Genomic DNA, 60,948 nt, shown 5'->3' with positions numbered 1-60,948 from the left:
AACAAATCGTTTTCGTACATTCTTTCAGAAGTGGAAGGCAACGTTTTGATTCGATTCACTATGGTTTAACAATAACGTATTTGAAAAAATGTAAGTGTTTCGATGTTCCTTGTTTTTGCCACTAGTTTTTATTAAAATTTGCATTTTCACATCATTGGCAGCATATTTTATAAGCTTTTTACACTTTTTACTGTATCTATGCCACCGACTTCTATACATAAATAGGCTACTGGCCTGGCATTTTGTGCTTATTTGATTTTCGCCATTTTGGTGCTGGCAATGGTACTTTTCGTAATGTACAGTAATTATGAATTAAAATGTAGTGTTATTTTATCAGATCTATCTATTCCGAGATACAAAGTCTGCGAAAATTATTTTCAGATTTCGATGAAACTTAGAGCGATGTTTTAGTGCTAAACTTAGTATAAATATTTCATGATCCCGCCCAATTAATATGGAGAAAAAGAGAATACAACAAATCAATATTCGTATATTTACAAGTTTAAGGGCTCTCCTATTTTATGATGACATATTTTAAGTATGGTACTCGTAAAATTGCATTATTAATGACGACAGGATATGTTTACGCCCAAATATATCAATAATAAAAGTAAATTTTGTTTGCACTATAACATTGGCAGTCTTTATTGAATAACCTGTCATATTTAGACTTTTTACTTTGTGATACAATTAGCCTAACGTTACAACGGCGCAATTTGTTATTATTCGAACTGTATTATTTAGAAATTCTAAAAGAGCTTCATATAAAATGCTAATCTCAACTGCAAAATACCCTTAAATTCAAAACTGATGTGGTAGTAATCCTATATTAATCTAATTTATTTCTACTTACGAATTTCTTTTCGGCACTGGACTGGGTCAACACTTGCTAATCTGTTAGGTCAATAAAAAAACTGTTTATTGAAGAAACATTTATTGACTTCGAATCAGACTTACAAATCTTTTACATATAGAAGAACAAAGTTAAAAATTAAAAAACATTCGCTTGAATCATCTTTTCAACAAATCTTTTGTTTAGTCATTGGGTCCCCTGATGCATTTTTATGACTAAGTACCGTTTAGAAAAAAAAAAAATTATGAGATCCATAGAAAATATTTAGCATAAATTTTTTGGAAATATTAATAAGAACAAAACATTTCAAAACAAATTAATTTTCCATTTCTAACATAACATTTTCAACATTACAACATACAAAATTCAGTTAAGCTTTGGATAAAATCACAAAAATATTTAACAATAATTATTAATAACTAACAAAACATTAAACTATAATAGTATATTATCAAAAATGTATCAGGAGGCCGTTACAAGGCATAATACAATTAATAACATAAGATATATCAAAATTTAAAATAATCACAGAAGTTATTTATCGTAGAATTCCATTGCCGTGGCAGTTGTATTTAATACATAATATGAATTTAGTCAACGCAAGAGATGAGCAATATTTAACACAAAACATTGACAAGGCAATGAAATTATACAACAAAAATAATTATAAAATCTTCACAAGCCTTTTAATGACTTATACCCGTATATTAAAATAAATTAAAAATAATAGGAAACAATTTTTGTGTTTAAACAATCTAGAGTTATTTTACGTATAATTATGTTATTCAAGTAATCATATATGTTAAGAATTTTTAATAATTCTTTAATTTACGATACATAAGTATAATAGTATAGACTTACCTTACCTTACAAATAGAATAATAAGTAATGGCAAAGAGATGTTACCAACTCAAATATTTGAAATCAAAACATCTTTAGTTGTCTTAAAATTGGTCTAAATCCATTAAAATAATATATAAGGAATATTATCCTTTATGTAATAATTGAGGTAAAAAATTATTCTGCATTTGTGACCAACTAATTATTTGAATTTTTTTTTTTTAAATTATTATTTCATATTTAGCCTGTTGTATGAAAATTTTAAATGTAAACTTATTGAACAGCATTTTGTTCTTTTTAACAATCTTTCTGTTGTACTATTTAATGAGAAACAAAAATTAAAGAAGTTAATACATCTATATAATAACACATATTCCATATGTACTTATTTAAACATTAATTTTTAATTCTTAAATCTATTTTACAGCCAGTCATATTTATCACAACATCAATTAATCCTATTACGAGAAAATTAAAAATAAAAAGTTATACTACTACATTGAGAATTCGTTTTATAACTTTATCGAATAAAACCTTTAATAATTATACTTTACCTTGAAGGTAAACTCTAAACTGCTTACAGTTGAATTTTATTCTTAAAACCAAATTACAATATAAATTGATGGCTAAAATTAAAGAAATCCTTTGTGCGTATAATCAAAGATATCTGGCATGAAAGAAGCGATGATATGACGGTTAGTTCTGACGGAAACTATACTTAACCTACAGGTTTATAGACATTGGCATAAAAGAAAACCGTATGTAACCGTAAAAGAGAACAGTATGAAAAAGACCTTATGACTTTTTTACATTGAAAGGAGGGCGCTATTAAGCTTTTTATTCATCATTCAATTTTGATATTTGTGACGATACAAAGGAGATTGTCAGAAATATTCCTGCTAGGCTAGGCAGATATCCTTGTCGGTCTATCTAGTTGTGGGCTTGTCTGCAATGATACTTATATTGAAACTTGACACACATTCTCTTTGACAAAATAGACAGACAGAACATTGACAAGATAAGAGATGACTGTGCCCAGTTGGCAAGTTAAAAGCCACTGCTTGAAAAAAAAAAAGGGATAATATTAAGTATCAACACAAGTGTCACAGGTAACATTTGAAAATTTAAATCTTTAATGTTGTATTTCATAGATCGGAATCGAATTTATTAGAGTGATAGTGGCATGTGTATCAATGGCGTCCTCCAAGTTCCAGTGGTTATTGGATAATAAAGATAATGCCAGATTCTGTTGAACTCCCAAACTAACAAATGTTGCAAGTTTCTGTTGGTACTCATATACTGTGAATTGACCTTTGGCATAAATATATGTCCAAAATTGGGCAGTCGCACGGAATTCTTCCGGTTGCTCTTTGCATTGCAGGCCGACTGGTAATGAAAGAGGATCATCCGGTTCAGGTGCAGATAGGAGCACTTGGATGGAGAGAAGCATGGTCCTCAAAGACAATTCCGGAGTCCATCTCTCGGCTAGGATATCTAAACAGATATAGCCCTTACATGGATGGATATTCGGATGCCACACATGTGTAAGAAACCTGACCTGTAATATTACAGAACACATTTAATTGCTGACAAATACTTTGAACTCTTCCTCACCAAAACTAACATAGCTATAAGAAAGTCCAAGTAATTACCCAATGGAAATTATAAAGTTGCCGTTGTTTGTGATATTAAAAGCTATAACTGTTTGAACTTTAATGTTTTAAAAATAGCTATTTTGCACCATACAATATCAAAACCTATCCTAATTGTAAGAAGATGTAAACAAATTGCAACTTTGTAGTAATACGAGCTAGGAAAATAATTCGAGCTACTGGGTAAAGCGCTAACTTTATTGATAGGAAAACATATTTTAACTGTACCTCAGGCGGAGATGCAGGATAATCTGCATCTAGTACAATCCTCAGAAGAAATTTGCCGCTTTGATACGGTGTTTGACGTGGGCCCTTAATTCTGGCTACAAAACGATTGTATAGTGGTGTTAAGTTTCTTATAAATATCGATTTATCCTTTAAAACCTGTGGGAATTCAGTATATATTAGAGTTCGAATAGTGTTCTAATATGAAAGTAACAATTTGTAGTTACCAATAGAATTGGGATAAACTTTAAATTTAAAGAATACATTAAAGGGAGAATGAGTGCAAAACATTTTCCCTTGGTTACCAATCCCAATCACAGAAAATATAGTTGCCGAAAACACTGGAAAAATTTCCAGTAAAAAACGAGTACCCTTAGATAAACGTATTAATGCCGAACTAATATTTGTTATTTGGTCAATAGAGATGGCTCTTATTGAGGATTTAACACTCCAAATATAGAACAGAACAATGCATGCAAAGAGGCTCGGGCCCAAAGATGCTGAGGCACTAGTAAAAAAAACTCGTTGGACATTAAAATGCATAAATATAAAAAGCCAATTTATGGTATTTAAATTGTCTTTTTGTTGCAAAGGTAACTTAGTATGATCGCCGCCATTTTGTGAGATTCTAGTAAGAACATTCAAAAAGCGAACAGACAAAACCTTTAAATAACGAAAGTCTTTTTAGAAAATCGCGAATTGACGAAAAGCCTGTATTTTAAAAGAAACATTATATACTTCATTTAGAGTACACAATTTAAATTACCTGATAATTGCGCTGTATTTCCTTGAAGTCTCGCTTTGCCCGTCTGTTGATTTGCGACATTTTTATTAAATTGTTTTATTTTACCGCCAATTAGCACACTAGAACTTTGGAGAAATTGTGACTAAAGAGATACTATATGCCGTATCTTAATTATTTTTTTTTAATTAAACTTGATATCAACAATGATGCTCGCGGGACGGCTCGAAGCAGAAAGAAAGAAAATAAATAACAAATTGGGGTGGGTGGCTGGGGCTCGCTGTGCCTGGATAACGATTGATTTATACGTGGGAGGGGGGAGGGGTGTGTTATGGCGTCGTATTTACTCAACAGGTATTGATTGAATTCATCTGAGATTGAACATGATGTTTTATATTTTCATCAGTGTTGCCATAGAAAATATTTACCTGGACATGTACCCTAGAAACAAAATACAAATATTGTATTTTCATGGCAAAAGATTAACGGTGGGCCTATTTATTGTTAAAAAACAGTTTTTAATTCTACGGCTTGGTAAAGAGCATGTAATGTTACATTACGCTTGATTTCGAAATGTACCCCTGGTTGGAAAACTCTATTTCCGAAATAAATGGAAATTTAACTAAAAAAAAATATTTATTCAGGGCCTCGCGAAATATAACTTATGCACATCAATTTCAGCTTTTCCTCCGCCACTGCGCCAATGTTTTTGGACACTGTAGGACACGGTTATTTTTATTCCTGTAGCTTGGCAACCTTATCACTCTCAACCAGTAAAAATTGAATAACAGGCTAACAAGTAAAAACTGACGACAAGTGGTGTGATGAAACCAAATTTATAACTTTATTTTCATACAGGTTTTCGCTTTTTAGATTTTTTTTCTGAAATGGCAAGAAGTCTCAAAAATAAAACCAGCAACAGCAATAGACATTTAGTTTTAACTGCACTGTATAACTGTTAATAGTTCGACTGTTCAGTTAAAAATTGAAACGTACATTATGTGTAGGCAATACTGATCACTTCACAGTTTCTCCGGCAATGAAATCGAAATTTCAAAAATTTTATGTTGAATTTATCAAAACGTCATTGCTATGGTTTGTTTTTACTGTTTAAACACCAGTAAAACAACAAAAATATTATACAGATGTTTTAAAATATAATGGTCTACAATTTCTACAGCAATAACAGCCAAAAAGAGATTACAATGGAAAATCTTAACTCGTGTAGGCAGTAGTCACAAAGGATGTCAGCTTTAACTGGTCATACCATCTGTTCAATTTTGTCCTGTTTAAATCTACGGTCTGTGGCTGGCTTTAAACCATAGTGAAACAAATTGTTCGGTTTTATTCACGTTTTATTAAAAGAATGAGAGAGACGACAATATGTTTTGTTGAATGTGTGTTTTGACAGAGGATACCTACAGCAGCACAAACTTTTGAAGACCAAATGAAACGATCGATTGCAGTTCAGTTCAGTCTGCATTTTGCATTGCATTGAAGTTTGCATTTCTTGCTTGATCCGTTCTTTCTGGATTAATTACATCGTTTTTGTTGGTTTCAAATCTAAACGTTAAGCTTGAAGGTACTTTAATTATTTATTACATTAATATAATTAGTACGTAAACATTTGAGTTGCTACAGGTTGTTGTTTAATCTTAAAATCGAACCGATTGAATTTAAATCAATTGCGATGTAGCATATTACTTAAGATTTATGTTTTCGGTGTCCATAGTTTAATACAACTAGATAATTTTACAATTTCCATTTCAGATCTGCACCACAAATAGCGGAAGACTTTCTATACCAAAGAAAAAAGTGGTTCCTACAATTATTGTTAAAGAGATAAAAGTCCATTCCGTTTGCTCATAAAACTATTGCTGTTAATTATAAAGCAACTGGCTGATTTTATAAAAGTAACTGGTTGAAAATAAAAAAAGGAAACATGTCTTACTATGCAAAGCCCACTCCCCTGGCAGGACTCTCTTTCGTTGCACCTCGGCTGCCGCGGAGGCAAAATATTTTGTATAAATTGCTGTTTTACTTTTTTGTCTCTATTAAGATAATTAACAATCGGTTGGCTATTCGTGAGAGATAAATACTTAAAACATGGCTATCCAGATCTTACACAATCCAAAAGAATTTCCTACCCCAAGACTTGGTAACAAGCAGTAGTTTGTGTAAACATGTCCTAATATTCAATTTGATGTTCCCGCTCTTACTAGAAAATGTATCAAATTATTGTATCTCTCAGTTGTTAATTATTTTAATAACTTTTGTGACATAAAGCAGCAGAATGTTGAGATTGTGATTCTATTATAAGTAACGTTTAAATGATAATATGTGGAAGAGTTAAATAATGGCTTGGTAATTAATCGAACCTGGATATTAGCTTCGGAGACAATGGTGCCAAGATATGTTAAGTTTAAAGTTTGATGACAGCGGCACATTCAATCATTGTCTCACATGAACATCCTGCTTCCTTAGTTGAGTGATGTTTTATTGTGTGACATGTATGATTACTGTACAAGCCAAAGAAATTCAACATGTGGATCAGTCGGCGGGACAACAAAAATTAAATCGTAAAAAAAGTTTGATAACATAAGGTTATGATGTACATTTCAAGTAGGATAATTATGTTTCATACGATTGTAATGAAAGTATTTTCAAGGAATTAAAATTTTCTATTAAAGTGTTATTTTGAAACTCTTATAAGGTCAAAATGAAAAAGTGAAATGTAGAGCCAAAATTATTTGACCCATTGTGCATATGTGAAAATAAAATATCTTGTTAGCAACCCTGTAAATGTGACAACATTCTTGTACTGTAGTTGCTTTAGCAGCTTTTTTTCTGGCAAAACTGTTAACAGAGCCTCTTTCACGGGCCCTGACAAGTTTGTTGTAATGTATATTGTAAACATTTTGCTTTACTTATTTTTTACATTTAATTACCATAATCAATAATGTTATGTTAATGACTGGCTGACTCATATATATTTCATAAACAAGTCATACAGATTTGTATGTGATGAACAACTGGCTGTAAATTATGTTTTACTTCTCTATTGTTGTGTTTTGTTATTTAATGTATTTGATAGAAATAAATTGACATAGTCGTTGTAGCAGTGGGTTTCCACTGTTGATACACTTGTATTTTATCATATTGTCATCCCTTTTCAGTTCTTTCACAAAATAGAAACAACAATATGTATTCACATATGTTAATATGAATTGTGTTATTGTTCTACGTTTTTCTAATTTGATGGGTTTATATAGTTAAATAAGTATATAAAAATATAATTTAGTTTATTTTTTACATTTTGTATTTACTAATAATATATGGCAATCTATAACAAGATAAATTGTAGAAAAAAAACAATACTTTAATTATTATTCTTTTATTTGTCATTGGTTTTTTGTTTAAATTATTCTTTGTTTAATTTTGAAAAATAAATGAAGGATAGACAAACAATTTTATTTTAAGTTATAGATTGTAAGTCCTTGGTTACAAACCATCGAAAATCGAAAAGATTTTTCATTAATAATATGAAATGTTGTTTATTAATGTATTTAACAGGCGTTTTACGAAATAAATGAATTGTTATACTAATCTTTATACAACTATAGACAAGTAATTTAGATTATCGGAAACATGTTTGTTTCTTCAGAGATCAATGTTTTGATTACATATTTGAAAAATTATAAAGTATTAATAACAAAATAAAATAATTATTATTTCCACCCCAAAGTTTGTTTAAATTCTTATATCTTTAATATCTATATACTCGTATATAAAAGAAAGTCGTGTTAGTTACACTATTTATAACTCAAGAACGGCTGAATTGATTTGACTGAAAATTGGTGGGCAGGTAGCTTAGAACTAGGAAAAGGACATAGGATAATTTTTACCCCGTTTTCTATTTTTATTCCGCGCGGACGGAGTCGCGGGTAAAAGCTAGTATTTAATATTATAAATGCGAATGTTAAGATGAATGGATGGATGTTTGCTGGAAGGTATCCATGACAGCTGCATAGATGTCGATGAAGTTAGGTATGTAGAATACAGTCTGGAAGAACAAACATACCAAATATCCCAGTAATGGGGTTCCCGTGGGATACGTTTGATTCACATACTGTCTGGATAACTGCAACAATTCAACAGAGCTTAATGAAATTTTGTACATGAGCAGTAACACATGATATATTTTTTACCCTTTTATAATTCTGCGCAGACGAAGTCTCGGGAAAAAGCTAGTCTATAATATCATCTACTAAATTTCTTGTTGCTGTAATCAACAGATGGCTACAACAAAGAGGATTAACAAAATAATATAAAACGTTATCTTCAGTCAAACTAAACGCCAGTTAATTATCACAATCTCGGATGTAATGTTTTCAAACATAACGCTATATAAAGGAATATGTGGGCTTAGCACGAATTATTGTGAAAAATTTCGAAAATATGTGCTAGGCTCACTATTAATGGAAATTTTAAAGTTATGTGATCTTTTCCAAAACCTATGTTTACAACATTGATATAATATAATTAAACTACCTTTTAAACTTCATAGATGGTAAAACAAAGTTGTATTAGATACCTTATGTTATTGTTTGTTTATTAACTGATACATTAGTAATTAAATTCATAATTAATAAAATCTGTGTTGTCTGTGTTAGCCAACATTAGGCGGCTCTATGTTACTCAAAGGGAAAGGGCAATGTTCGGAGTCTCTTGCAAACCTTAAACGGCGATGGCTCGGCCACATTGCCTGCAGAACGCTCAGTCGATGGGGCTGAATAGTCCTAGAATGGCGGCCACGGACATCTCGCCGCAGCGTGAATATGTCTCTTGCAAGATGGACCGAGTCATTATTTTGATAGGATTAAGATATTACATATATAAAATGCAAAAACATTCTGAAGCCAAAATAATTGAAAATACGTTCCTTAAATGTACAAAAAGGTGTCAAAGTGTCTACAGCAGCGGTGTTGAGACATAGAACATTTTCAGTTCTATCCTCGGTCTCGACGAAATTACGCTTTCGCCGTCAGAATGGGGCCGTTTAATCCCCTAATGAAGAGCGACAGAGGGGTGAAGATGTGTCGCCCACGCGTTGGCGCCGCCCGCACCCGAGCTGCCCTCAACTAGCTCTCTGTGTAGACACGGACCCCCACTGATAGTACTGGTGCGTGCGTCTTATATACTTAGCGTTGAGAAAAAGTTGATAGCGTGAGTCAGGCAAATCTCTCTCTCTCGAGAGAACACACGGAACGATATTTGCCCGGTAATAAAATGGATTTAATATTTTATTTCGCAAAATGTATTAAATGATATCTGCAACACACACTGATAATTTGTGCATGATGTCAGTTAGTAGTTAATTTTTCAGGAACGTGCATTAAAGTCTGAATTTAGTAAGCCGAAGCCCGTCTGAACTCTTTGCATTTGATGAAAAAAGATGTTCGTAGCCCGCTACGTAAGCGCTACGACATTTTGCTACGAGCACAGCTTACCGATTTGAGTAACTTGTCATTGCGGAGTTGACGTAGAAAATAGGGTATATAGAGTGTATTTCTTTATCGTACTAGGAATTAAAATAATAACATTTGAATTGTTAGTAACTATTGTATAATCTAGTTATCTAGTTGAGCTAGCCTTACGTACTACCTTTTACTTTACATAGTTTTAATGATGTCTATGAATTGTGTAGTAATATTGACTAGAATTTGTTGTTATTTTATAAATTTCAATAAAATTATTTTCTGTGACATTACTCGTCTGTATGTTTTTTGCCCCCACTCTTCGTTTGCTCTATGGCCACGCCCCCAACGTTGTGCTTAAAGCGGTTACACACTAGGAGTTTTTAAGCTCGCTCTTTAGTAATGTGCTTTCCAATGATATATGCTATTAGCCTTAGAAATAACATTAGCAGCGACTCCTGATACATCCTGTCACCACCTATAAACATCCAGAGTGCGGATTATCAAGTGTTGCACGAGGTTGGATAGGAGAACATAGTATAGTTATTAACGGCCGTTCAATGCGCACGCTTTAAAACGGCCAATGTGTACCGGCTGTAATACACACGAATAAAAAGCTTCTGTACGAGAGATAGATGAAACGTCCCCTTTCGCACACAAACAAACTTTAGGGAGAACGAACGGGAGCTTTTGAAGCACCCGTTCGCACACTCGGACAAAATGTTACTCCACATAACATATCCATACAACTCTAAACTTTTGAATGAACATTAAATATAGTAAGGACATAAGCAATTGAGGCAAATGAAAGTCAATTTTTAAAACTTCTTTATTTAGTAAAAACCTTAAGTATTTTTTTAATGAATAACACGAGAAAATCTATTGAAACTTAATAAAAAGACAACGGTTTAAACATAAAAAATTAAACTTAAAACATTTTAGTCGTGAATGTAACGAGGGTACAACATGTGTTATGTTGTGTTTAAAGAAATACAACGTTATAGAAAAATCTTGTAATCAAACAGTATTAAAATATTTTGTTTTCACTCCTAAGTGGGTTTTAAAAAATTGGTATATTTTTCTTGTCTACGATTTTGTTATCCTGACCAATTGACAAGAAGTATTCGAAAATATTAAAACGTATGACAGGCAATTCACCCTCTTTGTCCTGTGGTAACTCGACTATATCATCGGTTTTGACATGTTTTTTTATCGAGTCTAAAACTTCCTCAATCCGAATGTTATATTCTGGACTACCTACAGCTGCGGGCAATGGAAACCAATAAAGATCTCGTCTCCTTATAATTGGATACCTTTCCACTTGTTTCTTTTGTGTCCGTTTAGCTGGTTTCCTTTCAACTTTTTTATTTTTAACATGTTTCTTTACAACTTTTTTATTTTCAACTCGTTTCCTTTCAAGTTTTTTCTTTGCCATTTGATTCTTTTCAACTCTTTTCTTTTCAACTCGTTTCTTTTCAACTCTTTTCTCTTCTACTTTTTTCTTTTCAAGTTGTTTCTTTTCAACTAGTTTCCTTAATTTTTCAGCATGTTTTTCTTCCATTTCTTTCTGTGAACTAATGAACAAATCATCTAATTCGGTCAGCAAGAAATGTGTCAGCCATTTTTCGTCATTTTCTTTTAAAGCGACCAGCGCATGATCTTCGTGGAAGTCTTGTTCTGAAAAAAGGTTGAAAATAGACTATCAAGCTACTTTCATCTTATATCTATATATATAAAAGAAAGTCGTGTTAGTTACACTATTTATAACTCAAGAACGGCTGAATCGATTTGACTGAAAATTGGTGGGCAGGTAGCTTAGAACCAGGAAACGGACATAGGATAATTTTTACCCCGTTTTCTATTTTATATTCCGCGCGGACGGAGTCGCGGGTAAAAGCTTGTTACATATAAAAGCTGATGCCCGCGATTTCAGCGCAGAATCAAAAAACTAAATCAGTGCCGTCATAGTTAAATTGAGAGCCCGGCTGCGTCTGGCATACTAAAGTAATACATCTAATACATCTACAGTCTGGCATTAATGTTTGCGATAATCGCCATCGTATTATAATCGAAAAAATTATACTAAAATTTGTGCAGCGTGACTCCCTATCGGGCCTTAAGTAAAACTAAAATTCTTTTACTATTTTTTTCATAATTGACATTGACGACACGAAGGCGATTGTCACAAATACTTGTTCACCCACCCACTGTATCGAATTTGTTTCTTTTTATTTATAACTATACCATTTTGAGAATCTAAAGAAAAAAAAACTTTTCTCATACCTTTAGTATTTTTGTTTTGCAAATCAAAACCTTTGGAAATGCGATGAAAATCTTTGGAAGTTGTGTCCATTCTGTTGCCTTTCCCATTAATCTGTGAATTGGATTCTTTTAAATTTTGTGAAACTCTGCGTTTCCTTTTCAAAATATTAGCCGGCATCTGTAAAAATCGTTCATATATTTTATTAGGATATCTTCAAAAAAATCGCGCGAGTCGCTAAAGGGTGAGAGATTTTTTGGAAAAATCACAAAAACATCACTAGGAGATGGCTAAATAGGATATCACATGAATTTCTTTTCTGACTGATACGTAAATTTATTGCTTAAGATAAATTAAAAAAATAACGGCCAATTTACGAATTTAAAAAAAAAAAGAAAAATATTCCTTAAACAACGTACTTTGAGTATAATATTTATCTAATCGACTATTTTTTTTTCAATTAAAGAATACAAGTTTAACTACAAAAAATGATTAAATAAATTATAAAACTGCTTACCTCTTTGTTTCTTACTAAAAAAATTCAAACACAGCAATGTTACAATTTTAATTAGCAAGAAAGTAATCTTACCAATAAATATATCGTTAAATTGTAAAATGTGTGTTCACAAAATAACGCGTACTAATAAAGGAAAAATTCAGTAAAAATAGATACAAAACTTTAAACTAAAAAGTTTTACTTTTCAGGAGTGTTAATTAACTAATGAGTCAATTTCAGCAAGTGTCAAGTTAAAGTTTAAATATAACAGCTATAGTGTAGTGTTGCTTACTTAACATGTTAATAAGAGATATTGGTGGTGAAATGTATAAGAATTGATTTTTGATATAATTATACCATACATTCGTGTATTTTTTTTTTACATTTAAGTATCATAAAAAGGTTTAAAAAATTCGGCTTAACAAATTTTATATATGTACCTACGTATTCAATGAAAAATTATCTCTTAATTTTTATGTAGGTACTCGTATATTTTAAAGTATTTAATGACAATTCATTACGATATTATATGTATCGATAAAATTATTTCAACACTACTTACTTTTTACTCTCTTATAATTTAAAGAGACTAAAGGATAAATTATTTCAGTTGTTAGTCGAAAGCAATTTAATACACACAAAACACAATTAACTCAACTAACGAAAATGTTCGGAAAATGGCGCCAACCGTAAAAGAATATGAACAGAGTTTTTTTTTGTTTTCTTCACCCATTCTGGGTAGGCAAAGGGAACTATGCCCAAACAGCCAAGTCTTCAGTAGATTATTTTTATTGATATGAAATGGAACCGAAATTTAATGAGAGGAAATAAAATGAAAACTAACCTATTCATTGAATCAAATCAATAAATCTGATATCGTAACAAATTAGGAGCTTCTTTTTAGAAATATTTGCATGAATCATAAAAACTTCAATGATTTTATTTTTGTAAAAACTTCGTGGTTGGTTTTTTCTTTTTATTAGATACATTATTTTGACCGTTGGGAAAGAGAACGCACGAGTTTGGAAAAGGTAAAGAAAATCGAGCACGAGTAAAAAAGTGTTTTTAACAGTTTACAGTTGCTCAAAAAGTGGCGTATTCGTGTTGAATGTGGGCTATTATCTACTCGTGATTTTATGTACTCGTTAGTGAACGGATCTCTGTTTCTGTTTCCGCAAGTGCGGAAGTTCCGCGCGCTTTTCAACATCCGTTTCTGCTTCTGTTTCAGCTACTTTTATAACAGAGATACAAACGGAACTTTACGACGGCTGAGAGTTCCAAATGCGCGGCGCGAGACACGCATTACGTGCGCGGCCTTTCGGCACTTGTCGCATTTGTTTGTTTACGTACTTTTTCGTGAATTTTGTTGATTGGTAATCTCAGAATATACATACTCTTTTGATAATTCTGACCTACTTGGTTTTTTGTAGTATGTTTAAATAAATTTAAATTAGGAATGTCACTATTATTTTCTTAAGATTGAAGTATGTTATAATAAATTAATTCCGTTAAAATACTCAAAGAAGAAACATGTTTAGTTTTCTGAAATAACTGTTTAACCTTTATATACATATTAGTTGTGCCCGCGACTTCGTCCGCGTGAAATACTGTTTTCGGGTAGCATTTTTTAAATTAATTATTATTTAACTTAACCGATGTGCTATGCGTTAATGTATGGATGTAGACATAGAGAGAGGTGTGCCAGGACCGCGTCAAACGTAGGTTCTTGGTCTCTGCCTACCCCTCTGGATTGCGGGCGTGAATTTAGTTGTTGTTGATGTATTTTACTTAAACTTATAAAAAATTACAACAAAACATATTATTAAACTTACAAAATATTCACATAAACATCATATACTCCTATACAAATTTTCATCCCCTATTCCCTTTTGTTATATTGTAACATTAATGGTATAACTAAAAATTTCATCCTTTCCCACCCTTTTCTTATCAAGAAAGGGAAGGGATTTGAAGGAGGAGGTGACGCCTAGGGAGGGGAAATATCCTATTTCTAAGCCCCTCCGACGTTGATTAAAGGTAGGCAACGCAAGATTTGCGGATATCTATGGGCAGCGGTCGCTTCGCTATTTCGGCGAATTCAGGTGACCGCTTGCTCGTTTGATATCTTATAATATACCGGTGTAGGGATTATTAACATAAGGAATAGTACTCGTGTTATGTTCTTATTGGAAACTTTCTTGTAAAACATTCTCGAACGTAATTGGCTTGAATAATTTATAAAGGGATTTTATTCGATTCTTAGCCTCATAGGGAAAACTGTTGGGCTTATTGGTTTTCAGTTTTAATATTTTTGTCCGCTATCATTTTAGTAGGTAATTAATCACAATCGGGCATTTAAAAAACGAATTTTGATTGGGCTATATAGTTAGACTAAATTATTGCATAGAAGCCCAGTTTCCACTGTCTTTACAAAAACACATTCTTCTTTCAGAATTTTTAAAGATAACGCAAAGAATACACTTTTAAAATTTAATACAAGTAAGAGAAAAATAAAACACCAACATCATTTTATTGATAGTCAATTTATGGGGTACTATTACATGGGGGATAATAAGCATACATAAGTACATCAACGGACATCAACAAAATATAGTACAACAAAGTTATTTGGCAAGTGCAGTAAGTGTTTTGTGTTTGGTCATTTTATATGATTGATGTATTTTCTGAAAGAGCTAACAGATATAACAGTGTCACTCATACTTGGCCAGATAAATTAGTAGGACTATTCACACTTGCAGATATTAGTATAGAATATAGATTAAGAATAAAAAAGTTGTTTTATAAAAACATTTTACATTTGTTTAAGATGAATGTAGTTTAAATGTTTACTTTTTATTTAAAAAAAGATGGCCACTTACAATCTTTCACTAAAAATTAAACTGTAAAATAAGTTATAATTTAAAAAGTTTACAGATAATCATGCTGAATTTTCATTTTGACTTTCCTAGAGAGTAGTGGTAAAGGATTGTTTGTATTGAGTTATGGGCCGCCGAGCACTTTGTCGGAGTGTTAGTAAATTGTTCCACAATTCTTCTTGCTGTCATTAACTTTTCAAATTAACATGTGTGAACTTTTCTACTTTATTTGTTCTTTGGCACCATTCTCTGTTACATCCAGGTTTAATTATTTTCAAACTTCACATTATTACATTTACACTTTATTTTTAATAATAGAATTAAATAAACTTGCTGCTATAAATTACAAAAACTGATAGGAGCAATGTTTTAATACATTTTCTAGTAAGAGTGTGAACATCAAATTGAATATAAGGACATGTTTACACAAACTACTGCTTGTTACCAAGCCTTGGGGTAGGAAATTCTTCTGGATTGTACATATATTAGATTGGGCTAGCCATATTCATAATGTTTATCTCCGATGATCAGCCAACAGATTATTCAGTATTTTAATTGATATAAAAAAGTAAAACAGTAATTTATACAAGATATTTTGCCTTGGTGGTAGCCGAGGAGTAACAAAAGAGAGTCCTGCCAGGGGAGTAGGCTTTGCATAGTAAGACATGTTTTCTTTCTTTTCTTTTCAACCAGTTACTTTTATAAAACCAGCCACTTGTTAATTAACTTCAGATCTGAAAAAAAAAAATGGGATTTTATTATCAATACTAAACTATGTATTAACTATTGTTCTTTCACGAAAGTGTTTCAAATAATAATAACTAAACTTACTAATGTTATGAATGAAAAACCTTATATTGATAGATTTATTTATACTAAATGAGTCAAAATGAATGAGTCAAAGGATTTCAATGAAATTTGGCATGGATATAGAACATAGTCTGGAAAAATACATAAGCTTAAGTTAGTTAAGTAGTTTTTTTATTCCGCGCGGACAAAGTCGCGGGCCATAGTTAGTGAACATTATAATTTCGATAATTTTTTTTTTCGATATATTTTAAATAAAATAAAATAGTTTAATACTTTTAAAATTTAAATAAGTGTCTATAGCCATATATTTTTTTTTCATTTTTTTTTAAATATTCCTCGACAACACTCACCTGTAGCAACTTAAATCCGCTAATGCATTGATTAAAAACCTAAGGCATTTCTAAAACAACTTATAGTATTTTTTTATAATTAGAACGGAACACAGTTCAAACTTCAGGTACGTACTAAAAAAACAAGGGAGGAACGCCGATGTGTTATTGATCGTTTCCTTTGACATGACAGTTCATTTTAAATGGCGGCCAATGGGCGGGCGGCCATTAGTGACTGGCTGTACTACTGTACTATCATGTATGGTTCATTTTATGTCTATACTGATAACTTGAATGCACTAGTAACATTTTATTCTTCTTGTGAGATAAATATTTTTTTTCATTTACTCGGAAATAGCTTCAATAATTTATTATTAATTTTAATTCCTGTTGTATTTTAATATAAGTTGTATATATATAAGGTTTTTTTAGCGCCATCTCATAGCAACAGATTTAAATTGAAAAGACAACATCAGTGCAAAACCTTAGCTCGTATCTCTAGATGGCATGACGTGTTCCAAATTTAAATATCAGTTGAAAATGAAAAAGATTAGCTAAACAGATAAAACCTGTTTTTATTTAGTTGTTATTTATTTAAGAATAATAATGTTTCCTATGGTACTGACGTGTTCATAAGAACCAAAGTCCCTATAAAAAAAAAAGAAAAAAAAAAGAACAATAAAGATTTATGAATTATCGTATTATAGTAATTGAAAATGATTGAATCTTTAGAGGAAATCACATTGGTTGTACATAACTAACTTTATCTAATAATACAGATCTAAATAAAGTATGAAATAAATGCCTTAATAATTCTATAAAGGAAATACCTACACAACGTTCTCTTAAGAACTTTGAGTTTGAAAAATTAAAACATTTATACATTTGTTTTCTTTTATAAAAAAATGTGGAAATAATTTATTGTAAACACGATGGCTGTCTTCCGTTGAGAGTTTCGGCCGCCTTAAAAGGTTCTCCCACTCATAGAACTTCTATTGTGATCGATGGATCGGTCGTCCAACGAAAAACGTCCCTTTGTAGTATTGTGACAAAAAATATCATCCTCTTTTATTTTATTACGTAAGAACTATCAAAGGTAAAAAATAAAACGACAACGCAAGAAAATCTTATGAGAAAAGACAAATACGATCTATCATATCATAAAATATCACATACTGAGAGCTGTTTAATAATTAATTAAGCAGTTCCTTAGTGTATTTCATAAATTTAATCTACACTAAGGGAGTCCTTAGTGACCACTTAACGTCTGAGTGTGGAATCTTAAATATTTGAAACCTATTTCCCTTCAGACGAAGCGTTGGTTTTTATAGCATAAGGTGGCAAACGAGCAAGCCACCTGATTTCGCTAAAAAGGCGAAACGGTCGCTGCCCATAGATCTTCAACAAATTGTCGATGTGTTGCTTACCGTTGATAGACAGCAGAAGGGACGTACAGAAAGAGCGTGTTTCCTCCTTCCAAAACGAACAGAAAAAGACTGAAATTAGGCCTAAGTTACGCAAACTCATTAATTTTTATTTATTGCATTTGAATGTTTTTCGTCTAATTCAAAATTTCCACATTGCATTTTTCAATATTGATATTGGACGTGTAGCCTTAAAAAAGATAAAAGACAATAAAAGTTATATCAGTGTATAAACACGTGTAGGAATAAAAAGGTTGCTCGACTTTATCCTGAGTTTTATGTGAACAAAGAGCTCTTTGATTAACCAACTCTTAATAATACAAGTAAAACGAAACCTGTCCATTCCATTGTGTGTTATATTTGTTATTGTTTATTTCGAAATATACTTAAATGTTCGCAGAATTTCATATCACGTTCCGAATTACGAAAAAAATATTAAGTTGCATAAAATGAAAAATTATTAATAGTGTCTTATAACTGTCTAAGTCCACTGCCAAACATGTTAAGAAAAAAAAAACAACCATCACATTCAAATAAAAAAACAATAACATTTTTTTTAATTAGTGTTGGAAACATTTTGGTCAATATGTTGCTAACCTGATTACTGACCTTTAACTGTAAAAGCTGAAAAAAAAATTGTACAATGTATGTGAAATTAAGTACATAAGTATAATAACAATAAAAAAACTGACAAAGTATTAGGTGGTTGGGAGAGATATAAATAAACGGTTACATCTATGGTATGGACAGCTTAAGTACAAAATTATACGTACAAGCGTTATGCTTTAGAATGTGGGTGCTGCGTATTAACACATCACAAGATGAATAGCTTTGGAAGAGACTGCAAAATATATTTAGTTGAAGTATTTTTTTTACTTCAGAACTCCAACGCCGTGACACGTGTGACATATCAATTCAACATATCTTACTAATACTATGTTACCTTATTTTTCTAATACTAATGCCGAAGTTTAGATAGATGGATGTTTGTTTGAAGGTATCTCCGGAACGGCTAAACGGATCTTGATGAAATTTGGTACAGATGTAAAACATAGTCGAGAAAAACACATAAGCTACTTATTGTAGAACATCAGTTGCACGAATTGTCCGGCTCGCTCGGTGACCAATACCACGACCACACAGAAGACAGACGTGAAGTGGAAGTAAATCCGCGTTTCGTCTGATGAGTATGGTGCTGAAGACTTAATTTTAGTACTCTTTCTTTTTAGGATTTGATGGAGAAGGAGATGCATAGGAAGGTTAAATATTCTCTTTTTGTGCGGCTCCTCCTTCGTCGATTGAGGGTAGGCAACGCATCTGCAATTGCGAATGTCTATGGGCAGCGGTCGCTTCGCCATTTCGTCGAATTCACGTGGCCGATTGCTCGTTTGCCACCTTGTAATAGAAAAAAAAATATTACGTTTTTTTTTATTCCACACGGACAACAGCTGGTACATTAATAAAATTGGTGTCTGTATGGAATATAGAAAAACATTTCACATTTCGTACTCATGTTGTATTTGCGATAATGATAATGAAAAACTATTTTTTTTTCTAATTTTTGTCTCTCTGTACATGTCTATCAGCAAGGTTGCGTTTGTTCCGGGTAATCTTCAGCATAGCTAGACTAGGCTAGATAGCTAGATAGGCGACTTTTTTTTAAATTCTGCTCTGACGAAGTCGTGCGCGACCTCTGTTATATATATAATCTTTTTTTTTATATAGTGGAGATATAAGTTTAAGATAAATTTCAATAAATAAGTACATATTGCCTAGGAACATTTACCGAAATTGCGTCATACTTTGAGATCACTTGTTAATTATATATTATTTTCTGTTTGTTGTGTTTATTTCCACTGTTACAACGCTAGTATTAAAGTAAATGATCATATATCTAATTTAAAAAAAAATCAATATAAATGTTACGGCATTGGAATGTAACTTAACAACATCTTTAATGTTATAATTAAAATTGTATCAATCGTAATTCTAGTAAACTTTTCAAGACAATTTTCTTACTATAAAGTGCTTTAATACCAGAAATAATTTGAAACAGTTATCGCTCATTGGAAATTCGACCATTCAAAGATGTTTTGGTTGATTTTACTGAAATTATTTATTTATTTCTGTACTTGAAAATTATTTATGTACTTCTTTTTAATTAATAGAAAATATTTTTGTTCTTGGAATGTCAACTCATGGTCTAAGTTTATGGTTTCTTTGATTAGTGTTATTTATACTTATATTGCAGCTGTTTTCTTAACAATGTTAACAAGGCTAACCGTCTTGTGTTATTTTAGGGCTGTCGTATCTAATTCTCATTCATTTATCTAGGGTTGTAACAACAAGTGTGTATTATATAATATAACGTTATGAAATTGGTCGAGACATCTACTGTAATATGAGCAAATGTTTGACTTTGTCCATATTTATTTTATATTTTTGATTGGTTATACAGGGTGTATTTTTTACATCTCATTTTTGTATAAAATTATACATATATTAGAATTTAAGGTTTTTAAACAAAACTGTATTGGATATATTTTTTACTATATTTAGTTATACCATAATACTTATATTTCAAATATAAATGGAAATATAATATTGGTCAACAATTATATGATATATATTTTTTATGACATAAAAAAGCCACAAAAGTACATTACAGTACAGTTTTTTTTTTATTTCACTCAAATAAAGTTGGGAGCAAAAGCTAGTTAGTCTTATCAGCAAGGCGTAACCCTCAGGGCGTAGATCAAGCTTCAACTAATCCTTGTCTATCATTTAATTACCCTCATTGCCATTAATTTTTTTGCTTTTATTGCTTCTTAGTTGAAACTGAATTCATTATCAAGTGACATAGGTGATCATAGTTTATCTACTCTTGACATTTGTATTAACACATATGGTCTCTATTTTTACAAAGATAATGTGTGAGATGGTAATATTTGTCAATACCACACGTCCTTCAGACAGTATCTACAAAGTTGAAAATAACGGAAACTGTTAACTAATACAATTTGAAAATAATATACGTATTTCGTGCTATCACCATGAAATTTGTCCTAATGTCTCTGTTTTATTAAAGGGAATGTAATGAATTATAGGATGACTTTTTACGAGTGCTTCGAAAATGAAAACCACTTAAATATCCACTTATGCTCGTAATTAAAAAAAAGCAGGCAAATATTACGGTAATTAATTTGACGTGTATTCTCTCGCTTATGGTTACGGTTATTCTTTTTAAACTGTTAAGCTAATAATATTTTCTTTAGAGTCATGTTCTTAAAAGTTTTATCTGTAACCGGCATACGACGGCCGGGAAATAGTGCCTTATCTCAGGTAGAAGTAAACAATACGAAATACAAAAGGCGCTGGATCTTAGCCAGAACTTTTAGTGCTTGGGTACTTGCTTTTAAAGTTTTGATTTTATCGAGGATTTTGTAAAATAACTAGCGGTCGCCCTCGACTTTGTCAGCGTAGAAATAAAAAAGTAGCCCATAATATGCCCGCAGAGCAACATTCCCGTCAGAGTTCCGTCAAAATTATATATATATATATATATATATATATTCTTTCATGTTTTTAAAAATTTTCAATACCAGAAACGTATTTTCCGAAATCGTCAATACGCGCCAACATGAATGACATGCATAAATTCATGTTCACATAACAAGACAGTTTGTCAATCTAATTGCGACGTATTCGTGCAATGCTTTCGACATCTGACTATTTATGAAAATAACGATACTGCCAGGATATATCATGACATATTCATAAACAAAAATTAACGTTTTATGTTTATCATCTCTGCGTTTCAACCATTCAATATATTGCTACATTATTTGTATGTTATACTAGCTGTCGCCCTAAACTCCGTCCCTGCGGAGTAAACATAATACTAAATAGCCCATGTGTTCTTCCAGACTATGTTCTACATCTATACAAAATTTCATCAAGATCTATTGAGCCGTTTCGGAGATACCTTCCAAAAAACATCTATCAATACATACATCTAATCTTTCGCATTTATAATCTTATTCAGATTTAATTCATCAACATCATCAGCTCACTATACGTTCCAAGTTAGGGGTGACTAGGCTATAGTCAACCACGCTGGCCAAGTGCGGGTTGGTTGACTTCACACATATCTTTGAATTTCTTCTCAGATATGTGCATATTGGATCATTTTTTCCTTCACCGTAAGAAGGTCGGATAAATGTACATTTGTAAATCGAAACTTGAAAAATGTATTGGTACATGGCGGGATCCGAACCCAGAATCTACAGATTGCAAGTCATGTGCTTAACCCCTGAGCCACCGACGCTCAATTTAATTATTTGATTGTAAATGTGACTACAATAGAATCTTTACAACAACCCGATAGCTTTTTAGTGATGGAAGCAAAAAGCGATCCGTATACGGTGAAGGTTTTATATAAATTTAACAATGATTGCTAAACGCTGCTACTGACTGGTCAAGGCTGAACGTGTACGTCGGCCCTTATTTCTCATTTATTATATTCAAGTGAAGACATTACTATTTGGTGGAATAATGTAGTTATTTAGTGAATGCATTCCAGTGACACAGTTTAGCCGCTTAGAATGCAAATAACAAATCTTATCAGTAATGTTTACGTCGTACCATTTGAATAGCGTCGTTTGTGTTACCTTGTTAGTGTTGTGGTTTAGGATTTACCTTTCTACATGTTGGAAAAAATTTGGCACAGATCTGTTAAGGACCTCAGCAGGTACCTCCGATTAATTTTTTCGAACTATAACTATCAGAGATTCTTAGCTTTACAACGCTAAGAATAAAGTAAATTTCTTCCAAAACATCATTTAAATATTACTAGGTCTATAAGACCTACTTTTGTAGATAAAAACTATATAAGTAAGACTGGGGAAAGTATTAATGAATTGTGTGAAAGATATGTGGAAAAAAGGCATGAATTCAGATATTACGGCAAGCCTTCGTCATGTTTATGGAATACTAACTGTCGCCTGCGATTCATTCCGCGCGAAATAAAAAAAAAACTTAATAAGTAGCTTAAGTACCTTCCCGAATATGATCTACATCTATGCCAAATTTCTGAATATACCTTTTAACAAACATCATCCATACATCCATACATTGATGTAATTTGGCACAGATGACATTAATGACTTGTTTGATATGACATGATATATATATATATATATATATATATATATATATATATATATATATATATATATATATACATACGAGTATATAGAATTAGCAAAGAGGTTGAATATAAAAGAATATATTCAAACCAAAAATAGAACGCTTTACTTTTTTAAATTCTTTTACCAATCGTTTTCTTTTGTAAAATGTAAAATTATAATTATTTTAATTACTAAATTTCATCAAATTCATTAGTTAAAATTACACATCCAAAATTCAACAGCATTTATAATTAGTAAGAAGTAAAATTTACGCTAATATATATTGCAATATTTTTTCATAAAAGTCATTTGTGTAAATAAAATATGAAAACTAATTTAAATACAGATGCCGTTTCATTTATTTCTCATTCGTTTTCTGGTCGACGCTGAAATAACTCTGATATGAAGTTGGTTATCAAATACCCCTGGAATCAATTAAAAACAGCGAAGCATTTCTACGTTTTTTCATATAAACATCATTCAATCAGTTAAAATAAATATAAATGGTATGTTCATGTTTTATTTGTTGTTAAATCAATGGCAAGAAACTTTGCTATAGTTAAGTATAAAGTAAATAGTTTAAAATCAAAAGTATGAAGCATTTATTTTACGAAAATGTAACTAGTTATTTTATCCTTAATATTAGATATATAAATCTAAGTTACATTTCTTGCATATCCATTTGTTAAGTACCAAGTTAATATAATTTCAGTTAAAATAAACGAATCTGTAACTGTGTGTGTAATATATCAAGTTCTGTTAAGTTCATACGATACAAAATTGTGACCAACAGAGGTCGCTTTAAATAAAGTTTATTGGAACGAAGTTCCTTATCGCGCGTTGTGAAAGGGGGCTAGACGGAAAAAATTCTTACGAAAAGTTGTCACGACACTTTTTGCTATATCACCATGGCAACAACGTGACAATATATAACGAAAATGCATAGAAATAAAATGTACTTCTTGTGAAGACTTAAGTTTTTTTATGCATAGAATAAACATTGGTTCCTTCACTAATTAATTGAAAGGAACTTCGTTCTATCCGGGTGTCCCTTGACACCTCTCAAGTTTTTTTCTGTACTTGTCGGCAGTGGTATAGCTAATAGCTAATAGATGTTTGAATTTAATGATACATAACACAGTACATATTGATCACATTTTGAGTAAACCTTACTAATATTATAAATGCGAAAGTTTAGATGGATTGATTTTTGTTTAGTTATCTCCGAAACGGCTGACCGGATTTTAATGAAATTTGACACAGATGTAGAACATAATCAGGAAGAACACATAGGCTACTTGTTATTTTTTTTTTTAATTACGCGCGGACGGATTCGCGGTCAAAAGCTAGTACTGTAATGTTTACTATCAATATTGTTTTTTCTATTTTAATTTTTATATGAAGGGTTAATAATTTTCGAGGGTATTTAACGTATCCATGTACTTATTAATGTATGGCTATTGAGATGGTCTGTACATAAAGCGAATTGACAATTTTGATATTTAACGTGTTCTTCGATTTTTATGTATCCCCAGTTTGTTATGGTGTTTGGTATTTCACAGTCTAAGTAGACTCCAGAATAAGTTACAAGAATCTTGTCTGACGAATATATTTAAATGAGATCATTTAAACAAAATACTAATTTATTTAATTGAGTCCAAAGTTTATGAGATTTAACTATGTATTTTTTAAAATAAACTAAAAACAGTAAAGAATTCGCCTCCGGGTGGGTTCGAACCACCAACCTCTCGGTTAACAGCCGAACGCGCTGGCCGATTGCGCCACGGAGGCTCTATTTAGAGCTTTCAAGAAAACCTTCATTTTCCTACAATCTCCGCATTGTTTACTAGAAGTAAGCCCCTTAAGTGATAATTAAAAAATATATTAGCGTGAAATTCATCAATGTGTGATTATTCTATTATTAACTATCAAATAAATCACAATATTATCGTTTTTTTGTTTTTATTTTATATCGTATGTACAAACAGTATTGTGATTACAATCTACAGCTACGTATTTTATTCTTTAACCTTGCATTGTCCACTAGAGGACGTCGTTGCCAGAAACTTGTAAAGTAAAATGGCGACTTTCCCGCGCAGTTGTCGGCTACGGCGAGCACTACAAAACAATGGAACTGTGAATTAATTGCATTTTCAAGTAACAGTTGTAAAACTGAGAATATAAAGTCTTAGAAATTTAAACGTTCTAATTACATAACTGTATATATACCTTTTTATGTAACTATCAAAATCAGAGATGTTCAATGGTTGCGTAAATTAGTCTAAATGTATTATGTACTATTGATTATAATACCCTTGATAAAGTAATAAGTAACTTAATTATATATAGATTAATAGACGCAGCTTTCTTTCTGTTAACTTACGCTATTAGTAAATCGAGAAGGGAAGTAACCCTTTTCAAATGGAGGCTTATTTTTAAGAAGCAATAACAGGATAATCCGCTCTCGTATTTATAAAGACGAAAAAGTTCGGGAAAAAAGATAACCTTTGCTAATTAGTCATCTAATACAGTTCAATGACAAATATTAAGATCTTAAGATTTTAATTGTATTTGGAACATATTGTATTCTTAGTTATTATATAGTGTTAGTTATTGTCACTGTACCGAAGCCTGTCTACGAATGTCTACGAACGTAAAGCGAAGCGCTACACTCGTAGCACATAGCGCTTTGCGTTTATTCCGAAGTTTGTAAAACTTAGCGCGTAAATCGTAAAAAGTGGTGTAGCATTTAGAACGTAGAACGTAGGTAAACATAATCCATAGCTCGTAGTGTGAATCGATGTTGAACAAACTGCGTAGCAAATTGTAGCATTGAGCACAAATCGATTTTTCTAATAGTAAAAAAAAAAAAAACTTTTAATTTTCCACACCATTGCATCTCCATCGCTCCAGTTTAATGATCATTATTTTTCATTATCGTTTTTAAATATACTGTGAAAAAATGTTTAAGATTTGAATTTCGTCTGATCTTTCTAATTAAAGAGAGTTTTCCATTTAAAGTCCTTCTCTTTGTTGTAGTAGTCTGGAGTTCTAGTGACGGTCAGCGAGGTAGAACACCAATTAACTTTGCTTTGCGCCACCAATTTTCCTTATACCTTTTACATTAAATACTAATTCAATGCTGTAATTATCATTTAAAAATAACAAAGACGCTTTAAATTTCTTTCTTGCAGCCAAGAAGCTAATTACATAGGTAAATTGTTTGTTTTAAAAAAGTCTTAAAAGTCAAGCAATTATTTCGAAGTTAGATATTTTGACTGAATTAAGACTGTCTTTAAATTATTTTCCTATTTTTTCCTTTTTTTTTAGTCAATTATAGTATAGTAATTTCGCAAACTGACAAAGTATAATACGTACATCTATACAAAAAAGTTACGTTGCGTTGATAACAATCAAGATTTGCATATGAAACGACCGCAACATGATTGTGGATTTTCATTGTCAATACACATGTAATAATACAAATTGTCATCCCTTCCATTTCCCTTGACAAAAAAGAGACCACAATATGTCTTAATACAACTTTAATTGCAGTAGGATTGTACAAAAAAAAGTATTTTATTCGACTAACATGCTATAAAGATAAAACAGTTAATACCATATCAGTGTGCATTCATTACGTGGTATTCACGTGGTTGTGTGTAATTGTTGCTCTAGTTCTCATAAAATTAGAATCGAGAGTAACAATTGCTCAATCATGTAATGTTGGTTCGCTTTACCCTAAGGTATTTTAATAGCAATGTGAAGCATTCAGAGGGTCTATCACGAATCGAGTTCGTAGCTGCATCGATAAAATTCGTATTAGATTTTGTACAGCGCCTTATCGGGCGTAAAGTATAACGATAAAACATGTACAGATTGTGTCGATTACGTTCGTACTAGGCCCCCTGATTTTCCACGTAAAACAGATTTGAAATACATGGTAAGTGCATTATGTTTCGTGTTATAATGCTTTATGTTGCAGACTTAGTTATTAGATGTTTTGTTTCACATTCAGTAAACGAGGTTTCATTATTACGTATTATGTAAAATATTCACACACATTTCATACACGTGATGTATTTGTGTTACTGATAAGGGATTTTTTTTAACTGTGTGTCTGTATGTTTGTCCGCAGGGCTGCGTTTTTTCCGGTAATCTTCGAAACAGGTGGACCGATTCTGAAGGGACTTTGAGGAGAAGGTTCCTGATGCACACGGGCATATTATAGATTACCTTTTTTAAGTTTTGTGTGTAAATATAAACTACTAGCTTTTACCCGCGACTCCGTCCGCGCGGAATAAAAAATATAAAACGGGGTAAAAATTATCCTGTGTCCGTTTCCTGGTTCTAAGCTCAGGTAGCTTTTTCAGTCAAATTGATTCAGCCGTTCTTGAGTTATAAATACACGACTTTCTTTTATATATATAGATAAGATTTAGAAAACCAATTTGACACACATGAAGAGTTAAATCGATTTTGGAGTTGTACAGGAATATAGTACACACAGTACATGTATAGATTTACATATATTTATGTATATAGAGTATTGTAATATGGCATGCGCAAAATAAATAAGGAATTACAAAAGGAAATTTAATATTCTCCAACAAGGAAAGCCGTTTCTTTTGTTTTATTAAAACGTACTACAATATTCGTTAAACTTTACGCTCGAGTTAACGTTTTTTGCTGCGTTAAGTACGGATTCTGTTTTGATTACGTCAATTCCGATGCAAATTGTTAACATTTTTCTCTTTCACACTTGATAGGACGACAGTTGAACAGTGAGATGGTTGACTTTGTTCTTTTATTTATGCGTTCTCTCTTTAAAATATTAAACTTCTTTAGATTTTGTTCCATCTTTGTTACATTGTTTATTTCATGCTAGAAATAAAAGGCGAATTCTGTGTCGGAATGATGAATACTCACTGAAAAAAAAATACATTTTTCAGAATAAATTCCTGTAATTTTTATATTAAAAGGGATATTTTGTAATTACTCATATACTATTAATTGCTGTTTAAACAATTCCTTTCCGGAAACAAACGTAATTTAATAAAAAAATGATATAATATATACATGATCGATATTTTTTCATGGTTATATAAGACGTAACTTTAAGTAGATTTTGTATGAAAAATCGACGTTAAAATACTGTTTAAATAACAAGGTAATACTCGATGTATTTATTCATACAGCATTCATAATGTACGTAGGGTAAAGGCGAGATAGATGCCTCAGTGGGATAGATGCCTCATTTTCATAAAACCTAACTTCCCAAACTCGCGACTAAAAATCAATAGTATAACTAAGAGCCGCAGGTACCCTGCACCTTAGTTAGCAATGAGCCGTGGTGCGGTGAAGATGCATTTCGCTTATTTGTGGATTTATGTCCGCGGCGAACTTAACAAACACGTCAAAGTTTTAAAGGTAAGTATTTGCTGTTGTATATCTTTATAAGTAGTTATTAATTCCGTTATATTTTTTATTACGTTAATATACTGATTCATCAAGTATGCATCTAGGTGGAAATAGTAGCTCTTTTGTTTTTTATTTATTTAAAAACTACTTGGGCATCTATCCCTATCAAAAAGGATAGATGCCCTGATTTTCTGCGGTATAGGTGCCCCTAGGGGCATCTATCCCTCCATTCACCAAGTTGTATTGAATGCGCTTTGAACATATTTTTATGTTCTACTATATTTTATATGTGTTTATGTATATTTATATTTAGACTTTTTACTGATTGTAGCAGAACTATGCCACGAAAATACAAAAGAAAGGAAGGAGTCCGAGCTCGAATATGTTCTTGGACTAGAGAACAATTACAGTCAGCTTTCGAGGAATTGGACAAAAATACAAATTAAGGGGAAGAAAACTAAAGGTTGCTTGCCGGTAAAGAGAACTAAAAGAGATGAACAGCATAAGCCTAAAGATACAAACAAAGATAACTGCACAGAATGTTTTGAAAATTATAAACATACGAAGTCTCAATACGAACTGCATACATTCTTCAGAAATTATTGCTCAAGATGTGGAAAAGCTCTATCCGGTTAAGTATCATTTCAGTAGAATTATAAGATGAAGATCTTTTTGTGTATTTTTTTTTTTTTTTAGGTAAAGGCTTTTATGAATACGCGTGTTGAAACTTAATAACTAATAAGTTATAATAAGAATTTAGAATTTCTGTTTTTTTGTTGAATAAATGATGTTAGAAATTTACTAGGTATGATAATTTTATTTGATCTCATAATTAGAATTAAATTGTATAGATGACAATTAAAAGATTTTAAAAACTGCAAGATGCTTTTCATTATAAATAAAAAAGACAAAGACACAAATAAAATGTTATAAATATTATAATTTTACAGTATGAAGGGCATGTATCCCGCGCCGCAGGCATCTATCCTTGTTAGTATTTTCATGGTGGGGCAACTATCCATACGGGAAGGCATCTATCCTCAAAAATCGAGGTCCACAAAAAGCTAAAATCTGCAAAATCTGTCATTTATAGGCCCAAAAAGACAAATCATAGTAAAAGATAAAGAATTAAACTAGCTATATTAATAAACACTATTTATATAAAATTAATATTTTTTAAATTAGGAGTATATTCCAAAAAGTGGGGCATCTATCCCGCCTTTACCCTATACTCTAGCGTCATCATTATCCCCAAAGCGATCGATACGGCAGTTATTCACGTAGTTAAACCCTAGCGAAGTTGGCGAAGCTATTTGCTAGGTTAAGTAACTTGACATATTTTCAATGCAGTAGACAATAAGCGATTGACGACGATGCAGTGCAAATCTATCCGTGTATTTTTTCCCTTAATCACTGACAAATCAAATGTCACATTAATTTTTCTTAGTTGTAATTTTAAATGTAGTTTTCCCTTATCATATTGTTTTGGAAGTTAGAACATTGCGATGTATTGCACATCTGTTGTTGATTAAATTTTAGGTAATTTATGAACTGCAGAGAATATTTCGCATCTAATAACATCCCTGTTCTAATAAACCTTTGTGAACTTTGTGTCTTATGACGTAATAAATCAAAGTTTAAATCATTCTATTCGTTTCCATTTAGTTTATTATCTGTAGCTTTTTCTATACTTGGATATATTTAATTCACTATACGAAGTTAAATTACGGTAAAAATTATATTAAACTCTTATAAGGGTCCTTATAACAATATTAAAGTAGTATGTGTATCTTGAAGTAAGTATTTGGAACTGGACTGTTTATTAAATTTTATCCGAATGTAACTAAATTATTGTTCCAGAATGTTTTGACTGCAATAAAGTTATTTATAAAACTGTGTTTTTTGTGTCCTTTCTGTCGTAAAACCTTCCTTGCTACCACCAGAAAAAGCTATTGTGTAAAAAGGCTGGCTTAATTTAGGATACATAATTATTTGACAATGACAATTATTTATTTAAATTTATACTGATTTTAACATACATAAAAATAAAACCAAAATTGTTGTAATTACTTCGCAGTCGGCAGGATTTGAACCTGCGCTCCCAGAGGGAATCTGATTTCTAGTCAAACGCCTTAACCGCTCGGCCACGACTGCTTGCTATTTAGTAATAAAATATTGGATAGTACGTGCAATTTGAAACTGATTTTACACGAACTTCAGCTAAAAAGAAACTGGTATGACATTAGAATGGCACTTGTGGCACTTTACGATGTGGCTTGTATTCATGCGAGTATAAATAATATTCGTTATACACAGTTTGTAATAATAAAACACATTTTATATTTTCTAAATAAATATTTTCGTATCTGTGGCATAAATTTATGGTATTTATGGTTTATTTTTTGCTAATTTAGTTACCTACAATGCTCGTTTAGTTACTTCTTATATATAAAATTCTCGTGTCACGGGGTTCGAACTTGAACTCCTCTGAAACGGCTTGACCGATTCTCATGAAATTTTGTGAGCATATTCAGTAGGTCTGAGAATCGGCCAACATCTATTTTTCATAACCCCCCCCCCATTTAGTTTTTTTTACTGCGCGCGGACGGAGTCGCGGGCGACAGATAGTATAATATACAAAATAATGTAATATAGGAATGTTACTAACTCGAGACTCACGGATTTTTTTTTAAATTTGTTGTGTGAGTTTTAAATTATGAGTGGCCGTTAACCTTTGCAAGCAAGCGCTACAGATAAATTTGACTAATGCTTAGCTGAGTCGCAATTGCCATGAATCTTTTTTTTTTACCTTTTACAAAAGTATTTTTATCTTTGTAATTAATAACAAAATTTTGTTAAATTTTAAAAGCAGCTACAGAACTCAATGGTTGACGTTGTAGTTGTAACAGCACGGATTAAAACCAATTGATCGTTGGATCTGAGACCAAATTCCTTTATAAATATATACTCATCTCTCTCATTTTCTTTCATTAAACAGAAATGACAATGTTCTTTATACAAGGATTTTGGTCTAAGAAATTAACGCTTAGTAAAAGTTTTGGTTCATAGTGACAAGTATATTTACAAAAAGCGATTAAGTCAATATATATTCACTTAGGTAGCAATTGCATAATATTAAGACAGCCTTTTCAATCTTAATATAACAAATTGAATCCCTATTTATATTTTTGTTGTTAAATTCCGCATAAATTTTAAAAACAAGAATTATAAAATATTAATGTAAATTGTCTTAAGTAAAATAAGGTAAATATTTCTTTTAATAAACTAGAAACTTTACAATCCTATGAGAAACAATAATCTACAAACAGTGTTCATGTTAAATAGGTATCCAACGTATGAATACGTTGACTCAGTGCTATTGGTTCGTAAGTTCGTAGCGTGCTCAACATTCTCGTAGCAGTATTACGTAGCACGTTTGACGTAGCACATACTACATCTAACCGTCGAATTGCACTGCATGACAAGCAAAATGTAATGTCGCGCTACTAGTCACATAAAACTGAAGTTTCTACAAAATGATATCTAAAAGTCCTGTTGTAGTTATTCGTCACTGTCAACAAATGACAAAATTTTCATGTTAAACTCTGCATATGTTTGTATCTTCGTGTTCAATGATAATTATTAAATATCTATAAATCTATCTATAAAACTATACATAAGAAGTTGAAAGCGAGTTATGTAAGCGAATTATTGATGCACTTTGATAACTTTTAAATATTCATAAGGTGTTGATTTTATTTATTTAAAAATGTAAAAACGCATGCAAAATAAGTTCGCAGTCGGCAGGATTTGAACCTGCGCTCCCAGAGGGAATCTGATTTCTAGTCAAACGCCTTAACCGCTCGGCCACGACTGCTTGCTATTAAGTAATGAAATATCGAATAGTTGGAGAGCTTTGTACCCGATGATACACGAACTTCTGCCGGAAACGAAACCCGAACGATCAACAAAAATTTCTCCTCATACATAAAGCTTTTAATGTATCGTCGCAACTTTACAATAGCTATCTACTGTAAAGCATTTGTAAATTGGATACATATTAAATTTTACTTTAAGATAATTCCAAAGCTCATTATTAGAAATATGTCATTTATTTGCAAAACACATTTATCTATGTGTATGTATTTATATATGTATGTGTATATACGGCGGAGTAAATATTTTTAGGATAATGTTGCCATGTCCCACAAATGTTACAGAATAATTTATTATGAAGATAAGTAAAATTTAAAATTACTTACCCCGCGAAGAATACATTATTAAGAAAAGACTCAAAACAAACTCGATAAGGGACATATTATTGGGTGAGATAAACAAAGATTCGCAAAGTCGGATCATTGCACGTAGCGTGGCGTAGCAATTTCGTAGCAATGTTTGAACGTTATGTACAATATAGAATATACATAAATAAACGATTTTATAAATAAAGCTTATTAAAGATTTGTTCTTTATAGAAGTAATAGATTTTAATCACTTTATATTAAAAGCTAACAAGGAAAGAAAAGGTGAAAAAAATGTATTTCCTTTTCCCTCTATCTCCGTGCAGGTGAAGGGTACAAAAGTACACATTTCATTAAACCCTATCGCATCGATCGATATTCCCAGACACAGGGCTGGGGGATGTTTGATAACTGACCACGACCAACATAATATTCTACAATCTCTGTAGTATCAATATGTTTTTGTTTTTGTTTTCGTGATTGTGTATACGATGTTGTTTCATTATAAGTAAAGATATTTAATGCCCCTATAGCATGTAGTGAAGTTGATCTTGTTTTTCAGTTAAGTTATGAACAAGATCAAATATTACTTTATAGACTCAAGGTTCACTTTATAGTAGTCCCGTTGCGTTCATGTGGACATCCCGGGACTCTTACCAGTTGCCCTTGAGGATGGCAAACGAGCGAGCTTTAGTGAGTCAAGTCACAGAAACCAGCATCTCCCCTAGAAGGCAGAGTATCTTTTGAAGATTTTCCCCCGAAAAAAAAGTTCACTTTATATTAACTTGTAACATACTTATGTAAATACGAAACATACGTATGTTGTAAGGAAGTTTAAAATACACATCTAGCATATAATATCTATTAATATTATTGTTAAATAAAGGAGATAAATGGCAAAATAAGGCTTTAGTCGTAAGTATTTAATGGTAGTATTCAAAGGTTTGAATAAATGGGGACGTAGCTCAATTGGCAGAGCGCTTGCTTAGCAGGCGAGAGGTACCGGGATCAAAACTCGGCGTCTCCATAACCCCATTTTGGTCTGAATAATCTTTATTATAAATAATATTTTTCCCGCTTTTATCATTTATCGATATATCCTGAAAATGCCCAAATAATTTCTCTATTTCTATTATCCAAGCGACAGCTTTCAATATGGAAACAATATTTTTAAACAAATTGCAATTATCTTTTTGATTCTTTAAATTATGAGATAATTTTATTTAATTTTTGCATATACATTGACCTTCTATATCCGTATATGAGTTTGTAAATAATAATGTAAAGTTCAAAGTATTATTTTAAATATTTTACATTAATAAATGTTATTTGCATATACTTATTATAATACTTAAGCTAATATTATAAGTTTTTTTATATTCTTGTAAAAGTATGATTTTATATCACGCAGTGTGGATAAGAGCCTCATCCTATATTGTAATATAGCCTCCCAAACAGAGATGGCGTTATGTAAATTTCTCTCGTTAGATTCTATGATACATTTTAAACAGGACATATGATGGAAACAAAATGTTTTTTTCTCTCAATTTAATTATTATTAATTATATAAATTTCGTCGTCTTAAAAGGTTACTTATAAAATTTCAAATTAAAGTACTTTTGTTAAATAATGGGGAAGATGAGGATAAGAATTGACAAATTTTATTTCTTACACGTCAAATATAATATTTATACTTTTACCTTTTTTTTTAATAATATAGCGGAATACGGATTTGGAGTAAATTGTTAAATATTTCTTTAAATAACATTATATGGATTCATTACATTCGTATATTTGAGTCCATTAAGAAGGTAGGAAACATAAATAACATTTAGTAAAGAATATGGTTCCGTAATATTGTGTTAGCGAGAAAATACACTTATTGTTCCATTATTTAGACATTTCATACATATTACAACAGCTCACAGAATATATAATTATTTTCCTAATTAAGAAGTATGAATATAAAAAAATATTACACGAAAAATAAAACAAATTAGAATATAGGTAAAGTTAGCCTTAATTAAAAATATCTTTTAGGCTTTAACAGTCGGTTAATTTACTAAAGGAGATTTTTTTTTTAAGTATATGCTTCCACAAAACTGGTTACATATTTTCAATTTTAAGTAAACAGCTAAAATTAAAAGTATTGCTTACGTTAAATAAATAAAAAGGAATCTTGACGTGAAATATTAAATTGAATATTATGTATTGTACAAAAACTTGCAATTAACTGTTCACAGCGTACAAAGGAATTTACGACGCGACAAAAAGTTTCAAATCCAGCAGATTTCCAATTTGCATATGAATGGTCGTTACAAGGCGTGGGCTTACTTTGACTTTTAAGTGACAGGACTAATCAAGCTCACGTATTGCCTTCTGTCAAATTTCATAAAGAACAACAAGTTCTTCTATTGCTTATTTCCTTGCTCGTTTTGTGCAAGTGTATAAATTTTGAAGTCAATGTAACGATGTAAGCATCATCGTAATACATATATATATGTGATTGTCATCCTTACCTCACTTCTCATAAAAAGAGGCAGATTTTATTTAGTACAACGCCGGGTCTTTGTCTAGTCCATTTCTCTATAGTCAAAGCGGGTCGGGAGCTGTGGCGCTCGCGCGAGCGAATATTACATTACGTGAAATATTGACCGGAAAGCATTTGTCAACAACGTCCGTTGGGGCTTTTCGCGCCTGATTATTTATTCGATTAAAGATTTCAATACAATTTAAAGTTAATACTTAGTAGTTAAATCTCATAGTCAAAGGACAAACATATGGATAACATTTGGAACTTACACCTTCCTAAATTCCATATCTTCCAAAATTTATACACAATGAAATCTTATCTTATCTTATATATATAAAAGAAAGTCGTGTTAGTTACACTATTTATAACTCAAGAACGGCTGAATCGATTTTACTGAAAATTGATGGGCAGGTAGCTTAGAACCAGGAAACGGACATAGGATAATTTTTACCCAGTTTTCTATTTTTTATTCCGCGCGGACGGAGTCGCGGGTAAAAGCTAGTATCTACTGAATCTGTGATCGCATTTCTGTGAGATAAAAATAGAAAATGACGCACAGGACAAGTAAAGACGGCTCCTTTTATTTCGTCTACGTCATTTATGTCGGTTAACACATTGATATTCAATTTCATAAATCTCACAGAAACAATTCTTTAAAAAACAATCTCTCTCAAAAAGTCTTTTGTCTGTTATTGTATTGCAATGTGATATGCATTGGAAAAAGCTTTTTCAATTTTGTTTTTAGCCGACTTCAAAAAGAAGGAGTTTATCAATTCGACTGTATTGTTTTATGTGTGTTACCGCAAAGCTCCGCCCCTGGTGTTCCGATTTTGATAAAAAATATTTTAATCGAAAGGTAGTGCTTGCAGATGGGTCCCATTTTTTGATTATAATTTTTTTTGATAAAAACTACACGCAGCCGAAAATGTTACTGCGGCGCGCGGCTGCACAGAAATAAAGGTACACTCCGATGTATTAGTTTGTTAATTTTAAATTAGTATACCGATTTTGATAATTATTTATTTCTTTGTTTAAATGATGATAGGTTATCTGTTGCATTCTAAATTAGTTTTTGAATTAAAGTACACAAATATTAAACATATTAAATAGGAAAGTCCTTTTCTTTACTTGTCTTATTTCCGTCTTCATACGTATTAAGGCAATTTCTAATCGAACTTCAAATTCACTAAAAATCGACAAATAAAAAAATTAACTTTAGAAGTACATGAAATGTAGTTACATTTACGAAATATATAAATTGTCATTTAACATCTTACTGAGGGTTTGCCTTTATGTTAACCATAATAACAAGCAAATTGTTGTCGATAAAAATGCTTAATTTAATAGTGACATTTCGTGTAATTATTGTTGTTGTCTCTGTGCTGTCAAAGGGAATGAAAGGGACAACAATATAAATAATATTGGAATACAATTTGTGACTAAGGTCTCGTCGTCACCTTAACTTAGTTTAGGCTCTCGAAACTCTTCGCTAGTGAATTGTATGATCCGATGAAGCATTTAGTCCAATGATGTGGAGCGTAGTAGTAGTTTGAAGTGGAATTATTTTTAACCATTTCAATGAGATTCGTTCAAGTTTATAAAGTTTGTGTCGATGGAGATATCCCGTCTCAGACAAACTTTGGTAATTGGAGTGGTTTGCGCTTTCTCCTGAGATATTGAGCAGTATATTTATTCCTTTTAAAATATATTCTCGTCGTTTACAAGTGGAGATGAAATTTAATAAGCATCTCATGTTGCTTTGGTTACGAACTTTAGGTTTACTTTGTTGTTTAACTGATCACATGCGAACGAAGTTTCAAACTCAATAACTTTTGATTCATATTACAAAACTAGAAATGTTGGTAAGGAATCAGAAAGTAAACTAATTTAGTATAAGTTAAATTATTTAGGTAATCACTGATTTGTTTAATATTTGTTATTTACTTGATATACAAGTAATTAACTAATAAGAGCATTATATTAAGGATATCATAATAGAATGGACATGCATACATATATCTAGACGGACTACTAATTTTTAACCGCAAGCTAGTCCGGTAAAAATGTTCTGTATAACCGTGTTTCCACTGCGGGAAGACCAGAACAAAAACACATTATCATCACATATATTATCTTTGCTTAAACAGAGCTAATAATTTATCTATATCTTTCATATCTATTACTTTGATAGGTATATGTTAGTGATCTAAATGGCACTTGAATGAGCCTCCGCGACACTAAGTTTGTAATTAACTTCGTGACTCTTGTCAAATGGGTCGGCTATTAATTGTGGCCAAGTTGGCGTTAAGTTAACTCGCCACTGCCCGATAGTGCTCCTGTTAACTTAATTAATACCAACTCTTCCGGGCGTTAAATCAATTTAAGATTATGTTAATCTTAATCTATTGGTTAATACGAATTGAATATTATAGTAGAGTTTTAAAGTGGCATGTACAAGGTAATTATTTAAATGATTAATTTTTATTATTTTTATCCGTAGATGTTTAAGTTAATTTATAAAATATTTAAAAGCTAAAACTAATATTAATGTTATTTGTTAATATAATTTAAGATATTTAAGTTACTAACAGTTCTTTGGTGCAGTAATTAAAGCATTAACATATCATAGAAAACATATAGGTTTGTTGGGTCTCTCGCCGTGGGTTTCTGAGATTAAAGTCTTTGAATAAAATGTATCGTTATCCCTATCAATTGGACAAAACAGAGTCATCAGTTGGTTTTTTTTTTAATTTAGGCCTCAGAAACCCACGGTAAATCAGTGTTGAGTATTGCAATTATATATTGATAGAAGAGGAAACATAATTTCTCATTAAGTTCGTGCAATACCATTTCTCTAATGCTGAAATAATGCCTCGCTTAGAGGAACGCGATATTGTTACAATTTCTGTAAACATTTAATTTATGCAAATATTTTCGTATTTTAATCGAGCATAAAGCTTTTTAAACAGCACAAAAAACTGTTTAGAAATCACGAAACCATAAATAAATGGATTAAAAAAGTGTAGTCAAATTATCGTCACTTTTTCGCATAGAAATTGGAAATAATATCAGTAAAGTTTTCAGTTCAGTGAATTTTGAGTGGTTGAATTAAAAACTTTTCGTATAATTTATAACTTGTCACAGTATAACTACGTTGTTGGGTTTAAAATTTGGAAAATTTTTAAATTTAAAATTCGAACGTCAAATTGTCATCAATATAAGCAAAAACTGTAATTATACCTCACTGACATCTATAAATGGACTGGCTATAAGACGTGGTATTTTGTGCTTATTTGATTTTCGCCATTATGACGCTGATGGTGGTTTGTAGTGTGGAATCGAACTAATAAATAGAATTTAGTGACACGTAATATCAACATAATTGTAATTATCAATACAATATAATTATTATAACTTCGATTTAAAAAAATAAATCAATGTACCTACACTACCAGAATTATACGAAATATCAACACATTATCTAAGTTTCAAACTCTGTGATACAATTCAATTACATTGAAAACAAGTAACACGAAGTTCCAATTGAAGTCTACGTTCCAACTCGTTGATATTCAATCGTATACTCAAGACAAAAGAATTGAGACGTTAATCACAGTCTTAGCCTAATCTTATTAAGATCTAGACTAAGTTTTGCGGATTACATTAAAGAACTACCTAAACCAGAGTTACTCGGAGATGAAATTTTATTGACAAAGAAACTATATTAGAAAAATAGGCAAATTCACAATAGATTTTTTATTCAAATGATTATAAACATAAGATAAATTGATAAATTTAAATATAGTCTTTTATATATTTGGATTAGCTATCGCCCGCGACCTTGTCTTGGTATTTCAGGAACCTGAGCAACCGAAGCTATTTCAGACTACAATCACTGTTATTAATATTCATATAAGTTTAGGAGTTTTGAAGTTACGTGTTAACGGATATATTCGCATTTTTTATATTACAATTGGTTCATATGACTGATTAACTCTACTCAGAAATAATAATATCATAGAAATGATAGAAATAAGAACAGAAATAGAAAAAATAATATATTTTATTAACATAGATACTTAATGAAGTTTAAGAGTATTGTAATATTAACCAAATTATACTAAATCGGTATTTATTTATTAAAGGAAGACGACTGGACAAAATTTAGTTCGGCCCACTCTTTGTACCCTTCCCACGCTATGAGTTATAGCATAATTTGTTCCGCAACGCTTCTTATGTGAAAGGCCCCTGTAATTTGTTGGTTGATGTTGGGGCATTTGCGAAGTAATAAAAACATAAGTTACGTGGCCCCAATGCCCAATGTGATACCGTCAAACAATCCTAACGACCTTAACATTAGTCGAAGCCACATGACAATGGAAGTTTGCTGTAAGATTAGGTTATATAAGTATTTAAAAGCGTTCACTGCTTAACTAAGAGGGACAGGCAGGATATACAAATTTCTTTCTCGCATCGTCTACATCGTTCTTAAAAAGAAATATAACAATGACTGTAGATGTATGTTTTTAAAACATATTATAAACTAGCTGTCGCCCGCGACTCCGTCTGCGCAAATAAAAAAAACGTAATAAGTAGCCTATGTATTCTTCCAGAATATGACCTACATTTATGCCAAATTTCATTGAGATCCGTTGAGTCGTTCTGGAGATACCTTCAAACAAACATCCATCCAAACATTCGCATTTATAATGTATTGCCATTTTTAAAATTTCACAAAACATGCTCCATTTTCTAGAAAAAGAAAGATGCATATTTAATATTTAAACGGTTTCTTTTAATATGTAGTTGAAAGTAAATACTAGAGCCAAAATTCTTTTGAACTATACAAATACAAACTTCAGTAGATTTGAAGTGGGAGTTACCTAAAACTCGACTTTAAATTCAAAATTACTTTGAATTTATATCTCAACTTTTACCTTAGAATGAATATCTAATATATAAAATTCTCGTGTCACAGTTTTCGTTCCCGTACTCTTCCGAAACGGCTTGACTGATTCTCATGAAATTTTGTGAGTATATTGAGTAGGTCTGAGAATCGGCCAACATCTATTTTTCATACCCCTATAAAGTTTTTTTTAACTGCGCGCGGACGGAGTCGCGGGCGACAGCTAGTGTTATGTATAAATAGCGTTTATATCTACGAATATATAAGACATCGATATAAGACAAATAAGATGTTTCTATGCAGACTAGTTAAGACATTCAGTAGTTCAAGTAAACCGTGGAACATTTCACTTGAAAATATCTACATTCATTTCAAGTGAGATGGCAAAATATAAATTCCTCTGGCTTTTCTCTCGCCCGCACTAGAAAAGTTTTGAATAAAATTGCATTCAGTACTTGTAAGAAAATAAAAGACATCCATCGTTCATTTTATTTTATTGTATACAGCTTAGATTGTCTCGTTCTTTAGAGGTTATGTTAAAGTTACACAAAGGTCCAGTATTCGAATATCGAGTTAGTATATTTGTATGAATTCCTCAAAGTTAACCTAGCACGAATACTTGTTACAATCTTCGTATTGAAAACTAGCTATTGCCCGCGAATCCGTCCGCGCGTAATTTAATAAGAACATAATAAGTAGCCTATGTGTTCTTCCAAACTATACATCATACATATATGTCAAATCACATCGAGATCCGTCAAGCCGTTCTGGAGATACATTCAAACAAACATCCATCTATCCATCCATCCAAACATTTGCATTTACAATATTAAGATTTGTATGTATTTTTTGGTGTACTTTACGCCCGGTATGGGCGCTGAACTAATTTTAAAACAGATTTTGTCAATGACGATACGATAACGATTTTCACAAATATTCGTGCTAGGCCCACAGATCAAAAAACCTTTTTCGGGTTCACAATGAATTTCACATTTACATATTCCCTTTTATTAAAACGATAATGCTTTATTTAAATTCATTTAATTAAGCGAGTTGATAATAAAATGAAAAAAGTTCAAGTAAAAGATAAAAGAAGAGGCCCGACAGGGCTAATACAATAATTGCGAGGGAGTTTACAAACAAAATTCACATAAGAAACCCACATGCGTCTGTTGTAAACACATTCTATTGTTGTGCTTATAATTTTTGTTAGGCAGAAAGTAAATGTTGCATTTTTATAATCTTTGACAAATGTCAGACGGTTACATACCCTTTATAATTTTAACCATAATATAAAATTGTCTTTTTTGCGTTATTGTTAAGGAATAGCTTTTTATTTAGTAATTTTGAATAAAAAGTTGAGTAACAAAATATGTTTTTAATTCATGGTTATGTTATAAAATATATTTGCAACGTTAATTTACATAAATGATTTATGAACTCCTCAGGTCGCTCAATAAGTACTCTTGCTTTAAATTTTCCTCTCGAAATTTTGATGGAATTACGTTCCCATAGGGCGTTGATGTTTAAATAATAAATTCTTCAATCGCTTCCACTTTTATTGGTAACGAGAAATTAAAACGATCTTTTTATTAAATTGAAAATGACATTTGCTTCTGTTTATAAGTATTATTATCGAAAATATCTTGAATTTTAAACCTAATCGTTACTATGTACTTATCACTATACCACAAAATGTATATAACTTTATTTATATACTATTATGTATATTCGGCACTATAAAATTTGAAGACCTGTGACATGATTGAAAAAAAAAATAGAATTCAAGTACAATTATTAAATATCATTAAAAAGTAATGAGATTCATAAAATGAACAATGAAAATTCAAATAAAAGTGTAAACATAGACCTAAAAATGTTTAGCTAACTTTAGCGATACAGATGGGTATCTCTAATACTACTCGCTATTTCAGGCTCCCAGCGATCTCCATTTCCCAACAACTTCTCTTTGTTGTAAATTAATTCTTCGTGCGTTTCTGTAGAATATTCAAAGTTTGGTCCTTCAACGATAGCGTCAACGGGACAAGCTTCTTGGCAGTAACCACAGAAGATGCATTTAGTTAGATCGATATCGTATCGTATAGCTCTACGGGAGCCATCGTCACGTTCTTCTGCGTCTATTGTAATAGCTTGTGCTGGACAAACAGCTTCACATAGCTTGCAAGCAATGCATCTTTCTTCACCAGTAGGATACCTTCTCAATGCATGCTCGCCGCGGTAACGAGGTGATATCGGCCCTTTCTCGAAAGGATAGTTAATTGTTGCTGGCTCCTTAAACATATGACCCAATGTAACTGCGAAGCCTGGAATAAAATTGTCGTATACACAAAGAGCTATCAAGATAAATTTCTAATTTTTACATTTTCAAAACGTTACATTAAAACTTATATTTGTGATTTATTAACGTTAGTTTTAAGCTAAATAAATTTTAAGCTAGATAATGGAGATAGATTTTCTACCTCATCATCTCCCTGGCCTTTTCCCACTCACGTGGTGTCGGCACACATGGTTTTATAAACCTTAAAGTTTTGGCTGAAGTTTTTACGACCGGTCGAATACCTGTCGCCAACTCTACTCGGGAGGAATTTCTTAAAATTAAATATAATGTAAACTAAATAATTCAAAATTACTACTACTTATTATTATTAATATAGATTTTCAATTTATTATTTATTTATTAATTTCAGAAAAAAGTCCAGGTTCCTCACAATAAATATATACCATAGTTATATTACTGAATAAGCCTTAGTTTTATAATTTATAGTTTAGTAATTTAGTTACAATTTATAGTAACATCATAGACTATGTTCTACTTCAGAAACATAGTGACGTTCTACTGCTAGTAGGTGCAGTAAACTGATTTGCTGCTGAATAACACGCTATTATGTTAGTTTGATTACCTCGTGCGAGTTCTGTCCAGAATACAATTTGACTAGCGCGGTCTACTATATCCTTGCCGCCGGATTTCGGCGGAACATCATTGATATATACAAAGGTAACGTCGTACTTTGTCCTCGGCTTGCAGAAGTTGACAGGGTACGCCGGTGCGCACGGATTGAAAGGTACACAAGGTGGAGTTTCTTCTTCGGGACATTTCCCTTGGCTGTAACGACGAATACATTTCGTACTTTTCAACCTATCGAATTTTACGAGATTAAAAATAAAATTCCTCGCAGCAATCATTTTTATGTCAGTTCAAATTGACCAAATGACAAATACTGTTTTGTTTTTTTTTTTTAAGGTAGCGTCCAAAATGTCTATTTTACTTTCGACCTCTTTCGACATATTTATACTATTTTGTGATATTTTTTTTTTACCTTGTTTTGTAGTTCTACTCAGAGTCCTTAAATGATGACTAAGGGAGTCCTTTTATGTAGATATAATATGAAAAATTTCATTTACTACGCGACTCTTTTAACCATTCAATATTTTTTTTCTTTTTTCGCAGTCACTTTATATATCGTGCAGTCTGTGTATATCATATCATAAGCATATCATAATTTAAAATACCATGTGATAAACTTGTAATCCGTAAAATAGTTTATACAAAGCCTTTACAGAGCTCATACAATCATCGTTTGTTTCTATTTCATTTTATTATTGTATGGAACAAGGTTATAATGCAAACGCTGCATGAATAATGAATAGAGCGCATTCGAGCAAAACAATTATGTAATGTAGCTATGCAAATCTGGTATTCGCTTTGTACCTTCAGGTACTAGTCTAATTGGTACATCGGAATAATTAATATCTCGGGGCTATGATGCTAATTTCATTATGTGATAGCCATTAAGGCAAGTACGTAAAATTAAATTCAAAACATAGAATACTGTGTACTAAAACTGTAATAGGTCAGTGTCCGGTGTCACTAGATAAAACTATTACTGATCTTTATTAACGGCTACCCAACAGAATTACAAACACTCTGTCGTGATGTGTGTAACATCGTACCCGCGCTGAAACGGCTTTACAGAATTTTTTACTGTTTTAACTTGTACATTGTACACTTGTACAGAATTGTACTGTCAATGATAATAACAGGAATGACTATATCGACGCTGGAAAGCGTAAACGCTGTAACCCCGAAAGTATGAACTTTACAGGAGAGCCAAAAAATGATAACTCGTGAGCTGATACGCCTACAAGCATGCGGTATTTAGCAATTTTGTGTAGTTTGTGCTAACCTATAATAAAATCATTATCGTTTGATAATGGTTGAAATTATTAACGTGTGAAAAACATATTCGCCATTTCAAGGGTTACAGCGTTTATGCTTTCCAGCGTCGATATGTTTATACAGAGATTTTTGTCTCAGAAACCTACGATTAGCTTTAGGCTTTAGCTTAGACATTCAGTATAAAATAATCAGCAATATTACTCGTAAGTGTTGATTTTCTACCAAGTACATAAGTAACATGTACATAGATGTTAGCTTTGATACTAAATTAGTTAATCTTGGTTAGCTTGTGATTTTCCTGCGTAAACAAATTGAAATGTTACGTAATGATAAGCCAACTATTTTACCACGTTACTCTGATATGTGCATAATTAAGTACAGCACAAATTTACCTGAATTCTCGGTTCGTTCGAAATGTTGTTTTAAGTAGTTGTTAATTTAAAAAATCAATAAGCTTGATAACTGTGAGACACTACTAGAAAAATACGATTCCTATGTGATAATCACCAAGATAGGTTCAAAAGTTTACGCTTTCGATGGTCACAAAGAAATATAAGTCTTTTTAAAATTTCATTCGATAAAATAGACTGAAAATTTGGCTATAAAAAAGGTAACAAACCTATTATTTCTTTTAAAATAAACGGACACCGCAAGTAATGTTTTGATGGAGATACTCGTACCATAAAATGAGCATCAAAGTAACACATTTACGGTTGATTTTTGAGTCTAAAATCAATTTTACAAAACATTTAAAGTGATAGGTCCCGCAACAACAATATTTGTTGGGTGGACGAATTGGCCGGTTCGACCGGTGCAATACCACGACCACACAGAAGACAGGCGTCAAGTGGAAGCAATTCCGCATTTCATCTGATGAGTGTGGTACCGGAGGCCTAATTTTAGTCCTCTTTCCCTTCCCATTATTAAGAAAGAATGGGAAGGGGAAGTGGATTCAGCGGAAGAGGGGACGCATAGGAAGGAGAAATATCCTCTTTCTCTGCGTCCCTTTCTCCGTTCATTAAAGGTAGGCAACGCATCTGCATTTGCGGATGTCTATGGGCAACGATCGCCTCGCTATTGTGGCGAATCCAGGTGGCCATTTGCTCGTTTGCCACCTTATGATATAAAAAAAAAACATATCGTCATCATTGTCATTATCTTTGACAACACAGAGATAGCAATATATTTTAAACGGAGGTTTTGGACTCAGAAAATCACGGCTAGTAAATCATAAATACATTTAGTACGCATTAAGCAGAACAAGTTTGTGCACCGCTTACTAAAGCTTTATTTTAGTTTTACGGGTTGAATTGTGACTTTAATGGTGAGTTGTGTTTCCTTTTGTACTATATTTTAGTTATAAATAAAGTGCAAACATATTATCTTCACATTCAACTTAGTCTCAATTAATAAAAAGCTACCAAAACATGTTTAATACCTTTGAAAAGTAAGAAATAAATATTTAGAGAGAGTCTTAAGATAATAGAAAAACTATAAAAAAAACTAAGTAATTTAAGAAAAAAATATCTTTTTAAAATTCCCTTCTAATAGAAAATTGGTAGTGGAAAACTGACCTGAAAAATTCTGTTATGTTTCACAGAACTTTGCGTAATATTGAAAACCTGTAAAGGTTTCATTAAAAACTGTTAAAAAACTTTTAATTCAATAATTAATAAATAAGGAATTAAAAACTTTATTTTCATCTTTAAATATAAATTCAATTTCTAATAAAACGCAGGATTTTAGTTATTTTAAAAATTGCCTGAGAATGTACTTGAAAGGAACTTGACTCTGCTTTTTCAAGGTGACTTAAAAAGTTTCTTAATGTTGTTATTATAAAAAACAGAATTATCAATCAGCCATATACAGTAATGAACACCATTGACTTATTTTTTTTCTTTTTACGTGTTAAACCTTTCCTATGTCAAAGTAGTTAAGCTTTTCAAAGGTATCCGTCACAGGCAGAAACCACAGTTAATCCCCATTTATACCAAACTTAAAGTTGGAAGACTAACAACTTCGGCGTGGATTAAACAGGTCAAAAGTTCGTATGAACTTGTTCTTGTTCATAGACTTTAAAGCTTTTGTGATAATTATTTTCTATTATTATTGTTTGAAGAGATGAAAAGTAATATGTAAATGTATTCAAATATGTTTCTCGCTAAATAGAATAGTGACGTGTCATTCCCATCATATCTTATTAGGAGTACCATTGAAACAGGACTTTATATAATTTATAAAAAAAAACAAATAAAATGGTTTATTCCAGTTAGTTAAACTTAAATATAACTAAAATAATTTGTCGTAGTCACATGTGGTGTGAATTGATCTCTCCAAGGACTCGAAAACCACTTCAATTATACGAGTTACATGGAGAGCTGTGCAAAGAAAGGATTCCCGCTTCGAGTTAACTCGCTTTTGTTGACTTGCGTTAAATTTAATAAAGAATAAAAGCGCCAAGCTATTAAAATAAGACACTGAAATTGTTTGATAAATATATAAGTCATTTAAAGTTGTATGGAATTTTTATTTTGTGTAAATTGAAATGGTTTAGCCTTAAATGGATAGAGTTTGTTATTCAAACGTTATTTTAATGAAATTAAAAAAATAACACACTTAGTGACCTTTTTGTATCTTTATCTTTAACTCGTTATAAGCCTTGACTACTCGTAAGTCCGCAAGCAAAAAATAAATCAAATATTTTGCACAAAAAAATTTAGTCTCAGCCTCGTTTAAATCTGTAGTCTATCTATGTTTCGACTTTCCTCCAGACCCATCAAGCTAATTTGGAGTTGTGTAGTAACGAACATCTAACTAATCAAAAAACATTACCTTAGATTAGATTATAAAGAAAAAGTGTCATTAGTATTAAAATTTTAGAACGCATTTAACGATGAAGCTAAACTTGTACAAGACCTGATAATTGATTTCGATGCTAAACCGCTAGGCCCGTAATTAAGTCGAGCCACCGACTATCGGACAGTTCCCTCACCTAACTCGAAATAAACTAGAATTGAACTCGCTCGGAACTCGCCTGAATTAATTACCGTTTCATTTAATTAAAAAAGGAATTACAAGTGACGGATTTCTTTTTGAATTCAATCTTAGTCAACTGTGAAAATGTTTTTGTATTGAATCGACATTTGTTTATTTGTTACTAGCTTTTACCCGCGACTCCGTCCGCGCGGAATAAAAAATAGAAAACGGGGTAAAAATTATCCTATGTCCGATTCCTGGTTCTAAGCTACCTGCCCACCAATTTTCAGTCTAATCGATTCAGCCGTTCTTGAGTTATGAATAGTGTAACTAACACGACTTTCTTTTATATATATAGATTTCACTTCTTGCAAAATTAAATAGTTTATTATGCATAAAAATTTAAACAATTTTATAATGACGTCACAACGATATTCTTATATAATTTTACCGAGTACTTAGTACTACCGAGACTGATGTTGCTATCTCCGTTTTTTGCCAAGAGAACGAGGGAGTTGACTATATGTTTTTTTTGAGTTGTGACGTCATACCACAATACATTATTAGACACATAGAATAATAATTAGTAGTACTATATTATGTACTGCCGTCTACTTACAGATACACCCCCCAGCGATAGACATTTGTTATTAAAGTAAAATGTTTGTTCAGTAATTAAAATGTACGGTGAAGTTTTAACATTTCCAATAGAGATTTTCGTATTTCATGTTTCCATCCTTTGAGACAAAGTTAAAAGAATTTCCAAACGAATTAAAGTAAACAGTCAGGAGAGAGTTCATGTGAAAAAGTGGCAAGTGAGTGCAAACCACTCCAATTACCGGAGTTTTGAAAGTCCGAATGGAAAGAGATACGTCCAAGAGACGAGAACTTGATAACTTTGTTTCGAAAGTGATAATTGTGCTTTTACGCTAAGTTAACGTCGTTTCAACTTATGTAATTCACTTTGATAAAACTAACATAAAAAATTTGTTTTTTTCAATATTTTTTAAATTTCATTAAATCTATCTATATCTATCTATATATATAAAAGAAAGTCGTGTTAGTTACACTATTTATAACTCAAGAACGGCTGAATCGATTTGACTGAAAATTGGTGGGCAGGTAGCTTAGAACCAGGAAACGGACATAGGATAATTTTTACCCCGTTTTCTATTTTTTATTCCGCGCGGACGGAGTCGCAGGTAAAAGCTAGTATTTCATAAAAATATGAACAGATAATTGTTGTAGAGAAGGTTGTTAACTCGACTTTTATATTGGATAATTTAAGAGATGAAAAGAATAAAACAAAAATAAACCCATTATATGTTTTACTTTGATTTCGGATACCTTAAAATATTAGTTTAAGTGCCTAAGTGTATGCACATCCCGCCACACGTTTTCCCACTTCTCTAATATAAAAAAGTGGCTATTACATGATTCTGAGTATGTACAAAAATTATGAAGATTAGTTTAGTATATTTATAAGGAGAAAGTGTGATTTAATGACGATAGAAATATTCGCATTATGTTATGTTCTATTTTTAAATTATTCAAACTTTCGTGAGACATTATCATTAACATATATAGGAACGGCTAAAACACTTACGTATATATATCCGGTGTCGGCACCGACTAGTTTCGAGCCCTTCGGGGGCCCTTCGTCAGGGTGAGTGGGACTGGTATTATTTCTGTTCTATATTCTGTTTTTAAATATGAAAAGAAATGAAAAATGAAATATTTATCTTTTATAGTAAAAGATAAATATGCACTCGCTAAAGTACTAAACCGTAAATGGCAATTGAATATTGATGCAAGCGAATCATTTTCCAATAGTTTAACTTTATTTTCATTCACTCTATTCGTATAGCGGACCATAAAAATTATTCACTCTAAAAGACGAGTTTTATTCCACTTATCTTTTAACCATAGTATTTTTACCTTTTAGCTTCATACATAAATATGAATAAAAACAATAGCCATACGAATAAAAGAAAAGAAATAATAAAAAAAGAGTTTAACTTTTTACTAATATAAATGCAAAGCTTTGGATAGATGTAATGATATTCGATACCACTTAACTCCATAACGCCTGATCCGATCTGTATAAAATTTGAAACAGATATAGATTATAATTTGAAATAGTTAATAACTATTATTTTTTTTAGCTTATAGATAAACATTTATGCTCACAATCTGTAACGAATTTAGCTCTATTTTTATACCAAGACTTTCGGGATTAGCTGTTGGTTAACAGGATTATGTGAGACTGTGTAATTCGCAGCCTGTGGTGGCCCTTTTCTGTCGTGCCCCTTTCTGTCCAGCGCCCTGGGCGATTGCCCAACTGCGACTTATCCTACCCTACTGGTAATCTGAGTGTTAGTGACAACTTTTCATTCGGTATTTTTCGCACATCTTTTAAATCTACGGGTACTAAGTATTATGAGATTCAAACTTTATAACTTGTCGTTAGATGCGAGCGCATGTTTTAGAAAGTAGGTGCCAATTACATTGCATAGATGGCTGGATAATGCGTCAATACAGTGTTAAAATAAATCTGCCTGTCATTAGATACGATAGAGATACGAATTGCTTCATATATTTATGTTTCCCGCGTAATTAACAGGGTAAGTAGTACCTTTCGTTAAGTGTTTAATTCACCCTCCGCAGTAACAATCTAAGAGACTTTTAACGCTTGGATGAATTTCAAAGGCCGTCAATTTACTCGGAGACTGATTTAGGTGTCTAAACGGAGTGCAACTAGTATCTCCCCTGACATTTGTATCAAAGTAAGCTTCATGCCAGTTGTCATCAAAGACGTGTTCTCTCTGTATCTGGTTGGAAAGGATTTCATAATATATGCAATTCTATTCGAAGCATTTACGTTACTAATGATCTATTAGACTGGTGCAATAAGGTGACCACACAGAAGACGGAGCGTTAATATGTCTGTGGCGATTCCCCACTGCGCAAGCTAACTGCCCATGTCAGATGATAGGCGGATGAGATGTCAATCAGTTGGAACTAGACAGCTAGTTAGTAAGGTGATGTTATGTTTATATATGTGTAAATAAAGCGTTGGAATAAATGTCTCTTTATCTCTAACACGAAAACGATTAAATTTAATTCGCTTATTTATTCCTTTTTTCTTCGGATAAAGAAATATCAAAATAATAAATCGTTTAATTTAACTGTACTGTTTAAAACAAGGAAGACGGATTCTAGGAAATTTTGACTTTTCATATTGCTAAGAACAATTTAATTAGTTTAAAAATATAAACCGTGAAGCCGTTATTGAACAGGATAACATCGTTGCTCGCTCAGTGAACGCGGTATTATATTTAACTTGTAGCAAAAGTTTAATTGCTTGAATAAGCAATCAGGTGCCATCGCTAGGAGGTTAATAATTTAGAACATTTATATTCGTTCTAAATTCACACAAATTGCGAGTACTTGTATACATAAATAGGAAAACAATTTAGCATCTTGTTTTTTTTTTCTTTTTAAAAATATTGTATTGTCATTAGAACTAAAGGTGTGTGAAGAATTTCTTCATTTGATCCAAATGTTCAAATAGTTTAAAATTACGGTTAGAATCAACACTTTCCAATCTATTCTTGACCAACGATAGGGTTTTTATGTCTGTACGAATGTGTGTCCATCCAATTGTCACCTTCTTTAGTCAGTAGCCTAAGGTCCTTCGTACACAAAGCAATATTTCAGTCGCTAAGTGAATTACGCAATACGATATCATGAAGGTCCGTGCACAGCGCGGGTTGCCGACATTTCTATTTTTTACCGAATAGACGATGCGCGTCGACGATTCAACGTCATGTGACGTGTTCATACAATATTAGTTTCGATGATTTAATTTCCCTTGTGTACGAATGGCCTAAGCAGTATAGCCTTACTCTTAGAGTATCTTTTTTTAAAATTAACTTCTTTCACTTATAGTAATAACATGACAAGTTTCGTTTTTTTATATAATGTAGGTAAACAACTTTCTTATTTGTTTACTTATCTACTCTGCAATTTACAGTACTTACGAGTATAGATGTACTATTCTTAAATCGTTATCCGCAGTTTTTTTGGTTCAAAATCTTAAGAAGGACAGAATAGTGGTTGTATTTTATGCAGTGTGTAGTTTATATGTAAAATTCATCATTTGATGTCAGCTCGTGGCAATATTTGTCCTGTGGGATTAGTTTACTGTCCTCGTTGTTTGTGTATCACTAGTTATATGCTCACAGAAATGGTTGTACGTTTTATTTACTTTTTTATACATAACACAATGCTATATAATAAAATAATAAAAACTTGATTTTCATCTATTTAGGTAGTCGATTTAGCATCTTAAAAAGAAGTAAGTACGCTCTAGTCTTAAAAGACAAAAAATATTATCTATAGGATTTGTATAAATAAATAGGTAAATTCTAGGTATTTTCAGGTCTTGTCACTAATTGAATTTAGAGGCTAACGAGAAATCCGTCTATCCTTAAGACGTCCGAACGCTTTAATTAATAAAGTCCCTGTAAAACACGGATTGTTCCTGTTTCACACGAACAGAACATTGATGCAGAGTAGTATACGGTGCAGTACTCCTAATTTAATTAACGAACACTAACTATTAATACAGCACTGTTCCGTCTAGGCTTGTGGTTTCAAACACTGCACTGTCTATCGTTCTGCCTCAGTGTTCTACCTTCATGTGAAACTAGCATTATCCTCACAATCGTCTCAATTTAAACTGGAACAATACGACCCGCATAATCCCGGGTTGGCTGGAAACGTTTGTCTAATGTATTGGTCGGATGTTTTGTTATGTGTGTTGCCGATCGATTGTGAAATTTGATAATTTATAATCGGGCTACTATAACAGAATTTCGCAGTCATATTTGTGCATTTGTGGGAACACTTTTACTTATAATTATGTATGAAAAAGTGTATGTATGTTTGTATGTATAAATATAATTTATACATAATAGAAATAGAATACAATTCCTAAATTATGTATAATTTATTTATATACAATCAGCTAACACTCTGCGTAGGCAAATTTTAATCTAATAAAGTTAACAATTGGTCAGTGACATGGGCACGGGAGGTTTGTTTGCTGACAGGTGCCACTGAAACGACTATTAGGTGCTTAACTATTTACGAAGCGAGTTAGAAGGGCCTTTGTTGTATAATCATTTCGAATAGCTTTATTGTTTTATTAAATTAAATTAATTTGTTGTATAGTTCGTTCAACCTAACATGGCGCGTGGCAATTATTAATATAATTTTAAGTTTTTTTATTAAGTTTTACTTCTATATGGTTAGTTTCTTTTCCTAGTACATTAACATCTTCTTAATATTTTTTAATAGATAACAGTTCAACATATTACATAAAACGTGTTCATGCTGAGGCATATTGTAACACTATATGTTGATATTATTTACTAAACTTTCAAAAATTTTTTTTTTAGTTAGTAATAGTTTGTTGTTAAAATAAGTTCGAGGTGAAATTTTACCTGAACATTTGTCGTTGTCATCTACAAGTTTGAACGATTACAAAGTTTCGTTTGTTAAGAAGAGTGAACAACTTGCTATTATCATCTCAATGGTCGCCTGTTGCCTACAAACTTCCACACTGATTTATGTGTACACAACTGTTATTAATAAAACAATTCAACTGATTTCTTTTGCGGTATAAATCGCGGTAAAAATATAATTTTGGACTGATGGTGTTTCGGCGATCAAAAGTATTACTAGTATTATAAATGCGAAAGTTTAGATGGATGTTTGTTAGAAGGTATTTCTGAAACGGCTAAACGTATGAAATTTGGCATAGGTTTAGAATATAGTCTGGAAGAACACATTGGCACTTGTTAAGTTTTTTTTTTTAATTCCGTGCGGACGGGGTCGCGAGCTACAGCAATGAAGCTTAATAATTAAGTTGTACTTTTAATTGATTCGTCTATTTGTACAATACTTCGTATTAGAAATACCTTTATATTATATTAATTTACCCAAGTGTTTTCTTCATAATAATAATAATAATAATATTTGGATCTCGCGCACGAGATTACAGCCATGTGGCATATGGAGTCAACAATTATCGTACCGATAGTGCTGTCCGTGAATGGATTAATCGCGAAGAGCCTCGATCACCACCTAGAGAGGCTCTTGCTCGGTAAGTGGGTGAAGGGCCAGGCACAGAAGGCGGTACTCCTGAGCACGGCACGCATTGTGAGGAGGTTTCTGTCTCTGGAGGCCTAACCGCCGGTAGCTTGGGCCCAAGGCTCCGCTGCCGACGTATCCAGATTTTTTATATTTTTTTTAATATTGTTTAAGATTTTATTAAGAAAAATATATAAAATTAAACAAGAAATAAATATGTGGAATAATAATAATAAAGATTCTCTAATGCATACTTAAATGATTACAACATCAGTATCGCCTTGGCTCCTTAACTAGGTTCACCTGTATTTAAGGAGCCAATGACTTCCCTTTCTATTGCATCATACAAAATAGACAATGAGTATAACAAATGTAACAAATAACAATTAAAGTGGAAATTAAATTAATTTAAAAACATTAATTAGAAAAAAAAACAAACAAAAAGAAACAATGGATGTGTAGGTATGTATGTATGCTCAGACCCTCGTGGTGAATGTGTGTGTATGTGTGTGTGTGTGTTGTGGGGGGGGGGTGTTTGTGTGGGTGAGTGTGGGGTAGTTCTTTAAACATATATTTTCAGAAATATCAGAGAATATTTTACACAATTCTTTAATGTATTGATAATTCAAATTGTTACTAAAACAAACATTCATGTGAGGTACAGTACAGTACAGTAGTACATTGGATTAAGAACTTATTTAGTATTCTAAGATTTCTTAATTATAACACTAAATAAATATCATTTTCGGAAAACACAATCTTTCAATGCAGAGCTACTTCAAAATACAAATATCTTTTCATCCTTTTCCTAACACAATGAAATGTGAAAGAAAAGCCACATGTCTAACCCAGATACTTACGAACTGATTGCTTTATGATGCTGGATTATGAAAAGTTAATTAAAAACTGAAGAGATCAGACAGTTGGTAATTTATTTCATAAGGCAGGTTATTTCCATTTTATTCTTTGCTCGATGAGATTTTCAAAGTTTTTTATTGCGTTTTTAATTAGGGGTTTGTTTTAATAATAACTAACTTTTACCCGCGACTCCGTCCGCGCGGAATAAAAAATAGAAAACGGGGTAAAAATTATCCTATGTCCGTTTCCTGGTTCTAAGCTACCTCCCCATCAATTTTCAGCTAAATCAGTTCGACCGATCTTGAGTTATAAATAGTGTAACTAACACGACTTTATTTTATATATATAGATAGATTATGTAAATTGCTGATGTTAATTTATATTATTATATAATGAACTTTATTTGTAAATAATGGATAGATTAATATTTGTTTTGTGTCTTTCCAAAAAATATATTATAAATATAATATAATTTGATATCACACAAGTGATATGGGATAAGGTACAAGAAGGTATATGGAAATAGTATTACGTACAATGTAGAGTTCGAAACAACAAAGAATTTAACAACTTCTGTGTGATCAAAATAACTATTTCTAAAACAGATTTTTTTTTAATCCAATGAACATAAAAGAAAATAAATTGTTCTTAATCACGTACTTTCAAGTTTAGCTTTTGTTATATAAATTGCGTTTTTTTTTATATTCATAAGGTAAAGTATTACATAATAGAAAGGTTCGAATATTATTAAAGAATACGCTTACGATAACGTTGCTCTGAAATTTGGGAAGTGTACATACTTCAATATCTTTTATTATTTTTTATGATCGTTCGGGGAATTTGGGTCTGATCCCTATTTGGATGGGTGATTGCTTGAGATATACAAGAGCGCTTTAAAGATTTACTGTTAGATTAAATTATATACTTATCATATACTAGCAATTTCACGCGACTTCGTCCGAGCAGAATTAAAAAAAAATCTAGTGATAAATACAGCCAATGTCACCTAGGGATGGGATAGTGTAGCTTCGTAACGTGAACTGAAGGAATTTTTCAAAGCAAATTAAGCAAGTTAGATATTCATACGAAAATCTGCTTTTTTTCGAATAAATCGTTCTATTTACAGAATTAAATTACTCCATAACTGGTAAATGGTAGAAGAATCGTTAAACGTTAATAATAATAAAAAAAAATCTTGACATTTCTTTCTCACAAAAACATAACAAGGAAATAATAAGAAATAATGATCTTTGTAACATCCTGTTATGTATACAGGATGTAATTAAGTAGGAGCTTATTAAGAAATTATAACAAGAACGCGATAAAGAAATATAAGAAAAAAAAATTAATATATGAATATAATTACGAGTATATTTGAGAACGTTAATATTAATATTCTAACAGATTTCTAAAATAAATTCGTTTTTAATTAAGCTTCTTCATAAACATTTTGACTTTCTTATGGTATTTCATTTTTAAATCATAGAAACAATGTTAAAAAAAAGACCGATGGACTGTGGCCATGTTTGGCCAATGACATTATGAGATCCACTTATCAAATGGAACCACATTCAATACATTTAGGCTGTTACCAGTTTACAATACAACGGAAAATTATATAACACTGGTAACAATTTTAATATTGTCAAAGAACCGTGCAATTAAAAAAAAACTCGCTGCTGAAAGCACAAATTGAAAAGCGACTCCTTTGTAGGGATGGAAAATCAATAATCAAAGCTTTCATGCCGGAAAATTACTTGAAAAAATACTTACTTAATACTTTGTAATTCGTAAAGAAAAATATTTAATTCATAGTACGAGAATTTGATTACAGCAACTTTATTTAGAGTGACCTAACTTTTATATATGAGGTGTTATTCGTTTAAACTAGCTTTTACCCGCGACTCCGTCCGCGCGTAATAAAAAAAATGCACACAAAATAAAAAAGTTCTTTTGTCCGTCTCCTAGTACTAAGTTACCTCCCCATCAATTTTCAACTAAATCAGTTCGACCTATCTTGAGTTATAAATAGTGTAACTAACACGACTTTCTTTTATATATATATAGACTATAATTTACAGATTTAATATTAATACATTTTAAATTGCAGTAAAACAAAATTAATTATACTCAAAAGGTATTCTATTTCAATTCCATCGGATAGTTCTTTGAAAGAAGACTACATTAATACAAGTTAGTGGTAAAGTTCGCTTCATTAGTAAGGACTCAATTAACACGGGGCAAGTTCAAGTTACGCTATCTATTTGCATACGAACTAAATCATTATCGATTCTGTTTCAGGTAAAGTTTGTATTGGCTTAAAATCTTCGTTAACAGTCCAGTTAGTAAAATCTATACAAATATAATAAAGCGTAAACACAAAATTCTTTGTGACGCACGACATATTCTTTAATAATTATTTTTGTAAAAGTCCTATACTTACGACGCACTTTAGGTTATATATTTCCACGTTGTTAAACTTAGGGTTGAGTAAATAAAAAAAATGTTATGCCACAACAAAAATTGAAACCTAGGAGCAAAGATAGATGGTTGCCATGGTAACGGTAATTCTCAGTGAATGCCGTATGCTTTTTGCCGTGAGCATTTGAATTTTGACATTTGCAATTGACAGTTTTACGAAATCATACTAACATTATGAATGCTTAATTTAGGTTAATGGTTGTTTAGGTGGATGGATGGATGTTTGTTGTAATTGTAATTGTAATTGGTATCTCCAGAACGGCTTAACGAATTCGGAACGGAAATTTGGCACAGATAGTTTCCTGTGTAACTAAAATTAGTAGTTTTTCATGTGGATGAACCGTACGAGAAAAGCTAGTACCTTTATAAGTCGAGTGTTATTTCTTTTTCGTTCATCTAAAATATTACATTGCCAAAAACATTTTTGTGCGACTAAAATTTCTTAAAACAACACTGAAATTTTTACTCAACGAAAATTAAGCTGATTGTACTTTTTTGGGGGTCTGTTTGATAAGCGACTTATATCCTTACCGTTTAATTTCTTTTGCTTCTACGTATTAATGATTTGCAGAAACTTGCTCGGTATATTCATACTTTTGCAGGATAATTATTTACTGCTGATATTCCTTTTTATTTCAACTATAAGAAAATCTATGTATAGTATATTAATCACGTAAAAACTACCAAACTTGCTGTAACTCACTCATTAATGGACGTGTATTATTTAGTTAATTTCGTTGATTTTTAATGCAACAAAACTTACAATAAAGGATACCAAGATAAAAAAGAATATCCATATTAAATCTTACTTATATTATAAATGCGGATGTCTGAATGTTTGTTAGAAGGTATCTCCAGAACAGCTGCATGAATCTCTCTGAAATTCGGCAGACATAGATCACAGAAAGAACACATAGGTTCACGCTAATTAAGTTTTTTTAATTCGGCACCGATGGAGTTGTGGGCGACAGCTAATACAAAATAAATGAGCTAGTAAAATAAGAAATCTACGACGATCTGCGGGTAACATCTGCATTTGTTACAGAGTAATATAAGCTTGATAAAATAACAATACATCAATGTAGGAACGTTAACAGGACAACGTAAAGTTCATAAATCATACGATGTCAGATAGTCTGTAATATCGGACAAAGCTGAATGTGATAACATCATTTTGCAACACAAGACGTAATCACATATGCACACTTTATCCATATATACACTTGCAACATATGTGTATATAAACGTATATATTCTAGGTACCATTACTATTTATTATACTATATTGTACGTAAGACTATATTGTGAGGCATGTTTCTGAGACGTACAACATACAATACTATTGTTACCATCGGATATAAACAAAGCTGGTTATAAGATATCACATCAAATATCTCGCACAATGGAAACACGTAGTATACATATGTTGCATAGAAACAAAATATGTCTTCATAGAATTGGAGTAAGAAAGATCGAGAGTTGATTAATAATAGTATTGTGATAATTTCACCACTACAGTGATTTTTCCATTGTTATTTTTTAAAATTCTCGGTAATAGAAAATAATCGGATGGTCCATACGAAAGTTTGTCAACCGAATGCCACACAGGTAGCGTTATTCCGACTTGCTTCCGATTCTCATTTTGAAAATCGAGTAATAGGCAGTGAAAATATCATACGTCATAAGTTAATACTTGTTAACGTTACGGAATAATCGCCTTATTATATTATTCCTTAGACTTTAGGTGGCGATGTATTTAATAGACTTCTATTGTTTTTTGTATTAACACTACGGAGCAACGTCGCTTTTGTGGGATCTCAATTTCTCTGGCTTGGCTATATTACTTTAGAGTTTGCCTTTGATATAACTTTTGCAATAGAAGTATTTTATTGATCTTTGATGCTTTATTTTAAAGACGAATTGATGAATTCTAAAAGATCTCGTTTTGAAAGTCAAATGTACAAGTGTAGGGATCATTTGAAATACTTAGTTAACTTCATCGTAATAAATGTCTACATTTATTGTCTAAATATCTCTGTAGATTATCAAAAACTAAAGTAAGTATGCGTATTGAATACTTTTTTTGCGTTAATAAAAGGCATTGTTGTAGAAAAAATAGCTGAATCGTAGGCTATTATATTAAAATATAGCAGTGGTTTAACACAAGGTGATGATGATGGAATCAGTGAAGATTTAACAGTTTTTCGAGAAGCTAAAGGTAGGCGTGTAAGCCTGCTGTTCTTTTGAATTCCAAAATGGGACTAGTATCTATTTTATAAAGTGCATTCTCAGCTATATTTGTTCAGTTTTGTGACAAATTTAGACACATACTGCTAAATGTTAATCTTTAATGGTTAAAATATTGTACACTGCTTTGAACTAACAAATTTATGTGTAAACTCTTTTATCGGAGGTACTCTGTGACTTCAATTTAAGTATGATTTTAGTTTTATTTTAAGTAAAAAACAATTTAGGTTTATTGATTTAAATTTAATTTTAATAAATAAAATTAAATAACTTTAATTTTAATTAATTAATAAAATAACATTACTTTAATTTTAATTAATTAATAAAATAAAATTATTTTAATTTTAATGAATTAAATTAATTAAAAAAAATAACTTTAATTAAGTAATTGTAAATATACATACCTCATTTTATCTTAAAACAAACCGAGATAACAATATGTATTTGTACAAGTGTTACGGCAGTGGGAACTCGCGGCAATATACAGGTAAGAAACATTGCTTACACAACTTAAGAAATGAAAGGAACATTTTTCTCAAGAGTGAGACATCAAATAAATTGAAGTGAATTAAAGTTAATATTTAATGGGAACGGTTTGTTTCATCTCGAATCCAACATTTACCTTGAACAAATTATCTTTCCGGACCTTAAATATTTTAACGGTAACAGACTTTTGAATGAAATTTGCCCTTTGTGTGTTAATAAAGCATTTAAATTTGCAAAAAATATAACTCAAAGTTTTTTTTATTTGTTGGAAATGTACGTACATATTTATAAAATTTTATTTATAAATTTCTAAAAATTATATATAAGTATATTGCAATTGGAATAAATTGATTAAATATGTAAATTAAATACTGCGAAAAAAAAATTGGTACGACATCGAATATCGATTTCTGCTATTCTATTCTGCTTAATCTGATACTTAAGCTATAAAAAGTATATTTTTATTAAATTTTATTTAAAGTTTAATTAAATTTAACTTTTTTTACGAAACAAATATTATACAAATTTGTTTTGAAAGTTGAAAGCACCAAAATTTCAAGACATTGGAAAACTTATAAAACTTTGTCTCGTAATACGAATCCTTTCTTTACTTCGCTTTTAGAAACTTGTATAATTGAAGTGTTGTTTTTTTCTTTTCGACACCTGCAATAGAATGTAGTCTCGTAGAAATACAAGGAAGCTTATTTGATATTGTTGTTTCTTTAAATCTACTTTGTATGTTTAAATTACTACATTCTATTTAAACACACATACATACATAAGGGTAGTGAGACAGTGAACAGTACAGTATTGCTACTTAACGTATACTAAAACCCTTCGTACACAAGGATATTCGATTACAAGGCTAACACGAATTTACCAAAAGATCAATTGGATAGATTTGATAAGCCCTTTTGAAAATTGTTGCGACTTTTCTCACGACGATCTCAACAAACTGCTTGCGAACGACTGGTTTTGGCGACGAAAGAACAGAATGTCGACGCGGTTCTTTATACGAACCTATATATGACTGTATTGCGCAAGATTTTCAGCAACTAATATCACCGAGTTTCGAAGGGTAAATACTTACTGTTATAAGAGTGTTGTTTCCTCTTGAGGTGCATGTTCAAACAATAAAATTACTGTTTTAGCAAATCTTCGTGAAAAAGAGATATTAAATTCGTGCTAGTAGTTGTTTCATGCTTCGATTGGTCTAATCTGCTAATCGTTAAACAAATTAACATTTAAAATTGAGAGAGTAATGAAATT

The 60,948-nt window shown here is 31.4% G+C and overlaps 2 protein-coding genes and 3 non-coding genes across 5 annotated transcripts; all 5 read right to left on the bottom strand.

The window, feature by feature from the left end:
• Positions 1-2,758: 2,758 nt before the first annotated feature.
• Positions 2,759-4,622, bottom strand: LOC106717284 (ubiquitin-conjugating enzyme E2 K). Its single transcript, XM_014511098.2, has 3 exons — positions 4,337-4,622; positions 3,574-3,729; positions 2,759-3,251 (listed from the first exon to the last, which is right to left on the bottom strand). The coding sequence occupies exons 1-3, from the start codon at positions 4,394-4,396 to the stop codon at positions 2,826-2,828; spliced, it is 642 nt and encodes a 213-aa protein (XP_014366584.1). The 5' UTR covers positions 4,397-4,622; the 3' UTR covers positions 2,759-2,825.
• A 20,268-nt stretch (positions 4,623-24,890) lies between these two features.
• Positions 24,891-24,964, bottom strand: Trnan-guu. Its single transcript has one exon. It is a non-coding gene; the product is annotated as a tRNA-Asn (tRNA).
• A 5,702-nt stretch (positions 24,965-30,666) lies between these two features.
• On the bottom strand, positions 30,667-30,748 carry Trnas-aga. The gene has a single exon. It is a non-coding gene; the product is annotated as a tRNA-Ser (tRNA).
• A 1,641-nt stretch (positions 30,749-32,389) lies between these two features.
• On the bottom strand, positions 32,390-32,471 carry Trnas-aga. The gene has a single exon. It is a non-coding gene; the product is annotated as a tRNA-Ser (tRNA).
• Positions 32,472-42,164: 9,693 nt separating this feature from the next.
• LOC106717207 (NADH dehydrogenase [ubiquinone] iron-sulfur protein 8, mitochondrial) lies at positions 42,165-43,488 on the bottom strand. Its single transcript, XM_014510942.2, has 2 exons — positions 43,196-43,488; positions 42,165-42,598 (listed from the first exon to the last, which is right to left on the bottom strand). The coding sequence occupies exons 1-2, from the start codon at positions 43,476-43,478 to the stop codon at positions 42,165-42,167; spliced, it is 717 nt and encodes a 238-aa protein (XP_014366428.2). The 5' UTR covers positions 43,479-43,488.
• Positions 43,489-60,948: the final 17,460 nt, after the last annotated feature.

This window comes from Papilio machaon, chromosome Z, assembly GCF_912999745.1.
Source record: "Papilio machaon chromosome Z, ilPapMach1.1, whole genome shotgun sequence".
In the NCBI taxonomy this organism is placed as follows: Eukaryota; Metazoa; Arthropoda; class Insecta; order Lepidoptera; family Papilionidae; genus Papilio; species Papilio machaon.
This window is presented reverse-complemented; position numbering and strand designations above follow the sequence as displayed.

Excerpts from the sequence above, each read along its gene's own strand:
- LOC106717284 (XM_014511098.2), bottom strand. The coding sequence starts at position 4,396 with ATGTCGCAAATCAACAGACGGGCAAAGCGAGACTTCAAGGAAATACAG. Across the intron at positions 3,730-4,336 it reads AAATACAGCGCAATTATCAG|GTTTTAAAGGATAAATCGAT; the intron begins GTAATTTAAATT and ends GAATTCCCACAG. Across the intron at positions 3,252-3,573 it reads ATCCTGCATCTCCGCCTGAG|GTCAGGTTTCTTACACATGT; the intron begins GTACAGTTAAAA and ends GTAATATTACAG.
- LOC106717207 (XM_014510942.2), bottom strand. The coding sequence starts at position 43,478 with ATGATTGCTGCGAGGAATTTTATTTTTAATCTCGTAAAATTCGATAGG. Across the intron at positions 42,599-43,195 it reads CTGGACAGAACTCGCACGAG|GCTTCGCAGTTACATTGGGT; the intron begins GTAATCAAACTA and ends ATTTTATTCCAG.